General features: G+C 38.0%; 1 non-coding gene across 1 annotated transcript; it reads left to right on the top strand.

Moving 5' to 3' along the window:
* Positions 1-23,274: 23,274 nt before the first annotated feature.
* On the top strand, positions 23,275-23,382 carry LOC148580158 (small nucleolar RNA R71). The gene has a single exon (XR_015895135.1). It is a non-coding gene; the product is annotated as a small nucleolar RNA R71 (small nucleolar RNA).
* The last annotated feature ends 48,707 nt before the right edge of the window (positions 23,383-72,089 follow it).

Below are 72,089 nucleotides of genomic sequence, written 5' to 3'. Positions count from 1 at the left end.
CATGGGTTGCCTCCCATGAAGCGCTTCTTTAGCGTCAATAGCTTGACGTTCTGCCCTTTGTCAGGGTGGTTGGTAATGCTTCAGATCTTCCCCTCTTGCAGTAAACTTATATCCATTGGCTTCATCAAGGATCTCTACATGTTCTAGGGAGAGAACTTTGTTGATGGTGAAAACCTTAGGTAGCTGAGATGGGATGGTGGGGAGATGAGGTGGGATATCTAGGAAGTAAGCTGAGATCACTTTATCCCCTGGAGAGAAATTCTCTGTAGGGATCTTCTTGTTTCTCCACCTCCTTGGTGCCTTCTTCTTTGTTCCTTTTGATGTTGCCCTGCTCTTTGTGACTTCTTCTTTCAAGAAAATTTTGTTGCTGGTCTCATATGACTCTGGTGGTTTAGGTTCCTCCTGATCTTCCTTGGGCTGTGACAACCAAAGGGGTTCCCAGGTGTACAACTTGTGCTTCAATGCTTGTTTCTTCCACCAGTGCTTTGTCGTGCTCTCCCCTTGGTTCCTTGCTTTTCTGATCTGTTTCTTGTGAGGGTTTGAAGACATTGAATGCGAGTTGTTCGTCATGTATCCTCAATATTAGCTCTCCTCACTCCACATCTATGAGCGCTCTGGCTATAGCTAGGAATGGTCTTTCCAATATGATTGGGTGAAGGTGACTCTCTTCCATTTCTACTATGACAAAGTCTGTGGGAAGGAAATAGTTCGCAACCTTCACTAACACGTTTTCCACCACTCCTACTGCTTGTTTTTGAGTTTTGCCAGCCAGCCTGATGACTACATCTGTGGGCATTAGCTCATTGATCTGCAGCTTCTTCATAAGGGATAAAGACATTAAGTTAATGCTTGCTCCCAGATCACAGAATCCCTTATCAAACATTGTTTCTCCTATGGCACAGGGGATGTGAAAACTCCCTGGGTCCTTCCTTTTTGTAGGCATCTCTGGTTGAATGAGGGCACTGCACTCCTTATTCATCACTATTGTTTGCCCTCCTTTGAGTGAGCTTTTCCTGGTCAGCAGCTCCTTTATATACTTAATGTATGAGGGCATTTGTTGGAGGGCCTTGATGAATGGTATGTTTACATGGAGAGATGCAAACATGTCAAGAAACCTTGAGTATATTCTCTTTTCTACACCACCCTTGAGTCTTTGGGGAAAAGGTGCATAGAGTCTCAGCAGCTCCTTCTGCGAAATTTTGGTTTCTTGGTGATCCTCTTCCTGTTTCTCTGCTGATGTATCTCCAGGTTGTTCTAATGATTTGTTCGGCTCTTCCTCAGTCCCCTTATCACTTATAGTGACCATCTTGCAATCTTCCCATCTGACCTTCTTTGCTTCACATATCAGTAGGTTTGGGAATCTTCTCAGAGAGGTATCCCACTTGAAATTCCAGCCTCTTGATGGTGTCTCCCTGGTTTTTGATATTGGCTCGCACCTCCTCCTTGAACACTTTGTTATCTTGGATTTTCTTACATATGCCTTCAAGTAGAGTCTCAATCCTTGATAGTCTTTCTTCCGATGATGGTGAGTTGAGATTGGAGGGATGAGAAGGGCCATTTTGGCTTTGGTATGGATGTTGAGGTGTGTTGTTAGGTGGGTGCTGATATGATCTCTGTGTGAAATGTTGGTGAGCTGCATTGTTGTTGGGGTTGTGGCGTCTCTGATCTTGGCCTTGGTCTTGTTGATTTCCCCACCCAAAGTTTGGGTGGTTCCTCCAACCAGGATTATAGGTTTTGGAATATGGGTCATGGTTCTGCCTAGGTGGATTTCCAATGTAGTTGGCTTGTTCCTGATCACCCTCTGCTTCTTCATTCACTCCTTCTTGAGCTGCTGTTGAGGTGGTGATTACTGCTACTTGATTCCTCTCCATCTTCTTGGTAAGGTCAGCCAGTTGCTTGGTGATCATCTTGTTTTGAGCTAGCAGTGCATCCACGTTGTTCAGCTCTATCACTCCTCTAGTGTTGCCTCTTTCAGAAGCATAGAAGTAGTCATTCTCAGCTACAGTCTCAATGACATCTATGGCTTCTTCAATGGTCTTCTTCTTGTTCAGAGATCCCCCGGATGAGTGGTCTACTGCCTTCTTTGATTCATAAGAAAGACCTTCATAGAAAATGTGTAACTGCACCCATTCATTGAACATATCTGGCGGGCACCTTCTTGTCAAGTCTTTAAATCTCTCCCATGCTTCGTAGAGAGTCTCACCATCCTGTTGCCTGAAAGTTTGAACTTCAGCTCTCAACCTGTTAATTCTTTGAGGAGGATAGAATCTCGCCAAGAACTTGTTCACCACATCTTCCCAGGTTGTTAAGCTCTCTTTCGGGAAGGATTCCAGCCATTTAGATGCCTTGTCCTTGAGTGAGAAGAGGAATAGAAGTAGTTTGTAGGTGTCAGGATGAACACCATTAGACTTCACAGTATCATATATCCTCAGGAAGGTGGTTAGATGTTGATTGGGATCTTCTTGAACACTTCCTCCGAATGAACAGTTGTTCTGAACAAGGGTGATGAGCTGTGGCTTTAGTTCAAAGTTGTTGGCATGTATGGTTGGCTTTTGGATGCTACTTCCACAGTTTCCTGGGTTTGGATTGATGTAAGATCCCAGAACTCTTCTCTCTTGCCCAGCATGATGCACTGGGCCTTTTCTGCCATGGTTGTGAGCCTCTTCTTCATGATAGTTTTCCATATTCTCATCCATGTCTGGTTCAAAATACTCCTCCTCTTCCTTAGCACTAATGACTCTCTTTCCTCTTGCTTCCCTCCTCAATCTAAGAAAGGTCCTCTCAGGTTCAGAATCAAAGGAAGTTGAAGCCCTGCTTCTTCTACCTGTCATACAACCCACAAGTCACAAGCAAGAAAGATAGATGCAGACAGTATTCTCTGCAGAAATGCTGTTAGTGTGAGTGATGCAATATATCAAATAGTTAGTGGGTCAGTAAACTAAATAGTAAAAAAAAAATGCAGATAACACCACAAACGGGTAAGGGGTAAAGGGAAGGAAATAACTAAGACTGAAAGTAAATTACTCAAATGAAATTAAATCAAACAAAAGAAAAAAAATGCTCAATCTAGTTATCCACCAATTTAATCATTGTTGATGCAAAATCAATACCCGGCAACGGCACCATAAACTTGATACACGGAAACTTGTCTCTCAACAGATTTTCCTCCGCAAGTATACCGAATTGTCGTCAAGTAAAAACTCACAATAGAGTGAGGTTGAATCCCACAGGGATTGATTGGTCAAGCAACTTTAATTGGAGGAATGTTCTAGTTGAGCTAAGCAGAGTTTGATTTGAGAATTGCAGGAAATTAAATGGCGGGAAAGTAAATGGCAGAAAATGTAAATGCTGGAAATAAAGAGCTGAATATAAACGACGGAAAGTAAATTGCAGAATCTTAAATGGGGAATGGGGAATTTAGCATGAAAGTAAATGGCAGAAAGTAAAGAGAATGGGTAAGATCAGAAATGGGGGATTCATTGGGCTTAGGAGATGTTGCATTCTCCGGATCAAGTTCATTTTCATCTCTTCCTCAATCAATGCATTCATTGATCTCCTTGGCAATGTTAAGTGATTGAATTCCAATTCCTTGGTAATTCAATCTCTTAAATCTTGATCAATAGCCAATTCCTTGGTCTAATTGCTCATGAGAAGAGATGAAGTATGGTCACTGATTGTACCACATGTATTTCCAAATTAAAGTATTGGGAGAATTATATGTCACCATATCCGCCCAACCCCCAATTTGGTCCAACATGAGAGCATTTCTAGCATGATCCCTTCATTCCTCTTCTAAGGTTCCAAAGAGATCCAAGTATGAATAGCTTCTTTTCCAAGACAACTACCCAATTGGATGAAGATTGAAAGCTTTCTAGTAAAATTAAGAGAAAAGAAAGAAGAAGAATAATGAAAACTATTATTGATCCATCAAATTACAACAGAGCTCCCTAACCCAATGAAAGGGGTTTAGTTGTTCATGGCTCTGGGAATGGAAAATAAAGATGGAGAATGCATTCTGAAAGTAAAACTAGAAGTTGCAGAGAAAGTAAAATTATACAGAGAGTAGTCCTCTCAATCCAAAAGGCTTTCTCTCTAGTTCAAAACTACTCCTATTTATCTACTCTTCTGATCTTCTAGTTGGCTCTTCAAGTCTTGGATATGGGCCTTTGGATCTTGAGTTGAAGCAGTTATCATCTTTAGTGGGCTCAGCTTCACTTGCAGAGAAAGTGTGCAGTAGACATGGACTTTAGCTTAGGGCGTTAGTGGTGTTAACGTTAAGTGAAAATGTGGGGTCGAGAACGTTAGTGACAATCACCTTTTTCACTAACGTTCCTAACCCAAAATGGTCCACGTTAACTTCAACATTAGTGGCACTAATGTGATCACTAACATTGCCTCTTGGCCTTTCGCAAACGTTACTGGGGTTTACCTTTCCCAATAATGTTGAGAGTACCCCTTTCTCCTTACGCTAGAGTTCACGTTAGTATAATTAACGTGACCTTTAACGTAGGCTTGCCAAACCTTCGAGAGCGTTAGTGACACCTACCTTTTTAACTAACGCTCCAAAATGCCCCTTTCCCACGTTAGTGCCTCACGTTAATTACATTAACGTGACCACTAACGTGGTGTTAATTGCCATCTCCAACGTTAGTGACAAAGGTGAGTGTCACTAACGTTGGCTCATCATCCCTTTCCTCCACGTTAGCTTCCACGTTAATCTAATTAACGTGGTAACTAACGTAGCTCATAGTGGCTTAGTCCAACGTTAGTGACAAAGGTGAGTGTCACTAACGTTGGCGATTCGTCGCTCCTTCCACGTTAGAGTTCACGTTAACTAAGTTAACGTGGCTCTTAACGTAGCCAATATGGGCTTAGTCCAACGTTAGTGACAAAGGTGAGTGTCACTAACGTTGGCATTATCTTCCTCTTCCACGTTAGAGTTCACGTTAACTGAGTTAACGTGACTATTAATGTGGCCAATTGCCCTTTTGGAGCGTTAGTGGCACTCACTTTTACCACTAATGCTTGGAGCTTCCTTTTCCTCCACGTTAACTACCACGTTAATATAGTTAACGTGGTAATTAATGTGGGCTATGATGGCTTCGAAGATGTTATTGGCGATCACTTTTCTCATTAACGTTGCAAGCTAGCTCCCATTCCACGTTAGTGGTCACGTTAGTTAGACTAACGTGGCTACTAACGTGGCTTTTCCTTGCTTCCTTTGTCCTAAAATCAAGCAAATAAAGTGCATCAAAGCTCTGATCCAAGTTATGAGTCATGCATCATCCAATTTGTCATTAAATTCATGCATAATTCTCATGAAATCATATAAAATTCACAATGTTTGCTTGAATCAAGATGTAAGTGAAATTCTACCCAAAACTTGCTTATTTCCTAAGATAATGGATGAAACTACCCTAAAACAGTAAAGAAAAGGTCAGTGAAACTGGCCAAAATGCCCTGGCATCAACCAGTAAGTGCACTGGGTTGTCTAAGTAATACCTGAGCGAGTCAAGGTCGATCCCACGAGGATTGTGGTTTCAAGCAATCTATGATTATCTTGCAGATCTTAGTCAGGTGAATAGAAGAGTTGTTGGTTTTGGTTAAAAGCATATAACAGTGATATAAACATAACATTACTTAGAAGTTGTGTAAATTATGATAAGAATGTGGTTAAGGCTTGGAGATGCTTTGTCTTTCTGGATTAACTCTGGTATTACTGTCTTCTTCAATTGTGAATGATTTCTTCTATGGCAGGCTATATGTGATTGACACTGGTTTGAGTAGCCGCCAATACTCCTCCAAATCTGAACCTCAGGATTTGTGCAGATCCATTCTGATTGAGGGTGAAGCTCCTGCAGTTCATTCTCTTTGGTGATCCTACTCAAAACGCCACAGACAAGGTCGAATCTTCCGGATCAGAGGATGCTGGACCTTGGTTCTAACCTCTACCACAGAGACCCTAATCTCCGTATACTTCGACTAAACTGGTGTCTCGAGAAGTCCCCAACGAAGTCGTGGATTAGCTGTCTAAGAGATGTATAATCAAGATGGCGGTTCGATGCTTTCCACGTAAGTATTCACACGAACCCAAGAAGAACACAAGTGGTTGTCAGGCACGCGGTCTTATTATGAAGAACGAAGATGATTGTCACGGGTCATCCCATTCATCAAGTTGAAGAACGAAGATACATCTTAGAATTAAATCAAACACAGATTGAAGAGAAACAGTAATACTTTTATTAATCCATAAAACTCAGCAAGGCTCCTCCCCTCAACCTAGGAGGTTAAGAAACTCATACTGATAGAAAATACAAAGTGTAAAACGAAATATGACAGATCCCCCTTTATGAGAGGTGTAAAAGTTCTTTAAATACTAAGCTAATGACTAAGGATTACATAAGAAAGGGTAAAACAGTCTTTTAGTGCTAAAATCCACTTTTGGGGCCCACTTGGTGAGTGTTTGGGCTAAGCTTTGATGAGATCCACGTGCTAGGAGGCCTCTAGGGTGTTGAAAGTTGGCTAGGGGATCTTCTTTGGGCGTTTGGACGCTGGTCTCCCCCTTTGGGCGCTGGACGCCTGGAATAAGGCAGGAGGCTGGCGTTGGACGCCAGTTTTGGGCCTTCAAGTCTGAAGTAAAGTATAGACTATTATACATTGCTGGAAATCTCTGGAAGTTGGATTTCCAAATCCATTGAGAATGCTCCATTTGGACTTCTGTAGCTCCAGAAAAGCTCTTTTGAGTGCAAGGAGGTCAGATCTGGACAGCATCTGCAGTGCTTTCTTTGTCTCTGAATCAAACTTTTGCTCCAGCTCCTCAATTTCAGCTAGATAATACCTGAAATTGTACAAAAACACACAAAGTCATAGTAGAATCCAAAAATTTGAATTTAACACTAAAACCCCTGAAAACTTAATAAAACTTAAAGAAAACATGCTAAAACTATATGAAAATGATGCCAAAAAGCGTATAAAATATCCGCTCATCACAACACCAAACTTAAACTGTTGCCTGTCCCCAAGCAACTAAAAATACTATAGGATAAAAAGAAGAGTAAGATACAATAAATCTCAGACTTTCCAACGAAGCTCAGTTTCAATTAAATGAGCGAGACTTAGTAGCTTTTTGCTTCTGAATATTTTTGGCATCTCACTATCCATTAAAACTCAGAAATGTTGGTCTCTTTAGGAACTTAGAATCCAGATGATATTATTGACTCTCCTAATTCAGTTCTTTTTTATTCTTGAACACAGCTTTCAGAGTCTTGGTCGTGACCCTAAGCACTTTGTTTTCCAGTATTACCACCAGATACATAAATGCCACAGACACTTTAGCTGGGTGAATCCTTTCGGATTGTGATTCAGCTTTGCTAGAATCCCTAGATAGAGGTGTCCAGAGTTCTTAAGAACACTCTTTTTGCTTTGGATCACGACTTTAACAACTCATTCTCAAGCTTTTCACTTGACACCTTCACACCACAAGCATATGGTTAGGGACAGCTTGGTTGAGCTGCTTAGGCTAGGATTTTATTTTCCTTGTAGGTCCTCCTAACCATTGATGCTCAAAGTCTTGGATCCTTTTACCCTTACCTTTTGGTTTAAAGGGTTATTGGCTTTTTGCTCTTGCCTTTTGGTTTAAAGATTACTTTTCCTTTTTTCATCATTCTTTCAAGAACCAACATTCTTAATTTCCAACTTCAAATATGCACTGTTCAAAAGAAAACAAAAGCAATGCCACCACATCAAAATAATTGAACTATTCTTATTATATAACTCAAAATTCATGTATCTCTCAATTCTTTTAAAATAAAATTTTCTTTCAAGTAAGGTGAGAGATATATGGAACATTTTATAACTTTAAGACATCGATGATCATGCAACAAGAACAAGAGAACAGACAATAAAACATGACAGAAAGTAGAAAAATAACATAAGAAAAGGGGATTAAGAGAACGAATCCTCCTTAGTGAAGGCGGCTACTACTCCTCCTTGTCTTCAATGTAATGCTTGATATCTTCAATGTCACTACCTTGTCTCTGTTGTTCTTCCCTCATGGCTCTTTGTAGGAGTGGTAGAAGTAAAAAAGCAAAGCTTTTGCAACACCAAACTTAAGAGTTTTGATCGTCCTTGAGCAAATATGATAGGTGGGGTAGTGGAGAGTTTGTGGGACCCACTGGTCCTGAAAGGCTAGGAAATTCGAATTCCCAGCCCCTTGTGGGCGTTGAACACCTGCTGGGGTGTTCCTGCCCGGCGTTTAGCGCCAGGTCTCTACCCCATCACTGGCGTTTAATGCCAGCAATGTGCTTCCTGGTTGGGATTCAACGCCAGCAAGGTCTTTGCTACAAGGTATTCTATTTTCAGCTCTGACTATTTCTGTTTTTGTTCTAACTACTGCACATGATCACAAACATTAAAAAGCAAGGGAAATCTCTAAAAATTAACTAAAATAAACTCAAATGAAAAATAAACAAACAAAAAAAGAATAGAAATATTCTACTTATAGTTGGGTTGCCTCCCAACAAGCGCTTCTTTAATGTCATTAGCTTGACGAACAACTCCTTTCAAGGAGGAAGATAGTTATAGAGGAATAAATTCTTACTCCTTATTGGGAGCTTTATTCATGTGCTCTTATGGATTAGCTTAACACGCTCAAGAGACAAGCTTTTGTTCACTGCATGAGGTAGGGTTGGGCTTGCAGCAATATGCTGGTGTCCCTTCTTGCCACTTCCCTCTTCCATGGTGAATACCATGATGAGATAAGTGAACATTACCATTTTCCATGGTGAAAAGCCTTCAGTATGGATATTTTTGTTTTTCCAGCCCCTAGGTATCTTCCTTTTGAGGCGTTCCTCCTTGGTGGATAGTGTACATCCAACACCAAACTTACGTTTGGTCTTAGGAGGGATTGAATTAGTTCTATCCAAGGGAGGAGGCTTGAATGCTGAATCCTTTATGCTTGTGCCTCCCTTGTCAGGGGGTAATGGAGGGTCAAGAACCTTGAACACCATCCAGTCCTCATGCAAGGTAATCCTTGTTTCTTGTGCCTCTTGGATTCTCAACTTCTTCATCACAGATGAAGGTATCAGATTTAAAATTAAGCCAAGATCATACAGGGCTTTGTTAAGAGTGATCTTTCCAGTAGTCCATAGGATTTGAAAGTTTCCTGGATCTAGCATCTTCCTTGGCAGCTTATTCTGAATTAAGATACTGTACTTCTCAGTAAGTACCTCAATTTCATCTCCCCTTAGGTTCTTCTTTTCAAATACCTTGGTAAAAGAGATGTTGACTTGCAGCTTCTTGAATGCTGCTTGGAAATGACCCAACTGCTCATCTACCGGTTCTTTCTACATGCCAAGGAAAGATGGCTCTTAAGACTCTTTTACCTCTGCAAGGGAGTGCTCTGTGGTAATCACAGGCTTCTCTTGCACATCCAGAGAAGATTCAACTCGAGGTTCCTTCTCCCTTGTAGGGCCGTGCTTAATGGAATTCTCAGGATCCTCCTGGATCTTGATTGCCTTCAGTCCCTCAGTAGCATGCTCCTGAGGTTCGGCCTCCTTGGCAAAGACTACTGTCTCACTTTCTTTTAAGGTCTCCTTCCCAGAGAGCATCAGGCTTTCTGTGAGGGCCCTCTAGGGATGCACTTCCTCAAATAACTCAGTATGAGGAATATTAACCTGCTCAGGCGTCCATTAGTCATGGGTGAGAGTGTCTCCTTGAGGGTAGTTACCACTTATATCACTAGGAGAATTATAAACCTCAGTAGGGGGTGTGACTACAGTCTTGATGAGTCCATGTTTTTCGATGTATTTTGTCTTGATTTGAATGGATTCTAGCACATGAACTCATACTTAATCACCAAAATATCATACTTTTGTGTTTGATCCCTAATTTGATTCTAAATGTGAAAACATACGTTTTAATGCTTAGATTAGTGATTTTTAATTCCACTTTTATGTCATTCGATGCCGTGATATGGTTTGTGAGTGATCTCAGACCTTAGAGACAAGAATGGATGGCCAAAAGTGGAAGAAAGCATGTAGAAAATAAGGGAAAAGCACACACAGCGAAGTGTGCGTGCGCACGAGAACCTATGCGTACGCACAGGCCGACATTCAGCAAAGTGTGCAGACGCACACGTCTGTGCGTCCGTACAGGTCCTTACACGTGATTGCATTAATGAAACACGTGCTGCACGAATTTGGAGGCCCTTGGCTCATTTTTTGAAGGCTGAAATGCTGAATGGGAGTGCTATATAAAGGGGAAATCAACACATTTGAAGCGGAGCTCACTTAGATAATTTTTAGAGAGTAATGAGGAGTAGGAGTAGGAGTAGTGTAGCTTTGCTCTCTTAGGGTTTCATTTTAATTTCCATTTTCTATTGTAGCATTTTATAGCAAGCTTTGATTTTGGATTTTGCTTCTTTAATTGTAACTACTCTCAATTTCATTTTTAATTATAACACTTTTACTTTCATTCTCTTTGGTTCAAGTTACTTGTTCATACTTGCAATTTTATGTTTCTTGAAATTTTGATCAATAAATTTTATGTTTCATGCTCCCCTTATGTTTGATTGCTTGTTTATATTTGGTTTTGTTGATAGTTGGTTATAGTTTTCCATTTTACTTTGCAATTTTCCATACTTTACTTTTATGCACACAAGGTGTTTGTGGAAATGCCAACTTTAAGTTTTGAGTAGATTTTCCCACCTTGGCTTGATGTTTGAGTTCCTAGGATACTAAAGTCATAATTTCTGACATTTAGTGGTAATTCTTGGGTAGTTAGTTGACTATTGTTTTCATTGACGCTAGCCTTTTATCAACTAGTTTGGTAAATTGGTTAGGACTTATGAATTAAGGTCAATTATGCTTGCTTGACTTATTCCTCGATGGTTGGGGTTAACTAGGTGAGATTGACTCATCATAATTATCATAGTTGTGGTTATGGCAATGATAGGATTCCTTAAATACTCTTATTCTCAAGTCAAGGCTCTTTATTGCATTTCTAGCATTTTTACTAGTTTTGATCTTACCTTCTCTTTACTTGCATTAATTACAATTTTGAGCATCTCTTAGTTCTTTTATTACTTAGTTTCTTTAATCCTTCGTTCTTTAATTCAAAACCCCTTTGTCCTCTTAACAACCGAAAGCGCATAACACTCCGATTGCATTCCTAGGGAGAACGACCCGAGGTTTAAATACTCTCGGTTTATATATGTTTTGAATTTATTATTTGATATTGAGAATTCATTGTTGGTTTAGACTATGCTACCAAAAAATTGATGCTTGTCTTTGATCGATTCCGAACCACACAATAAATTTTCTTGTATCAAATTTGGCACCGTTACCGGGGAATGCAAGCGGTGTTATATCTTTTGGTTGATGTAAATATGTTGATAGTGTAAATAACACTTTTTGGTTGTTTGTTTGCTTTTCCTAGTAGGTTTTTATTTATATTTTCTTGATGACTTTTTCACACCAGCACCACAATGCACCCCAATGGAACCCAAACACTTGCGTTCCTAGTCACCAATCTTTCACACCACCACCTCACTTCATGCAAAGTCAAAACCCTTACCCTCACGAGTTTGATTGTCAACCTTTATCACCTCAATCTTTGTCTTCATATATGAATCAAGCCACACAAGAAGTACTTTTCATGCTCATTCAAGAACAACAAGAGTTCCGGAAGAAGCAAGAGCAAGTTATGTCTACCTTAGCAAAAGCTTTGGATTATTTAGCTTCATTGCATTCATTCCACAAGCAAGAAGTTCTATGTGGATAAATGTGTGGGACCAAGTGAAAAGTGTGGAGTGAAAGAAGAATTGTGAAGCCAAGAAGACGACGTCAAGTCGCAACATGAAGTGCAAAAGGAGATAAATGAAGAGTTGGTAGGAATTGATCAAGAGGATTTCGTCATTCGAGATTTTTTGTCCAACTTGGATAATTCCTTCTATGACATTCATGAACCTCCATTATTAGATTTGGAAGGAGATGTTGATGTGAACTTCACACAACCTCCAATTCTTGACTTGAGTGATGATGAAGAAAATTCAAAAGAGGTTGAGGAATATTTTAGTTGCCAAGAGGTGAAAGCATTTGTGCAAGAGCGAATTGAGTGGGTGAAGAATTCTCCAACAAGCTTTCTAGCCCCACATCAATATGCCGTTTTAGAAACGGATGGTCAACTTCAAACCTTTCTTGGAGTAGTGGATGGTGAAGAGAAGAATGTTGATTGGCCAAGAGATGGAAAGTTCATCCAAGGAGCCAGTCTAACCTTTAGAGCTCAATTATGGTGCAAAAGTCAATGTAGTGGATTCCGGGAGGTACACAAGTGTTCTATAGTGATTCAAGACATTTTTCATCCAAGTGCAATAGTGAAGATCAAGAAGAGGATGAACAAAAGACTAGAGTATGGGATCCCGGCATAAATTTAAAGAGTCAACAAAGTTGGATCCTAATTGCTAGCTTGAAATCTCTCTTGAGTTTGATGCAATCTAATTGGGACCTCGAAGGTCGAATCAATAGCAAACTTGGTTGGAGATTCAAGGAGGAGTAGAACCATAAGCTACCCTAACTAGGATCTCCTCACTAAGTCCAACTTAGGACTATAAACCAAAGTGCTAGGTGGGAGGCACCCCACCATGGTAATATCCTTCTAACTTTCTCTCTTTTACCTTTTGTTTCATGAATAATTGGTTATATTGCTTGGTTGATTAGATTTATTTTGATGTCTGTTAAGTAATTTTAGGGAAATAATGTGTTTTTGGGAGTTTTGTGATGTTTTGTGACTTGAAAACCTATTTTGGGTATCAAGTTTGGTGCCTTAGAGCCAAAATTTTCGTTGCAAGAACAGAGACCTGTGCGTTCGCACAGCCTTTTGCGCATGCATAGTTCCCCTATTTTCCAGCACCTGTGCGTCCGCAGAGCAATGTGCGCCTGCACACCCCTAAACACTCCCCTGCTCGCGGCGGATGCACCCTATGTCTGTCTGAACGCAACCCTTCCTTTCCCTCTGTGCGGCTGCACACCATGCATGCATCCGCACACTTCACCCTGATCATCATTTCAAAAAAAAAAAAAACCACTTGTGCGAGCGCATAGCTCTGTGCACCCGCATAGCCTGTAGCGACCCCTCTGGTCGCGGCGACCGCACCTCTTGTGCGAGGGAACTGATGAGCGGATAATTTATACGCTTTTTGGCATTATTTTTAGTATGTTTTCAGTTGATTTTAGTTAGTTTTTATTATATTTTTATTAGTTTTTATTTAAAATTCACTTTTTTGGACTTTACTATGAGTTTGTGTATTTTTCTGTGATTTCAGGTATTTTCTGGCTGAAATTGAGGGACCTGAGCAAAAATCTGATTCAGAGGCTGAAAAAGGACTGCAGATGCTGTTGGATTCTGACCTCCCTGCACTCGAAGTGGATTTTCTGGAGCTACAAAAGCATAATTGGCGCGCTCTCAATTACGTTAGAAAGTAGACATCCTGGGCTTTCCAGAAATATATAATAGTCTATACTTTACGCAAGATTTGATGGCCCAAACCGGCGTTCCAAGTTAGCTTAAGAATTCTGGCGTTTAACACCAGAACTGGCATAAAAGCTGGAGTTAAACGCCCCAACTGGCACAAAAACTGGTGTTTAACTCCAAGAAAAGTCTCTACACATGAAAGCTTCAATGCTCAGCCCAATCACACACCAAGTGGGTCCCGAAAGTGGATTTTTACACTAAACACTCTAGCTTACTCATTTTCTGTAACCCTAGGTCACTAGTTTACTATAAAAACTACTTTTAGTAATTCATCTTGTACCTCATGACATTCTACACATTTCATATTGTATCTTCTACGGCATGAGTCTCTAAACCCCATTGTTGGGGGTGAGAAGCTCTACTGTGTTTCGATGAATTAATGCAATTACTACTGTTTTCCATTCTATCACGCTTGCTTCTATTCTAAGATATTCATTTGCACTTCAACCTGATGAATGTGATGATCCGTGACAATCATCATCATTCTCACCTATGAATGCGTGCCTGACAACCACTTCCGTTCTACATGCAATCAAGCTTGAATGTGTATCTCTTGGGTTTCTAATCTAAGATTAGAACCTTCGTGGTATAGGCTAGAATTATTGGCAGCCATTCCTGAGGTCCGGAAAGTCTAAACCTTGTCTGTGGTATTCTGAGTAGGATCTGGGAAGGGATGATTGTGATGAGCTTCAAACTCGCGAGTGTTGGGCGTGTGACAGGCGCAAAAGGATCAATAGATCCTATTCCAGCATGATCGAGAACCGATAGATGATTAGCCGTGCGGTGACAACGCATTTGGAATATTTTCACAGAGAGGACGGGAAGTAGCCATTGACAACGGTGATGCCCAACATAAAGCTTGCCATGGAAGGAGCCTTGCGTGTGTGAAGAAGAAGATAGTAGGAAAGCAGAGATTCAGGGGACAGAGCATCTCCAAAACTTCAACATGTTCTTCATTACTGCATAACAAGTATTTATTCATGTTCTTTTACTTTTTACAATTAAATATGAGAATTATTGATATCCTGACAATCTCCGTGCGATTGACCCTTACTCACGTAAGGTATTACTTGGACGACCCAGTGCACTTGCTGGTTAGTTGTGCGGAGTTGCAAAAGTGTGATTGTAATTTCGTGCACCAAGTTTTTGGCGCCGTTGCCGGGGAATATTCGAGTTTGGACAACTGACGGTTTATCTTGTTGCTTAGATTATGAATATTTTATTTTTATTGGTTTAGAGTCTTTTATTTGAGTTTAGTTTCATATTTTAAGTTTGGTGTCAATTGCATGCTTTTACATTCTTTTAATTTTTCGAATTTGCATACTCTTAGTTGTTTCTTGATCTTTAAAAATTCTAAGTTTGGTATCTTCTTTGTGTTTTCTTTTAATTTTTCGAAAATTTATGTTTAATTTTCTCAAAATTTTAAGTTTGGTGTGTTTTTGTGCTTTTATTTACTTAAACATTTTTTCAAAAATTTGTTCTTGATGTTCATCTTGACATTCAAAGTGTTCTTGGTGTTCATCTTGACATTCAAAGTTTTCTTGTTTGTTCTCCTTGTTTTGATCTAAAATTTCTAAGCTTAGTGTCGTTTTGTTGTTTTTCTCTTTCCTCATTAAAATTTAAAAATAAAAAAATATCTTTTCCTTATTTTACTCATAATTTTCGAAATTTAGCATTAAAGTAGTCAAAGATTTTCAAAATCATATCTTTTCTTTTTAATCAAGTCAAAATTCTAATTTCAAAAATTGACTTTTTCAAATCTTTTTCAAAAAAAAAAAAATCAAATCTTTTTAATTTCTTCAATCATATCTTCTCAATCGTATCTTTTCCAAAATAATCCTCAATCATATCTTTTTGATTGCTAATCTCAAAATCTTTTTAATTAATTAATTAATTTAGTCTTCAATTTGCTTTTATTTCAATTTCTTCTAATTTTCGAATTTATATTCAATTTCTCAATTATTTTATTTTGTTTTATTTTATCTTATTTTAATTTTGGTTACCTTAAAAAAATATAATCTATTTACAATTCATATCAATTCCCTTTTCTCTATCGTGGACATAAGTGGAAATGAACAGTCCAGAAGGACTCTGGGGTCATATGCCAACCCCATTACAGCTGCATATGGGAGTAGCATCTGTATACCTCCCATCAAAGAAAGCCGTTTTGAGCTAAATCCTCAGCTCATTATCATGGTGCAGCAAAATTGCCAGTATTCCGGTCTTCCACAGGAAGAACCTACTGAGTTTCTGACACAGTTTTTACAAATTGCTGACACAGTACGTGATAAAGAAGTGGATCAGGATGTCTACAGATTATTACTGTTTCCATTTGCTGTAAAAGATCAAGCTAAGAGGTGGTTAAATAACCAACCCACAGCAAGCATAAAAACATGGAGACAGTTATCAGACAAATTTCTGAATCAATTTTACCCTCCAAAAAGGATGACACAGCTAAGGCTGGACATCCAAGGCTTTAAACAAGAGGATCATGAATCCCTTTATAATGCCTGGGAGAGGTATAGAGGGATGCTAAGGAAATGCCCCTCTGAAATGTTTTCAGAGTGGGTACAGTTAGAAATCTTCTACTATGGACTTACAGAAAGAGCTCAAATGTCTCTAGACCACTCAACTGGTGGATCTATACACATGAGAAATACAATTGAAGAGGCTCAAGAACTCATAGATACAGTTGCTAGAAATCAACATCTGTACTCAAGCAATGAGCCCTCCAAAGAAAAAGAAGCTATGGTAGCAACTATTGATCATAATCCTCAAGAACAGATTGTTGAACTAAATCAGCAATTACTTCTAATGACAAAACAATTAGCAGAATTCAAGGAGATACTCCAAGACACTAAAAATGCTAACAAGAATATAGAAGCACAATTAAATCAGACAAGACAGTAGCTATCTAAACAGATAACAGAAGAATGCTAAGCTGTTCAACTAAGGAGCGGGAAGACATTGAATAATTCAGTTCAAAGTAGCAAAAAGTCAAGAAAGGAACAAATGACAGAGGATTATCAAACCAATGCCCAAAATCCCTCTGAGGACAGTGGTGCACGAAATTGTGATCTCAGGCAACGGCGCCAAAAACTCTGTACGCACGTCTTAATAAATTGTTTTTCATTCACAACTTCGATACAACTAACCAGCAAGTGCACTGGGTCGTCCAAGTAATAAAACCTTACGTGAGTAAGGGTCGATCCCACGGAGATTGTTGGTTTGAAGCAAGCTATGGTCACCTTGTAAATCTCAGTCAGGTGGATATAAAATAGTTGATTATGGAGTTTTCGAAAATAAATGATAAATAAACAGAAAATAAAGATAGAAATACTTATGTATATTATTGGTGAGAATTTCAGATAAGTGTATGGAGATGCGTTCGTTCCTCTGAACTTCTGCTTTCCTGCTATCTTCATCCAATCAATCTCACTCCTTTCCATGGCTGGCTTTATGTAAGGACATCACCATTGTCAATGGCTACTTTTAATCCTCTCTGTGAAAATGGTCCGATGCGCTGTCACTGCATGGCTAATCATCTGAAGGCATCACCGTGGTCAATGGCTGCATCCTATCCTCTTGTGAAAATGGTCCAAATGCTCTGTCACAGCACGACTAATCATCTGAGGTTCTCGATCATAATGGAATAGGATTCACCCTCCTTTTACGTCTGTCACTACGCCCAGCACTCGCGAGTTTGAAGTTCGTCACAGTCATTCAATCCCAGAATCCTACTCGGAATACCACAGACAAGGTTTAGACTTTTCAAATTCTCATGAATGCTGCCATCAATCTAGCTTATACCACGAAGATTCTGATTAAGAGATCCAAGAGATAATCATCCAATCTAAGGTGGAACGGAAGTGCTTGTCAGGCAGGCGTTCGTGGGGGAATGATGATGATTGTCACGTTCATCACATTCATGTTGAAGTGTGAATGAATATCTTAGAAGCGGAATAAGTTGAGTTGAATAGAAAAATAGTAGTACTTTGCATGAATTCATGAGGAACAGCAGAGCTCCACACCTTAATCTATGGAGTGTAGAAACTCTACCGTTGAAAATACATAAGTGAAAGGTCCAGGCATGGCCGAATGGCCAACCCCCAAAACGAGATCATAGGATCAAAAATACAATCCAGGATCTTCCAAAGAACCCAAATACAATAGTAAAAAGTCCTATTTATACTAAACTAGTTACTAGGGTTTACAGAAGTAAGTAATTGATGCATAAATCCACTTCCGGGGCCCGCTTGGTGTGTGCTTGGGCTGAGCTTGAATGTTACACGTGCAGAGGCTCTTTCTGGAGTTGAACACCAGGTTGTAACGTGTTTCTGACATTCAACTCTGGTTTGTGACGTGTTTCTGGCGTTTAACTCCAGACAGCAGCGTAGAACTGGCGTTCAACGCCCTTTTACGTCGTCTAAACTCGGCCAAAGTATGGACTATTATATATTTCTGGAAAGCCCTGGATGTCTAATTTCCAAAGCAATTGAAAGCGTGCCATTTTAAGTTCTGTAGCTCCAGAAAATCCATTTTGAGTGCAGGGAGGTCAGAATCCAACAGCATCAGCAGTCCTTCTTCAACCTCTGAATCTGATTTTTGCTCAAGTCCCTCAATTTCAGCCAGAAAATACCTGAAATCACAGAAAAACACACAAACTCATAGTAAAGTCTAGAAATGTGAATTTAACATAAAAACTAATAAAAACATCCCTAAAAGTAACTAGATTCTACTAAAAACATACTGAAAACAATGCCAAAAAGCGTATAAATTATCCGCTTCATCACAACACCAAACTTAAATTGTTGCTTGTCCCCAAGCAACTAAAAATCAAATAGGATAAAAAGAAGAGAATATACTATAAATTCCAAAATATCAATGAAACATAGCTCCAATCAGATGAGCGGGACTTGTAGCTTTTTGCCTCTTGAATAGTTTTGGCATCTCACTTTATCCATTGAGGTTTAGAATGATTGGCATCTATACGAACTCAGAGTTCAGATAGTGTTATTGATTCTCCTAGTTCAGTATGTTGATTCTTGAACACAGCTAATTTATGAGTCTTGGCCATGGCCCTAAGCACTTTGTTTTCCAGTATTACCACCGGATACATAAATGCCACAGACACATAATTGGGTGAACCTTTTCAGATTGTGACTCAGCTTTGCTAAAGTCCCCAATTAGAGGTGTCCAGGGTTCTTAAGCACACTTTTTTTTTTGCTTTGGACCTTGACTTTAACCGCTCAGTCTCAAGTTTTCACTTGACACCTTCACGCCACAAGCACATGGTTAGGGACAGCTTGGTTTAGCCGCTTAGGCCAGGATTTTATTCCTGTAGGCCCTCCTATCCACTGATGCTCAAAGCCTTGGGATCCTTTTTATTACCCTTGCCTTTTGGTTTTAAGGGTTACTGGCTTTTTGCTCTTGCCTTTTGGTTTTAAGAGCTTTTGGCTTTTTCTGCTTGCTTTTTCTTTCTATTTTTTTTTTCTTTTTTCACCTTTTTTTTAATTTTTTTTTTCTGCAAGCTTTGTTCTTTGCTGCTTTTTCTTGCTTCAAGAATCATTTTTATGATTTTTTAGATTATCAAATAACATGTCTCCTTGTCATCATTCTTTCAAGAGCCAACATATTTAACATTCTTAAACAACAACTTCAAAAGACATATGCACTGTTCAAGCATTCATTCAGAAAACAAAAAGTATTGTCACCACATCAATATAATTAAACTAAGTTCAAGGATAAATTCAAAACTCATGTACTTCTTGTTCTTTTGAATTAAAACATTTTTCATTTAAGAGAGGTGATGGATTCATAGGACATTCATAACTTTAAGACAAAGTTACTAAATACTAATGATCATGTAATAAGACACAAACATGGATAATCACTTAACATAAAGAAAACAAAAAACAAAGAATGTAAGAACAAGGAATGAGTCCACCTTAGTGATGGTGGCGTTTCCTTCTTGAGGAACCAATGATGTCCTTGAGCTCTTCTATGTCTCTTCCTTGTCTTTGTTGCTCCTCCCTCATTGCTTTTTGATCTTCTCTGATTTCATGAAGGATGATGGAGTGCTCTTGATGTTCCACCCTTAGTTGTCCCATGTTGGAACTTAATTCTCCTAGGGAGGTGTTGATTTGCTCCCAATAGTTTTGTGGAGGAAGATGCATTTGAGGCATCTCCGGGATCTCATGGTGATGAGCTTCATGCATCTCTTGAGCTCCATGAATGGGCTCTCTTGTTTGCTCCATCCTTTTCTTAGTGATGGGCTTCTCTTCCTCAATGGGAATGTCTCCTTCTATGTCAATCCCAGCCGAATTGCATAGATGGCAAATGAAGTGAGGAAAAGCTAACCTTGCCATAGTGGAGGACTTGTCAGCCACCTTGTAGAGTTCTTGAGGTATAATCTCATGAACCTCCAGCTCTTCTCTAATCATGATGCTATGGATCATGATGGCCCGGTCTATAGTAACTTCAGACCGGTTGCTAGTGGGAATGATTGAGCGTTGAATGAACTCCAACCATCCTCTAGCTACAGGCTTAAGGTCCAGTCTTCTCAATTGAACCGGTTTGCCTTTTGAGTCAATCTTCCATTGAGCTCCTTCCACACATATGTCCATGAGAACTTGGTCTAACCTTTGATCAAAGTTGACTCTCCTTGTGCAGGGGCGTGCGTTCTCTTCCATCAGTGGCAAGTTGAATGCCAACCTTACATTTTCCGGACTAAAATCTAAGTAATTCCCCCGAACCATGGTGAGATAATTCTTTGGGTTCGGGTTCTTACTTTGATCATGGTTCCTTGTGATCCATGCATTAGCATAGAACTCTTAAACCATTAGAGTTCCGACTTATTGGATGGGGTTTGTTAGAACTTCCCAACCTCTTTTATGGATCTCATGTCGGATCTCCGGATACTCATTTCTCTTGAGTTTGAAAGGGACCTCGGAGATCACCTTCTTCTTGGCCACAACATCATAGAAGTGGTCTTGATGAGCTTTGGAGATGAATCTTTCCATCTCCCATGACTCGGAGGTGGAAGCTTTTGTCTTTCCTTTCCCTTTTCTAGAGGATTCTCCGATCTTGGGTGCCATCAATGGTAATGGAAAAACAAAAAGCTTATGCTTTTACCACACCAAACTTAGAATATTGCTCGCCCTCGAGCAAGAGAAGAAAGAATAGATGAAGAAGAAGAAGAAAATATAGAGGAGAGGAGGGAGAGGTGTATTCGGCCAAGAAGGGGAAGAGAGGGTTGTGTTGTGTGAAAATGAGGAAGAATGGAGGGCTTTATATAGGGAAGGGAGGGGGGTTAATTTCGGCCATATAGGGTGGGTTTCGGTGGGAAATTGATTTTGAATTTTGAAGGTAGGTGGAGTTTATGAGGTAGGTTTATGGGGAAGAGTGGATAATGTGAGTGGTGAAGTGGTGATAGGGAAGAGAGATTGAGGTGATTGGTGAAGAGTTTTGGGAAAGAGTGTTTATTGGAAAGAGAGGATGAACATTGAAAAGAGGGAAGAGAGTGAGTGGTGGTAGGTGGGGATCCTGTGAGATTCACAGATCCTGAGGTGTCAAGGATTTGCATCCCTGCACCAATTAGGCATGTAAAATGCCTCTGCATGCAATTCTGGTGTTTAAACGCCGAATTGATGCTTGTTCTGGGCGTTCAGCGCCCAGATGCAGCATATTTCTGACGTTGAACGCCAGCCAGATGCTTGTTTCTGGCGTTCAGCGCCAGCTCTTCTTCACTGTACATTTCTGGCGTCTGAACGCTAGGATGCTGCTTGTTTCTGGCGTTCAACGCCAGAAACATGCTCTGTTCTGGCGTTGAACGCCAGACAGATGCTCCTTACTGGCGTTTAAACGCCAGTGAGATCCTCCTCCAGGGTGTGATTTTTCTTCTGCTGTTTTTGATTCCGTTTTCAATTTTTCAGTTGTTTTTGTGACTCCACATGATCATGAACCTATAAAGACATATAACTAATAAAAATATAATTAAATAAAAATTGGGTTGCCTCCCAACAAGCGCTTCTTTAATGTCAATAGCTTGACAGTGGGCTCTCATGGAGCCTCACAGATGTTTAGAGCATTGTTGAGACTCCCCAACACCAAACTTAGAGTTTGGATATGGGAGTTCAACACCAAACTTAGAGTTTGGTTGTGGCCTCCCAACACCAAATTTAGAGTTTGACTCTGCAGTGGGAGAAGCTTACTGTGCCTCTTTTCCATGTTTATAGAAGGATGTCCTTGAGTTTTAAATTCAAGGGAGTCCTTATTCAATTGAAGGACTAGTTCACCTCTGTTAACGTCAATCACAGCCCTTGCTGTGGCTAGGAAGGGTCTTCCAAGGATGATGGATTCATCCTCATCCTTCCCAGTATCTAGGCTTATGAAATCAGCAGGGATGTAAAAGCCTTCAACCTTTACCAATATGTCCTCTACTTGTCCATAAGCCTGTTTTCTGGAATTGTCTGCCATCTCTAATGATATTTTAGCAGCTTGCACCTCAAAAATTCCCAGCTTCTCCATTATAGAGAGTGGCATGAGGTTTATTCCTGACCCCAGGTCAGATAGAGCCTTCTCAAAGGTCATGGTGCCTATGGTACAAGGTATTAGGAACTTTCCAGGATCCTGTTTCTTCTGAGGCAATCTCAGTTGATCCAATGCATTTAGTTCATTGGTGAACAGGGGAGGTTCATCTCCCCAAGTTTCATTACCAAATAATTTGGCATTCAGCTTCATGATTGCACCAAGGTACTTGGTAACTTACTCCTTAGTAACATCCTCATTCTCTTTAGAAGAGGAATACTCATCAGAGCTCATGAATGGCATAAGGAGGTTCAATGGAATCTCTATGGTCTCTAGATGAGTCTCAGATTCCTTTGGTTCCTCAGAGGGAAGCTCCTTATTGATCACTAGACGTCCCAGGAGGTCTTCCTCCTTGGGATTCACGTCCTCCCCTTCCTCTCTAGGTTTGGCCGTGTTGACTATGTCAATGGCCTTGCACTCTCCTTTTGGATTTTCTTCTGTATTGCTTGGGAGAGTACTAGGAGGGATTTCAGTAACTCTTTTACTCAGCTGGCCCACTTGTGCTTCCAAATTTCTAATGGAGGACCTTGTTTCATTCATGAAACTCACAGTGGCCTTAGATAGATCAGAGACTAAGTTTGCTAAATTAGAAGTATTTTGTTCAGAGTTCTCTGTCTGTTGCTAAGTGGATGATGGAAAAGACTTGCTATTGCTAAAACTGTTTCTTCCACCATTATTAAAGTCTTGTTGAGGCTTTTGTTGATCCTTCCATGAGAGATTTGGGTGATTTCTCCATGAGGGGTTATAGGTGTTTCCATATGGTTCACCCATGTAATTCACCTCTGCTATTGCAGGGTTTTCAGGATCATAGGCCTCTTCTTCAGAAGATGCCTCTTGAGTACTGTTGGATGCAGCTTGCATTCCATTCAGACTCTGAGAAATCATATTGACTTGCTGAGTCAATATTTTATTCTGGGCCAATATGGCATTCAGAGTATCAATTTCAAGAACTCCCTTCTTCATAGGCGTCCCATTATTCACAGGATTCCTTTCAGAAGTGTACATGAACTGGTTATTAGCAACCATGTCAATGAGTTCTTGAGCTTCTGCAGGCATTTTCTTTAGGTGAATGGATCCACCTGCAGAAGTATCCAATGACATTTTAGCTAATTCAGATAGACCATCATAGAATATATCCAGGATGGTCTATTCTGAAAGCATGTCAGAAGGACACTTTTTGGTCAGTTGCTTGTATCTCTCCCAAGCTTCATAGAGGGATTCACCTTCTTTCTGTTTGAAGGTTTGAACATCCACTCTAAGCTTACTAAGCTTTTGAGGAGGAAAGAACTTGGCTAAGAAAGCCATGACCAGCTTATCCCAAGAGTTCAGGCTATCTTTGGGTTGAGAGTCCAACCACACTCTAGCTCTGTCTCTTACAGCAAAAGGGAAAAGCATGAGCCTGTAGACTTCAGGATCTACTCCATTAGTCTTAACAGTATCACAGATCTGCAAGAATTCAGTTAAGAACTGAAAAGGATCTTCAGATAGAAGTCCATGAAACTTGCAGTTTTGTTGCATTAGAGAAACTAATTGAGGTTTAAACTCAAAATTGTTTGCTTCAATGGTAGGGATGGAGATGCTTCTTCCATGTAAATTGGAATTAGGTGCAGTAAAGTCACCAAGCATCCTCCTTGCATTATTATTATTTTCGGCTGCCATCTCCTCTTCCTGTTCAAAAATCTGAAAGGTGCTTGCTGGATTGTTGTAATTTAGCTTCTCTTATTTTCCTCTTCAGAGTCCTTTCAGGTTCTGGATCTGCTTCAACAAGAATATTCTTGTCCTTGCTCCTGCTCATATGAAAAAGAGGGAACAGAAAAATAATAATAATAGGGATCCTTTTTACCACAGTATAGAGGTCCCTGTGTGAGTAGAAGAAAAGAAGAAGAAAAGAATGTAATGTAAGGAAAGAAACACAAGGGTGAGGAGAGCAGAGATGTGAGATGAAGAGAAGTGTTAGTAGATGAATAAATAAATAGAAGGAGATGAGAGAGGAAGAGGATTTTTGAAAATAAAATTTTGAAAAGGGGTTAGTGATTTTCGAAAATAGTTTTTGAAAAAGGTTAGTAATTTTCGAAAATTAGGAATAAAATTAAAATAAAAAATTAGAATAATTAGTTAATTAAAAAGAAATTTTGAAAAAGAGGGAATAAGAAAAATTTCTTTTTAATTATTCAAGGTTAGTAATCTTCTTATTATCACAATTAATGACTTGATTCACAAGAAATCACAAGACATGATTCTAGAACTTAAAGTTTGAATCTTTCTTAACAAGTAAGTAACAAACTTGAAATTTTTGAATCAAAACATTAATTGATGATGTTATTTTCGAAAATTATGAATTAAAATTAAGAAAAAGATTTTTGAAAAATATTTTAAAAATTTTCGAAAATAAATAAGAAAAATGAAAAAGATTTGATTTTTGAAAAAGATTTTGAAAAAGATGAGATTTTTAAATTGAAAATTTGATTTGACTCATAAGAAACAACTAAATTTTAAAAAGTTTTGAAAAAGTCAATCCAAATTTTCGAAATTTTAAGAGAGAAAAAGGGAAAGATATTTATTTTTTTTTGAATTTTTATGATGAGAGAGAAAAACACTAAAAATGCTCAATGCATGGAAATTATGGATCAAAACAATGAATGCATGCAAGAATGCTATGAATGTCAAGATGAACACCAAGAACACTTTGAAGATCAAGATGAACACCAAGAACTTATTTTTGAAAAATTTTTTTATGCAAAGAAAACATGCAAGACACCAAACTTAGAAATCTTTAATGCTTAGACACTAAGAATTCAAGAATGCATATGAAAAACACCATACAACACAAAACAATAAAATATGAAGATCAATCAAGAAGGTTTATCAAGAACAACTTGAAGATCATGATGAATGCAATGCATGAATGAAATTTTCAAAAAATAAAAATGCAAGATGAGTATGCAATTGACACCAAACTTAAAAATTGACTCAAGACTCAAACAAGAAACATGAAATATTTTTTTGATTTTTATGATTTTCTAATTTTTTTGGATTTTTTGAAAATTATTTGTGAAAAAGAAAAATAAGGATTCCAAAATTTTTAATATGAATTCCAGGAAGATACAAATAAGGAAAAATAAGGATTCCAAAATTTTTAGTCTAAAGCTCCAATCTGAGGGTTAGATATGGCTTAATAGCCAGCCAAGCTTTAGAAGATACAAATCAGTCATACAACAGCAGGTGGATTAGGAACAACTAGCTTGCTCTTGTAATGATGACTTGGGAGCCTCAGTCCAAATGAATTTAGACGTGGCTTCTACATGCTTTATGAAACACTAGAATTCATTCTTAAAAATTCTGAAGAAAAATATATTTTTGAAAAGATTTATAATTTTTTTTTCGAAAATAAAGGAAAAATTTTTTGAAAGATTTTTGAAAACTTTTTAAAAACAAAATAAGAAGAAAATTACCTAATCTGAGCAACAGGATGAACCGTCAGTTGTCCAAACTCGAACAATCCCCGGCAATGGCGCCAAAAACTTGGTGCACGAAATTGTGATCTCAGGCAACGGCGCCAAAAACTCTGTACGCACGTCTTAATAAATTGTTTTTCATTCACAACTTCGATACAACTAACCAGCAAGTACACTGGGTCGTCCAAGTAATAAAACCTTACGTGAGTAAGGGTCGATCCCACGGAGATTGTTGGTATGAAGCAAGCTATGGTCACCTTGTAAATCTCAGTCAGGCGGATATAAAATAGTTGATTATGGAGTTTTCGAAAATAAATGATAAATAAACAGAAAATAAAGATAGAAATACTTATGTATATTATTGGTGAGAATTTCAGATAAGTGTATGGAGATGCGTTCGTTCCTCTAAACTTCTGCTTTCCTGCTGTCTTCATCCAATCAATCTCACTCCTTTCCATGGCTCGCTTTATGTAAGGACATCACCATTGTCAATGGCTACTTTTCATCCTCTCTGTGAAAATGGTCCGATGCGCTGTCACTGCATGGCTAATCATCTGGAGGCATCACCGTGGTCAATGGCTGCATCCTATCCTCTTGTGAAAATGGTCCAAATGCTCTGTCACAGCACGGCTAATCATCTGAGGTTCTCGATCATACTGGAATAGGATTCACCCTCCTTTTGCGTCTGTCACTACGCCCAGCACTCGCGAGTTTGAAGTTCGTCACAGTCATTCAATCCCAGAATCCTACTCGGAATACCACAGACAAGGTTTAGACTTTTCGAATTCTCATGAATGCTGCCATCAATCTAGCTTATACCACGAAGATTCTGATTAAGAGATCCAAGAGATAATCATCCAATCTAAGGTGGATCAGAAGTGCTTGTCAGGCAGGCATTTGTGGGGGAATGATGATGATTGTCACGTTCATCACATTCATGTTGAAGTGCGAATGAATATCTTAGAAGCGGAATAAGTTGAGTTGAATAGAAAAACAGTAGTACTTTGCATTAATTCATGAGGAACAGCAGAGCTCCACACCTTAATCTATGGAGCGTAGAAACTCTACCGTTGAAAATACATAAGTGAAAGGTCCAGGCATGGTCAAATGGCCAGCCCCCAAAACGAGATCACAGGATCAAAAATATAATCCAGGATCTTCCAAAGAACCCAAATACAATAGTAAAAAGTCCTATTTATACTAAACTAGTTACTAGGGTTTATAGAAGTAAGTAATTGATGCATAAATCCACTTCTGGGGCCTGCTTGGTGTGTGCTTGGGCTGAGCTTGAATGTTACACGTGCAGAGGCTCTTTCTGGAGTTGAACGCCAGGTTGTAACGTGTTTCTGGCGTTTAACTCCAGACAGCAGCGTAGAACTGGCATTCAACGCCCTTTTACGTCGTCTAAACTCGGCCAAAGTATAAACTATTATATATTTCTGCAAAGCCCTGGATGTCTACTTTCCAACGCAATTGGAAGCGCACCATGTTGAGTTCTGTAGCTCCAGAAAATTCACTTTGAGTAAAGGGAGGTCAGAATCCAACAGCATTAGCAATCCTTCTTCAACCTCTGAATCTAATTTTTGCTCAAGTCCCTCAATTTCAGCCAGAAAATACCTGAAATCACAGAAAAACATACAAACTCATAGTAAAGTCCAGAAATGTGAATTTAACATAAAAACTAATAAATACATCCCTAAAAGTAACTAGATTCTACTAAAAATATACTGAAAACAATGCCAAAAAGCGTATAAATTATCCACTTCATCAGACAGCAAGAGCCTAGAGAGGAATAATTCTGGCGTTCAAACGCCAGAAAAGGGAGAAAAGTTGGCGTTAAACGCCCATCCTGCACCCAATCCTGGCGTTCAAACGCCAATGAGGGATCAGACACCTGCAAGTGCTAATAGTAACCCCTCTAAGAAGGCTTCTCCAACCACTTCTGTAGGGAATAAACCTGCAGCAACTAAGGTTGAAGAGTATAAGGCCAAGATGCCTTATCCTCAGAAACTTCGCCAAGCGGAACAGGATAAACAATTTGTCCGCTTTGCAGACTATCTCAGGACTCTTGAGATAAAGATCCCGTTTGCAGAGGTACTTGAGCAAATACCCTCTTATGCTAAGTTCATGAAAGAGATCTTAAGTCATAAGAAGGATTGGAGAGAAACTAAAAAGGTGTTTCTCACTGAAGAATGCAGTGCAGTCATTCTGAAAAGCTTACCAGAGAAGCTTCAAGATCCAGGAAGCTTTATGATACCATGCACATTAGAGGGTGCTTGCACCAAGACAGCTCTATGTGACCTTGGAGCAAGTATCAACCTACTACCTGCATCCACTATCAGAAAGCTTGGCTTGACTGAAGAAGTCAAACCAACCCGGATATGTCTTCAACTTGCTGATGGCTCCATTAAATATCCATCAGGCATAATTGAGGACATGATTGTCAAGGTTGGGCCATTTGCCTTTCCCACTGACTTTGTAGTGCTGGAAATAGAGGAGCACAAGAGTGCAACTCTCATTTTAGGAAGACCTTTCCTAGCAACTGGACGAACTCTTATTGATGTACAAAAGGAGGAAGTGACCCTGAGAGTCAATGAGGATGAGTTCAAGTTGAATGCTGTCAAAGCTATGCAGCATCTAGACACATAAGATAACTGCATAAGCACTGATATTATTGACTTTTTGGTGGAAGAGATCAATATGGCTGAAAGTCTTGAATCAGAGCTAGAGGACATCTTTAAAGATGTTCAGCCTGGTCTGGAGGAGTCAGAAGAAATAAAAGAACCTCTGAAAATTACACAAGAAGAGGATAAGCCTCCTAAACCCGAGCTTAAACCACTACCACCATCCCTGAAATATGCATTTCTGGGAGAAGGTGACACTTTTCTAGTGATCATAAGCTCTGCTTTAAATCCACTGGAAGAGAAAGCACTAATTCAAGCGCTAAGGACACACAAGACAGCTCTTGGGTGGTCCATAAGTGATCTTAAGGGCATTAGCCCAGCAAGATGCATGCACAAGATCCTATTGGAGGATGATGCTAAGCCAGTGGTTCAACCACAGCGGCGGCTAAATCCAGCCATGAAGGAGGTGGTGCAGAAAGAGGTCACTAAGTTACTAGAGGCTGGGATTATTTATCCTATTTCTGATAGCCCCTGGGTGAGCCCTGTCCAAGTTGTCCCCAAAAAAGGAGGCATGACAGTGGTTCATAATGAAAAAAATGAACTGGTTCCCACAAGAATAGTTACAGGGTGGCGTATGTGTATTGACTACAGAAGGCTCAATACAGCCACCAGAAAGGATCATTTTCCTTTACCATTCATAGACCAGATGCTAGAAAGACTAGCAGGTCATGACTACTACTGCTTTTTGGATGGCTATTTAGGCTACAACCAAATTGCAGTAGATCCTCAGGATCAAGAGAAAACAGCATTCACATGTCCTTCTGGAGTATTTGCCTACAGAAGGATGCCTTTTGGTCTGTGCAATGCACCTGCAACCTTTCAGAGGTGCATGCTTTCTATTAACTCTGATATTGTGGAAACATTTCTGGAAGTCTTCATGGATGACTTCTCAGTATTTGGAGACTCATTCAGCTCCTGTCTTGACCACTTAGCACTTGTTCTGAAAAGGTGCCAAGAGACCAACCTAGTTTTAAACTGGGAAAAAATGTCACTTTATGGTGACTGAAGGAATTGTCCTTGGGCATAAAATTTTAAACAAGGGAATAGAGGTGGATCAAGCTAAGGTGGAGGTAATTGAAAAATTACCACTACTTGCGAATGTTAAGGCAATCAGAAGCTTTCTGAGGCATGCAGGATTCTATAGGAGGTTTATAAAAGATTTTTCGAAAATTACAAAACCTCTGAGTAATCTGCTAGCTATTGACACGCTATTCATGTTTGACACAGAGTGTCTGCAAGCGTTTGAGACCCTGAAAGCTAAGCTGGTCACAGCACCAGTCATCTCTGCACCAAACTGGACATTGCCATTTGAACTAATGTGTGATGCCAGTGACCATGCCATTGGTGCAGTGTTGGGACAGAGGCATAACAAGCTTCTGCACGTCATTTACTATGCTAGCCGTGTTTTAAATGATGCACAGAAGAATTACACAACCACAGAAAAAGAGTTACTTGCAATGGTTTATGCCATTGACAAGTTTAGATCCTATTTAGTAGGTTCAAAAGTGATTGTGTATACTGACCATGCTGCTCTTAAATACCTACTCACAAAGCAGGATTCAAAATCCAGGCTCATAAGATGGGTGTTGCTTCTGCAAGAGTTTGATATAGAAATAAGAGACAGAAAAAGGACAGAGAACCAGGTAGCTGATCACCTGTCCCGAATAGAACCAGTAGTAGGGGCGTCCCTCCCTCCTACTGAGATCTCTGAAACTTTTCCGGATGAGCAACTCTTTGCCATTCAGGAGGCACCATGGTTTGTAGACATTGCAAATTATAAATCTGTGAGGTTCATTCCCAATGAGTACAGCAGAGTACAAAGGAAAAAACTAATTTCTGATGCAAAGTACTACCTATGGGATGAGCCATACCTCTTTAAGAGATGTGCAGACGGAATGATCCGCAGATGTATACCTAGAGAGGAGGCACAGAAGATCCTGTGGCATATCTATGGATCACAGTATGGAGGACATTTCGGAGGTGAGCGAACAGCCACTAAGGTCCTCCAATGTGGCTTCTACTGGCCTACTATCTATAAAGATGTCCGAGAGTTTGTGCGTAACTGTGACAGTTGCCAAAGAGCTGGTAACTTGCCTCATGGTTACGCCATGCCTCAACAAGGGATCTTAGAGATTGAGTTGTTTGATGTATGGGGTATTGACTTCATGGGTCCTTTCCCACCATCATACTCAAACACTTACATTCTGGTGGCAGTAGACTACGTATTTAAATGGGTAGAAGCAATTTCCACACCCACTAATGATACTAAGACTGTGCTGAAGTTCCTCCAGAAATATATTTTCAGCAGATTTGGTGTTCCCAGAGTACTAATCAGTGATGGGGGCACTCATTTTTGCAATAAACAGCTTTACTCTGCTATGGTCAGATATGGAATTAGCCACAAAGTGGCAACTCCGTATCATTCACAGACAAATGGGCAGGCTGAAGTCTCTAACAGAGAACTAAAGAGAATCCTGGAACGGACTGTAATTGCCCATAGAAAGGATTGGGCAAAGAGCTTGGATGATGCTTTGTGGGCATACAAAATAGCATTCAAGACTCCTATAGGAACCTCTCCATACCAGCTGGTATATGGCAAGGCCTGTCATCTGCCCGTGGAACTGGAACATAAAGCCTACTGGGCAACCAGATTCCTAAACCTGGATGCTAAGTTAGCTGGAGAGAAAAGACTGCTCTAGCTGAATGAGCTAGAGGATTTCAGACTCAATGCTTTTGAAAATGCAAAAAATTATAAGGAGAAAGCAAAAAGGTGGCATGACAAGAAACTGTCATCTAGAGTCTTTGAACCAGGACAGAAGGTTCTGTTGTTTAACTCTAGGCTCAGACTATTTCCCGGGAAATTAAAATCCCGGTGGAGGGGACCATATGTGATTACAAGTGTGTCACCATATGGATATGTTGAGCTTTAGGATTTTGACTCTGATAAAAAGTTCATTGTTAATGGACAGAGAATCAAAAATTATCTTGAAAGCAATTTTGAGCATGAATGCTCAAAACTGAGGCTTGAATAAAGCTCGGTCAAGGTCCAGCTAAAGACAATAAAGAAGCGCTTGCTGGGAGGCAACCCAGCCATTAGCAGGTTATTTATTTTACTTAATGCTTAGAGAAGTATAATATAAATTCTCTTCAAGATTAACCATCAAAATTGAAGGAATTCACAGAGTTACAGAAAGATTCAGCGCGAAAAGCAGAGAAAAGGAGCTCACTGGCAAGAAAACGCCAGTAAGGAGCATTTTGGGCGTTAAACGCCAGAATGGGTACCATTCTGGGCGTTTAGCGCCAGAATTGTAGCATCCTGGGCGTTCAGAAAAATGCCCAGTAACAAAGGGTTTCTGGCGTTTAACGCCAGCCAGGGTACCTGGCTGGGCGTTAAATGCCCATAATGGCCAACAATTGGGCGTTAAACGCCAGAATGGATACCATTTTGGGCGTTTAACGCCAGAAAGGCAGGTGGAGGAGATTTTGTCTCCAAATTCAATTTTTTTTTCAAATTTTCATGTTTTAACTCATAATTTTCTGCATAAACATGTTTCAAACTTTCATTATTCACCCTCAATTTTCAAAAATTCAACAATTCTCTAAATCTCTTTTTTAATTTTCTTTCAAATCCTTCCCAAATCTTCTTCAAAAACTCAAGTATCTTTTCAATTTCTTTTCACATCTTTTCAAACCCATCATATCATCTCTTATTTCTTAGATGCATAACCAACTTATCAGATTTAACCTCTTTATATCTTTTTGAAAATCTCATCTTTTTCATATCATGATTTTATTTTCTTCCATCAATCATATCTCTATGGCATATCTCTTTCAAAATTTTCGAAATCCCTCCCCTCCTCTTATAAATACACATTCGGCCATCCCCTCCTCTCCACCATTTGAATTTGCCTCTTCTCCTCTCTATCCCTTTTCCTTTCTTTTGCTTGAGGGCAAGCAAACCTCTAAGTTTGGTGTGTTTTTCCGTGATCACTGAGCTAAGACTCATCAAGATCATGGCACCTAAGGGAAAGCAAACCAAATCAAGAGGCAAGAAAGAGAATACTCCAAAGAGTCTTTGGAATCAAGAGAGGTTCCTAACCAAAGAACATGCAGACCATTACCACAAAATAATGGGTCTGAGGTCAGTGATCCCGGAAGTTAAATTCAATCTAAAAGAAGATGAATATCCGGAGATCCAAGAGCAAATTCAAAACAGAGGATGGGAAATTCTAGCTAATCCTGAAACAAAGGTTGGAAGAAACATGGTTCAGGAATTCTACTCAAATCTGTGGCTAACAGATAAGCAGAGAATAACTGGAACCGCCTGTCATACCTACCGAACCATGGTCAGAGAGAGGCTTATTAACTTCCATCTGGACAAAATAAGAGAGGTCTTCAAATTGCCTCAACTACAAGATGATCCAAAATCCTTTAATAGGAGAATGGTGAGAGTAGATAAGGGGTTGGATCAAGTTCTAGAGGACATATGCCTCCTTGGAACTAAGTGGATAACCAATTCAAAAGGTGTCCCAAACCAACTCAAGAGGAAAGATCTCAAACCAGTTTCAAGAGGCTAGTTGGACTTCATTGGGCGTTCTATATTGCCCACTAGCAACCGCTCTGAGGTCACTGTCAAAAGAGCAGTGATGATTTATTGTATTATGCTTGGAAAATAAGTGGAGATTCATCATCTAATTTCTTGTGAGATTTACACAATTGCAAACAAGAACTCTACTGAAGCCAAACTGGCCTACCCAAGCTTAATTTCTCTGCTATGTAAAGATGCTGGGGTAAGGATGGGAGTAGATGAATTCATCCCAATCGAACACCCAATCACCAAGAAGTCAATGGAAGGACAAGTGCAAGACAACTCCATAAAAAGGAGGGTGCAGGAGTTCTTCCCAGAAATTCCTGAAATTGACTACTGGACCCGCCTAGAAATATCTGTTACCAAGCTGCAAGAAGCTATGGAACAACTTAAGGAAGAACAGCAGAATCAAAATTGCATGCTCTGCAAACTACTGAAGGAACAGGAGAAGCAGGGGCGTGAGCTACAGGAGCTGAAGCGCCAGAAGCTCTCCCTTGAAGGACCAAGCACCCCACAGATTGAGGGAGCATCCACTTCTCAAAATCAAGGTTGTTGAGTCCTAACTATGTGATAACCTTTATTATTAAGAGTCTATTTTAAGAGTCATTCATTTTTTTGTTTTTTCTTTACTTTTCTGTCTCCTATTATTATTAGTTTGCTCTTATATTTATTTTTGAGTCTTATTGTCATTCCATGATTAATAAAATTTAAAGTTTATTTCTTAAAGCTATGAATGTCCTATGAATCCATCACCTTTCTTAAATAAAAAGTGTTTTTAATTGAAAAAGAAAAAGAAGTACATGAATTTCAAATTTTAAAACAGTTTAATTATTTTGATGTGGTGGCAATACTCTTGTTTTCTGAATGAATGCTTGAACAGTGCATATGTTTGAATTTGTTGTTTATGAATGTTAAAATTGTTGGCTCTTGAAAGAATGATGGAAAAGGAGAAGTGTTATTGATAATCTGAAAAATCAAAAAATTGATTCTTAAACCAAGAAAAAGCAGTGAATAGAAAGAAAAAAAGAGAGAGAGAGAGGATGATATGCGAAAAAAAAAGAGAAGAAAAAGAAAGAAAAAGCAAGCAGAAGAAGCCAATAGCCCTTTAAACCAAAAGGTAAGGGTAATCCAAGGCTTTGAGCATCAGTGGATAGGAGGGCCCTCAGGAATAAAATCCTGGCCTAAGCGGCTAAACCAAGCTGTCCCTAACCATGTGCTTGTGGTGTGAAGGTGTCAAGTGAAAACTTGAGATTGAGCGGTTAAAGTCGTGGTCCAAAGCAAAAAAGAGTGTGCTTAAGAGCTTTGGACACCTCTAATTGGGGACTCTAGCAAAGCTGAGTCACAATCTGAAAAGGTTCACCCAGTTATGTGTCTGTGGCATTTATGTATCCGGTGGTAATACTGGAAAACAAAATGCTTTGGGTCATGGCCAAGACTCATAAAGAAGCTGTGTTCAAGAATCAACACACTTAACTAGGAGAATCAATAACACTATCTGAATTCTGAGTTCCTATAGATGCCAATCATTCTGAACTTCAAAGGAAAAAGTGAGATGCCAAAACTGTTCAGAAGCAAAAGGCTAATAACCCCGCTCATCTAATTAAGACTGATCTTCATAGATGTTTTTGGAATTCATTGTATATTCTCTTCTTTTTATCCTATTTGATTTTCAATTGCTTGGGGACAAGCAACAATTTAAGTTTGGTGTTGTGATGAGCGGATAATTTATACGCTTTTTGGCATTATTTTTAGTATGTTTTCAGTAGATTTTAGTTAGTTTTTATTATATTTTTATTAGTTTTATTTAAAATTCACTTTTCTAGACTTTACTATGAGTTTGTGTATTTTTCTGTGATTTCAGGTATTTTCTGGCTAAAGTTGAGGGACCTGAGCAAAAATCTGATTCAGAGGTTGAAACAGTACTGCAGATGCTGTTGGATTTTGACCTCCCTGCACTCGAAGTGGATTTTCTGGATCTATAGAAGCCCAATTGGCGTGCTCTAAATTGCGTTAGAAATTAGACATCCTGGGCTTTCCAGCAATATATAATAGTCCATACTTTGCCCAAGATTTGATGGCCCAAACCGGCGTTCTAAATCAGCTTAAGAATTTTGGCGTTTAACGCCAGAACTGGCATAAAAGCTGGAGTTAAACGCCCAAACTGGTACAAAAACTGGTGTTTAACTCCAAGAAAAGTCTCTACATATGAAAGCTTCAATGCTCAGCCCAATCACACACCAAGTGGGCCCCGAAACTAGATTTTTACACTAAACACTCTAGCTTACTTATTTTTTGTAACCCTAGGTCACTAGTTTACTATAAAAACTACTTTTAGTAATTCATCTTGTACCTCATGACATTCTACACATTTCATATTGTATCTTCTACGGCATGAGTCTCTAAACCCCATTGTTGGGGGTGAGGAGCTCTGCTGTGTTTCGATGAATTAATGCAATTACTACTGTTTTCCATTCTATCACGCTTGCTTCTATTCTAAGATATTCATTCATACTTCAACCTGATGAATGTGATGATCCGTGAAAATCATCATCATTCTCACCTATGAACGCGTGCCTGACAACCACTTCTGTTCTACATGCAATCAAGCTTGAATATGTATCTCTTGGGTTTCTAATCTAAGATTAGAACCTTCGTGGTATAGGCTAGAATTATTGGCAGCCATTCCTGAGGTCCGAAAAGTCTAAACCTTGTCTGTGGTATTCTGAGTAGGATCTGGGAAGGGATGACTGTGACGAGCTTCAAACTCGCGAGTGTTTGGCGTGTGACAGACGCAAAAGGATCAATGGATCCTATTCCAGCATGATTGAGAACCGACAGATGATTAGCCGTGCGGTGACAGCGCATTTGGAATATTTTCACAGAGAGGACGGGAAGTTGCCATTGACAACGGTGATGCCCAACATAAAGCTTGCCATGGAAGGAGCCTTGCATGTGTGAAGAAGAAGATAGTAGGAAAGCAGAGATTCAGGGGACAGAGCATCTCCAAAACCTCAACCTGTTCTTCATTACTGCATAACAAGTATTTATTCATGTTCTTTTACTTTTTACAATTAAATCTGAGAATTATTGATATCCTGACGAAGAGTTACAAGATAACCATAGCTTGCTTCAAGCCGACAATCTCCGTGGGATCGACCCTTACTCACGTAAGGTATTACTTGGACGACCCAGTGCACTTGCTGGTTAGTTGTGCGGAGTTGCAAAAGTGTGATTGTAATTTCGTGCACCAGGAACCCAACCCCTTTTCTTCTTCTGTGCGAACGCACACATTCTTGTGCGGCCGCACAGGACCCGTTACATCTTCTGCTCGCAGCATCTGCAGGACCTTGTGCGCACGTATACCCTCCTTTCTTTTTCCCTGTGTTCGTCCGCACACGACCTTGTGCGTCCACACAGGTCCCTTTTCGAACGTTAATTCGAAAAGGGGGGGGCATGTAGAACCTATGCACAATTACTCAAGAGGGGGGGTGAATTGAGTATTGCAACAACAATGAATCTTTTTGCGAAAGTTAAAGACAATATACAAAAGTGTTATTGTACTAGTATTTTTCCAAGAGCTTAACTCAATTGCTAAGCATTTATAAGGAGCTTTTACTTTCCAATAGACACCAACTCAAATAAATTGATCAAGCTTTTCACCAATCGGACTTAAGCTATTCCTTAAGTACTTACGAAGCTACTTTTCGATCACAATTTATTTGCTCAAAGGTAAAAGACAATAATATTGAAGAGATGAGTTTGGAGAGATGCAAACGCTATTTAGAGTGGTTCGGCACAATCCTTGTCCTACATCCACTTTCTTTCTCAATCGCTATTGAGAAGTTCCACTATTGCCAAGCTTCAAGGTGCTCGCGCAAAACCTTTTACAATCCGAGTCCTTAGTTTCTAACACCTCACGGTATATGATCACCACTCGTATACTAACCCACTCCACTTAGAGATACCTTCTCCAAGATTTGCCTTGAGTACTTAGTATACTTCTTTGGTATCCTCACCGACTATAGTGTTTATAACTCTTGACTCAACCTTGGAGATCACACTCCAATTTACAAAGTGTACAAGAAAACAATTCTCAAAGAATTGTTGAGACGAAATGAGTACTCTCTAGAAGAGTGTATGATTACAAGTTTAGCACTATTGAACCAATTAATATTGCTCTCTCAAATTGTGTATTATAACACCTTAAAAAAATGTGTAGAATGAAAGAATATGAACAAGATAGTTTGCAAATACTCAAGTATTTGAAATAAGGCTTCAATCCATCTATTTATAGACTCCCCAAACCTTAGAAACGTTGGGGAGTTAATGGGATGGAGCCTTTTTGTCAAAACTAGCCGTTTTTTATGTTTTTGAATCATTTGCATCGATGCATAACACTTTGCATCGATGCAAATGTGTCTTTGAAGCTGAAATTTGAATTTTCAGCTAGGTTGCATCGATGCAAACATCTTTGCATCGATGCAACAAGTCGTCGCATGCTTTGCATCGATGCAAGATGAGTGTGCATCGATGCAAACCTTAAAGAATGGCTTAAAATCACTTCAAAATACTTAGGATTGATCTCAAACTTGTTGGAGTCAATTCCTATGCTTTTGTACCTTTGAAAACAAGTTTTTAAACCATTTGGCTATCATCGAAATGCAAGATGTGCATCAAAATATTTTGTGAGTGTGTGTTGAGAGATTTAGCAATTGGTTCTTAACAAGAAGTTACCTAAGTCCTAAGACACTATACTTGTCTTCAAATGTTGTGGACTTGAGTTTCTTGTTGTTGTTGTGTTGCTTTCAACTCTTCATTCCTCAACGTTGAATGTTGGTTGATCTTTCAACATGCTTGTTCATTCAAGTTGTTTGTTGGTTTGTCTTTCATGTCGTTTGTTGGTTTGTCATTCATCAAAACCTACGAATACAAACTTCGCATACAAGCAACATGATTTACAGGGCACTCGCGCTTCAGTTTCCAAAACCCTCCTTCCATGTCTTCTTCTTCTTTTCTTTGAACCCTCTAACCCCAACCTCCAGCCCCTTTACACCGCCACCTCCGTCCACCTCACTGAACCCCCGGCGACCATACCCTCCGTCACGACCTCTCTCTCTCTCTCTCTCTCTCTCTCTCTCTCTCTCTCTCTCTCTTTTCGCTCTTCTCTCTCTTTCACACCCCTTTCCCTGTCTCTGTACCGCGCCTACTAGGAGCCCTAGCTGCGCCCACCACCTCCGACCGTACCACCAGCGGCGGCGAGCTTCGGTGCCGCTGTGACCGCGCACCTCCCTCCTTCTCTGATCATCCCTTTCCCCTTCCTTCCTTCTGCATTACAGGTTTTCCCCCTGTTCCCTACTCCTGTTCCATTTCCACTACCTTATTTTACATGCTTTTCATTCTGTCTTTAATTTTGCTTTAGTTATTAGGTGGTTATAGGTTAGTTGATTTCTATTTTAGATTGAAAGTTATTGATTGGTTGGCTGATAACGTGAATTTTACTGAGACTGGAAGGTGTTCTTGACTGAACTGTGAATGCTACCATGAATGATGAACTATCTTCTGCATGTAACCTGCACATTTTATCCATGTTAAAATGCTTGAATGGAATTTTTAATTCAATTCCTTTGCCTGATCAACATCATTTTGAAATTTCTTCCATCCTGCATTGCTTATTTCGTACTTGTGCAATCCTCTATTGAATGTGAATGCTGCCTGAGATTGATGGGTTTATGCACTTTGAGTTTAAGCTCGCACACCAATTTGAAATTGAAAATTTCAACTATGTTTCTTCTGTTTGGTGTTCATTGTCTCTGTGCATATCATACTTTACTTGATGAATTGCTGGCTGAGCACTTAGTTGTTAACTTTTGCTGAGACATCAAACTGAACCTGAATTTTGTAGCTGGGTACATTACCAACCTGAAATTCATTCTGTTTGATGCATTTGCAAGTGCATAGCATGCTGATTTACTGTATTTTGTACTGACTGCCATGCCTTTTTGTTTTAACACCAAACTAGCTTGCAATTCATACATCTTGAAATCTGTTTGGTGCCTTTTGCAGCAGTACATACAATGTTTGGTGAATTGACTAACTGCTTACTCATGTGTTCTTGAACATAAATGATCATGTACAATTACTTGTCCCTTGTAAATCTTTTTGAGCAATGAAACCTGATTTCAATTGACATTACTTTTGGGAACAAGGATTGGCTATGTGACCATTTTACTACTTTATTCCGTGAATAAGCAGGTGCCTTAAATTGCCAAGTTGATTATTGTCTTTTGTGCATAAGTTTTGATAACACACTAGATTTAACTGCAACAGGGCAATAATCAATTTCTTCCAATTCAATTCACTTACATAATGCACCTAAGACATATATATGCTTTCATTGTTTGTTTACTCATTCATTTGCTACTTAGGTTGCTTGATCTTGGGGAAACACATTTCTTTTGAATATTTCATTGCTTTATACGTCTTTTCTCCTAAGTTGAGCGTTTGTTTACTTTATTGGCTCTTACTTGAATTGTTGGATTATTCCCTCTGGATTTCTGTGAATTTTATCTGCTTCTCCTGAGTTGTATTCTATTTTTGTCTTTTTCAGGATGACTCGCAAGGGAAAAGAGAAAGCCAACCCTTTGGCTCGCTCTCTTCCCGCACCTCCAAGTACCTTACTAGATACATTTATCAATTCAGAAGCCCAAGAACAATACAAAAAAAAAAAATAGAAAACAAAGCCTTTCACTATGAGCGAAAGCTAAACTTGCCTGAGAAATATGCAGACCAAGTTTTGAAGAGATTAAATTTTTACCATTGGGAGTTCGTAAAATTCGATCCGGTGGAAGTTAATGAACACCAGGTCAAGAAATTTTACGCGAATCTCCTAAAGAGGGATGCCCTAACTGTTTTTCTCAGAGGTGTCACTCTGGACACCTCTGATACTGCTTTAGAGGCCCTCTTAGACATTTTGCATATTCCTCCGGCCCGTGATGCTCACCCTCAGATAGTAAAGGATTTGTTATCGAGCAAGCTGTCATTGGATGTCGTTCTGAGAAAGATTGGCACACCGGAGGCTAGATAGGAGTACAGCAGGGGAGAAAATGCGACCCTGCAGAGTATTGTGTGCATTGACCTTAATCCGGAGGCATGGATCTGGCAGTAGATCATTGCCGACTACATTCTCCCGAGCACGCATGCCACGCATATCAGAGTTCGTGTGGTAGTCTTGCTATGGGCTATTCTGGAGGGGAAGTGGACCTCTGTTCTTTCCCTTATCAGAGAGTCGATGTGGAAGGTGAACCAACAGCAGAAATACAACATTTTCTTCCCATTGTTGATCACCAGATTAGCAGCTCTGTCTAGAGTGGAGAGACGCCTAACAAACCGGCGTCTATTTACATCAGCAAACAGCCATTTCTGCCATACGGTGACAATGATGGACCGCTACAGGAGAAAGGGAAGACCACTGAGCCACCATCATCCTCAGCAGAACCCTCAGCACCTCCAGCACCTCCTGTGCCCACACCCCGACTCCAGACACCCTATGAGCTGGGTCGAGAGATCTTGGAGACTCTCCACCACTTTGAGCGCCGCAACGCCCGCCGCTTCCAGTGGATAGTGGCGAAAATTGAGGGTAGAGACCTTGGGCCACCCCCTCCAGATACACTAAAGCTTGAGCTCGAGACTGAGGAGCCAGCACCGGAGGAGCCAGCAGCTGAAGCTGGCCAGGAAGACGAGCCCCAGGAGCAGACCGCAGCAGAGACTATAGTTGATGAGCCTACAGATCAGATGGTTGAGGATCCTGCAGATCAGATAGTCGCAGAGCTGGCAGCTGTAGCCGAGTCGAGAGCTGAGACAGCATCAGAGCCAGCTAGGCACACACTCAAGGAGCATCGAGCTGAGACCACCACATGACCGTTCAGCACCATCATTTTCTACCACCGTCATCACCACCCACTACCGCCAGGCGGTGGAGGTCCATAGAGTTGCTCACCCCAGTCCGTTTTTGGCACGGAGGACCGTGTATCATCTAAGTGTGGGCGAGGATCTACTATTTTTAGGTGTAAATATTTCATCCCGAATACTTGTCATTTAGTTATTTTCAGTCTTTATTATGCTTTTTGTGGATGGATACCTTTAATACTTTGACTTATGCACGTTTCACTTTGGTATATATATTAGTTGCTTCTAGTTACATCTAGTATTGCACTTTCATTTTGGTATATACATACATATTGCATTTTATATTGCATGATATATAGTATAGATATAGATTATGATTGGATGATGTGAATAGCTTATGCCTAGCTTATATGGATCCTAGTTGTGCATGTTAATTTTTGCTGTTGAAAATTAGGAAAAGAACTAGAAAATTTTGAAAAATTTTGCATCCATCACAACATACTACATACATATATAGGAAATAATTTTGGTGGAAAACAACAAGAACTTTTCAAGAATTTTGGGCTTTCTATTGAATTGAATGGAAAAATTATTTTCCAAGCTTATTTGAATAGATTTCTTATGGAACATAGAAGAGTAAAGAATAATTGCCTTGTGAGCTTTTGGGCTATATTGAGTGGTTATACATTTTAACCACTAATTTTGTTCATTGTGTGCCATATCTCTTCTATGATTGTAATCTTGGTTTTGCTTGATTCTTTATTTTCAATGATTGATGTTTTGAATTGCATTGAGCATGATTGAGGCCATCTTTGTTTAAAAGTTTACTTTTCCCATATAGCTTACCATTGTTAAACCCCTTGAGCTTTATTTACCTCATTGTTCTTGATATAAGCAAATCACAACCCTAAGCGAAAAACCATGAATTACCTTAGATTGTATCCTTGATTAGCTTAGGTTAAAGAAGTGTGTTTCATTTAAGTGTGGGAGAATCTTTTGGGAAACTTTGGTAGTAAATGAAAATATTCAATTCGGGTATTCATTGAAAATTCTGGGAAATGAGAACATTCATCTATGAATTACTTAACCATATGCAATTCTAAATTCAAAAAAAAAAAAACCTTCTTCATTATAAAATGGGCGCAAGGGCACCCTAAAGAGTAAACAAATGAATAATGGAATTGCATATGTGATGTTTTTGTGAGAAAATCATACATGAGTACTAGTAAATAAAAAATGGTGGAAGGTTAGGATTGCATTTTGTTTTGGGTTGGTTGATACGGGTTGATGTGGAGAATTAAACTAATCAAGGATTCAATTGTATTTAGTCCACTTGGCCATATCTATCCCACCTTACCCTAACCCCATTACAACCATATGAAGTTCTCATGATAATTGCATTCATGCATCACTTGTTTGTTGATTGTTAGTTGAAAAGCAAATCCTTGAAGGCATGATTGGTGTAACAACCCTAATTTTTGAGTACGCGAGATCATTTCTGAATACACGGATTTCTCCGAAAGATCAGTAAAGGGAATACCTCTTCTGTATCATCAAGCATCTTAATCCTCATTGTCATTATATTATCTTTAACTCAGGACCTTAGTTGAGACAAGCTCGATAACGCGGTCACAAAGAACCTAGTTTTTGAACCGTATCGGTTAGGGGTTTTGATTCGGTTTTTTGTAAATAGTCTCAGTTTGATAAACCGGACTCGATTTATGAGAGGAGAGAGATAATAGTATAATATTATCATTATATTAGTATTATAAAATTCTTGAATGATATTATAAGGTTACCTGGTCTGTTTTAGTTAAAAATAGAAAATCGGTTTAACCGGGTTTACGGTTTACTGGTGCAGCTTAGCACCAGCACTCTCTGATGACATTAGCAATGCTAAGGCCTCATTATACATGTTTTATTCTCACAATAAATATGTTACTAGTGTCATTTATGCTAGTAGCTCAGAAAATAATTTTTAGAGATGTTTTTACAAGTGTTCCGATACACCTAGTTTTAGTAGTTATACACCTGAGATATTTTAATATTATTTTAATCCACCTCCAAGCCAACCAATCACAACTCACCTTACACCCCAAGACCTCCAAGGCTGTCTCATTTCATCATTTTGGCCGAAAATAACAAGAGAGAAAAGAGAGAAACTTTCATGAACACTTAATCTTCAAAGCTTGATTTCTTCTGAACCAAAACTCAAATCAAAACTCCGATTTCACCAAAATGATCCTCTCTTCTTCCTCTACATAACCATGTAACTTATCAAGGATGGAAATAAGGTGACATGGCTGTCTCCCTCCCATGTTCTTCCTTAGGAATCATGTTTAACTTGACTTGAGGGCCAAGAAACGTGACTTTCCAGAAAGTATAAGGTTAGAAATCATCTCCTAACATGCTGAGGGAGATTTGGTTAGTTGAGGGTTTTTGGATTTAAAGTTGTTCTTGATGTAATTTAGGAGGAAAAAGTGCTAAAGGACCACTTGAATGTCTAACTGAATTAGGAGCAGAAAAACCAGGTAGGGATTGACGAATTTAATCTTGATTGATTGTGTTTGAGTTGTGTGATTATGATATGGTTTGGCTGTGCTTGAAATTGATGATTTATATGAGTGGTTCTTGTTGAAATTTTGGTGAAATTTTGATGAAATTTGATGAAATTCAAGCTTTAAAGTTCATGTTCTTGGGCAGCTGGAAAAACAAAACCCTAAGCTTAAATTGAGGTTCAATTTGTGTTAAAATCATGTAGAAAAGATGGGGTTTTAGTGGCTGCTAATTTATTATGAATTATAGTAAAAATCGGTTGCTGAAAAGACTGAAAAACGGGTAAAAACAGAGAAAGAATCTGAAGAATTTGTGAAGAACATGAAGAACACTTTGAGTGTGGTGAAGAACAATGAAGAACACCTTTTTGATTCATAAAAGGGCAAGGAAGTAATTAATTTGTGTTTGGGGGGTTATTTTGTAATTTCTGAAAGTTAGGGTGGTTAAAGTAGAAATATTAAAAGTTACGGGTGGTAAAAAGTTAATTTTAAAGGTTAAAAGGTAAAGTTAAGGTAATTTTCAAAAATTTAATGATAAAATAATAAAAAATAATAAAATATTAAATAATAATATTTAATTAAAAATAATATTTTAATAAAAATAATAAAATAATACGAAAAAGGCAGTTTTCTGTAAAAACTTTAGAAAGACAACTTTAAGCGCAGAATCTCATAATTACCTTCATAAAACACTTAGGGAGTGGTAAGAACATATTAGTGAGGCAAAGATAAAGAAAAGATAAAAAGTTAAAGAAAAGATAAAAACTAAAGAAAAGTCTGTAAAGTTTTAATAACAGAAAAACAGACAGAAATTAGTGAACGAACTAGGGCAACATAGTTAGTCCTTGAGTTGCGACTAGGGTTAGGTATTATATGAAAAGTTAAACTGTTTCAGTATAGACTTAGTGAACCTATACTTGGGACAGGCTAACTATTCATATCGAAATTTACATAAGCTTTAAATACATACGTTAAGCAGAGAAAAGAGTAATCAGAGCAGAGTAAAGAAACACAGAGAACAGAGTAACCAGAGTAAAGTAAAGAGATAAAGAGAAAAAGAGTAATATAGATACAGATGAAAAGAGTAATCAGAGAAGAGAAAAGAGATGCAAAGAGCAGAGTAATTAAAACAGAGTAAAGAGATATAGAGATATAGAGAAAGAAAGAGGTACTGCATAAGAATGTGAAAGTGATGATGAATAATGAGAATGATAATGAATGATGTTAATGAGAATGATTATGTGATGATCTGCTGCGTGAAGGCAGTCAGATAAGATGGTGGTACGACCACTGAGAGTGCTTTCCTGGGATACTTAGCTATAATGCTATTCTGTAAGTCAGAGGACTCTTACAGAGGTATCGAGAACACACGACTAGCATATACTCCTGTAAGTCAAAGGACTCTTACAGTGAGAGTGTGTGTGTATGCTCCTGTAAGTCAAAGGACTCTTACAGTGAGAGTGTGTATGCTCTTGTAAGTCAAAGGACTCTTACAGAGAGTGTGTTGGGCAGATATAAGTTAATTAGCTCCGCCATGCAAGTCAAAGGACTCTTGCAGTGGGTTGCTAGTGCCGCCCTGCAAGTCAAAGGGCTCTTGCAGTGGTTTGCCTCACAAGTCAAAGGACTCTTGCGAGGGACATTGCCGACAGGAAAGCCTTACCTGGTCAAAGGACTCCGGGTAACGTCGGGAGCGGGTATGTAACCGACAAATGAGCTCATTACCTGCGCTAGGGCTAGACATGCATCATATTTGGTTGCGCATTTCCTCTGTTATGATTGTTGTTTGAATGTATGCCTTCTTTGTTTTCATTCTATTCTCTGTGTCTTTTTGTTTTCTTGTATTCTTTTGTTTGTGTTTTGCTTTCTGTTTTCTTTATTTTCTCTATTTATCTGTTTCTTCTGTCTACTGCTTCTCGGTATTCTGCTATTTATCTGCTAAACATCACGGAATTAATGAACGTAACTAATAACCCCGGCCCTAATAAGAACTCCCCAGTTCTTACCCCTTCTCTCTCCCTTCCCCCTTCAGATGGAAGTATGAGTACCCTTCCGTAGTTCGCTGACGATCGTTTCTAAAAAGGATTATGCTCCACGTAGTCTTCTGAGTCTAGGGTGAATCTCGTTCTCTGTTTACATGTATATACTGTGAGACCAGCCAATGTCTGCACCCCGTTTGTACGTGAACTTTAACCTAAATCCTGTGTGCGAGACTCCTATTGTGTTGCTACTTGATGAGGTACCAGAGAGACGCCGTACGGTAATGTCTGATCGTGCAGAGTTGTAACAGATGAAGTTCTACCTTCTGATGACGTTCCACCTGACTTGAGTTTTGAAGACCTAGAGCGTACTTTCCCTCGCTTTCGTAGTTTAGAGGGACTAGGCGAGTATAGAGTCTAGGCTAGCCTAGGTGCCAGCTTAGGGACCTCTTGAACAGGTCAGGACCTGGGATGTTGTATGTATATATATGTACATAGATATTATTTAGCTATATCTAGGGGTGTTCTAACTAAAAGTCTATACTCTAATAAAGGCTGGATCACTAAATGTTGTTAGTTGCTTGAGATGTATTTATGTGTGGTTGCTTATAACTGTTTTATCTGTTATTATTTGTGAATTGATTATAAATGATTCTGTTTATTAATTTAAACGTATTCAAAAAAAAAGTACCTCGCTAACTAACTACGCTTTTAACAACGAATCAGGCTCATATAATAAATAATAGATAATAATTAGGATGACAAATTGGTAGCACTCAGTTTCTGGTATGTCCTAGGCGTACTGAAAATTAGGTCGTTATAATTTGGTATCAGAGCAGTTCGTTCCCAATAGAGCCTGGGGAGTGGACTGACTATGCTTTGCTGCATACTCTGCTTGTGTGTCTCATGCTGTTAGGGTATCTTTAAGATACATTGGGCATTAATGTCTATGAGTGCTCATTTTGGAAATGTTCGTGCCTTACTTGAAATATTAAGACTGATCACCTTAATGTGATTGTTTGGTGCGGATAGGACCATAATGACTGGGAATAGGCAAAGTTTAATCGAACTCCGAACGATGAATCGATGTGAGCCACAGCTATCTTCATAGCTGTTATGATCTTCATGGCTATGGCTGTGTGAGATTTGGATGCTGTAAGGAACGAACCGAGCTCTTCGTTAGGATGGGTTGAAGTAAATAGACCGCTTGAAGATGGATTCTTGCATTCGGCTGAAATTTTGAGGGCAAAATTTTCTTTTAGGAGGGTAGAATGTAACAACCCTAATTTTCGAGTACGCGAGATCATTTCTGAATACACGGATTTCTCCGAAAGATCAGAAAAGGAATACCACTTCTGTATCATCAAGCATCTCAATCCTCATTGTCATTATTTTATCTTTAACTCAGGACCTTAGTTGAGACAAGCTCGATAATGCGGTCACGAAGAACCTAGTTTTTGAACCGTATCGGTTAGGGGTTTTGATTCGGTTTTTCGTAAATAGTCTCAGTTTGACAAACCGGACTCGATTTATGAGAGGAGAGAGATAATAGTATAATATTATCATTATATTAGTATTAGAAAATGCTTGAATGATATTATAAGGTTACCTGGTCTGTTTTAGTTAAAAATAGAAAATCGGTTTAACTGGGTTTACGGTTTACTGGTGCAGCTTAGCACCAGCACTCTCTGATGACTTTAGCAATGCTAAGGCTTCATTATACATGTTTTATTCTCATAATAAATATGTTACTAGTGTCATTTACGCTAGTTGCTCAGAAAATAATTTTTAGCGATGTTTTTACAAGTGTTCCGATACACCTAGTTTTAGTAGTTATACACCTGAGATATTTTAATATTATTTTAATCCACCTCCAAGCCAACCAATCACAACTCAACTTACACCCCCAAGACCTCCAAGGCTGTCTCATTTCATCATTTTGGCCGAAAATAACAAGAGAGAAAAGAGAGAAACTTTCATGAACACTTAATCTTCAAAGCTTGATTTCTTCTGAACCAAAACTCAAATCAAAACTCCGATTTCACCAAAATGATCCTCTCTTCTTCCTCTAGATAACCATGTAACTTATCAAGGATGGAAATAAGGTGAGATGGCTGTCTCTTTCCCATTTCAATTCGGTTTTCAAGGAAACATGCTTAAACATGTGTTTTCTTGATGTTCTTCCTTAGGAATCATGCTTAACTTGACTTGAGGGCCAAGAAACGTGACTTTCCAGCAAGTATAAGGTTATAAATCATCTCCTAACAGGCTGAGGGAGATTTGGTTAGTTGAGGGTTTTTGGATTTAAAGTTGTTCTTGATGTGATTTAGGAGGAAAAAGTGCTAAAGGACCACCTGAATGTCTAACTGAATTAGGAGCAGCAAAACCAGGTAGGGATTGACGAATTTAATCTTGATTGATTGTGTTTGAGTTGTGTGATTATGATATGGTTTGGCTGTGCTTGAAATTGATGATTTATATGAGTGGTTCTTGTTGAAATTTTGGTGAAATTTTGATGAAATTTGATGAAATTCAAGCTTTAAAGTTCATGTTCTTGGGCAGCTGGAAAAACAAAACCCTAAGCTTAAATTGAGGTTCAATTTGTGTTAAAATCATGTAGAAAAGATGGGGTTTTAGTGGCTGCTAATTTATTATGAATTATAGTAAAAATCGGTTGCTGAAAACACTGAAAAACGGGTAAAAACAGAGAAAGAATCTGAAGAATTTGTGAAGAACATGAATAACACTTTGAGTGTGGTGAAGAACAATGAAGGAAACCTTTTTTATTCATAAAAGGGCAAGGAAGTAATTAATTTGGTGTTTGGGGGGTTATTTTGTAATTTCTGAAAGTTAGGGTGGTTAAAGTAGAAATATTAAAAGTTTCGGGTGGTAAAAAGTTAATTTTAAAGATTAAAAGGTAAAGTTAAGGTAATTTTCGAAAATTTAATGATAAAATAATAAAAAATAATAAAATATTAAATAATAATATTTAATTAAAAATAATATTTTAATAAAAATAATAAAATAATGCGAAAAAGGCAGTTTTCTGTAAAAACTTTAGAAAGACAACTTTAAGCGCAGAATCTCATAATTACCTTCATAAAACACTTAGGGAGTGGTAAGAACATATTAGTGAGGCAAAGATAAAGAAAAGATAAAAAGTTAAAGAAAAGATAAAAACTAAAGAAAAGTCTGTAAAGTTTTAATAACAGGAAAGCAGACAGAAATTAGTGAACGAACTAGGGCAACATAGTTAGTCCTTGAGTTGCGACTAGGGTTAGGTATTATATGAAAAGTTAAACTGTTTCAGTATAGACTTAGTGAACCTATACTTGGGACAGGCTAACTATTCATATCGAAATTTACATAAGCTTTAAACACATACGTTAAGCAGAGAAAAGAGTAATCAGAGCAGAGTAAAGAAACACAGAGAACAGAGTAACCAGAGTAAAGTAAAGAGATAAAGAGAAAAAGAGTAATATAGATACAGATGAAAAGAGTAATCAGAGAAGAGAAAAGAGATGCAAAGAGCAGAGTAATTAAAACAGAGTAAAGAGATATAGAGAAAGAAAGAGGTACTGCATAAGAATGTGAAAGTGATGATGAATAATGAGAATGATAATGAATGATGATAATGAGAATGATTATGTGATGATCTGCTGCGTGAAGGCAGTCAGATAAGATGGTGGTACGACCACTGAGAGTGCTTTCCTGGGATACTTAGCTATAATGCTATTCTGTAAGTCAGAGGACTCTTACAGAGGTATCGAGAACACACGACTAGCATATACTCCTGTAAGTCAAAGGACTCTTACAGTGAGAGTGTGTGTATGCTCTTGTAAGTCAAAGGACTCTTACAGAGAGTGTGTTGGGCAGATATAAGTTAACTAGCTCCGCCATGCAAGTCAAAGGACTCTTGCGAGGGACATTGCCAACAGGAAAGCCTTACTTGGTCAAAGGACTCCGGGTAACGTCGGGAGCGGGTATGTAACCGACAAATGAGCTCATTACCTGCGCTAGGGCTAGACATGCATCATATTTGGTTGCGCATTTCCTCTGTTATGATTGTTGTTTGAATGTATGCCTTCTTTGTTTTCATTCTATTCTCTGTGTCTTTTTGTTTTCTTGTATTCTTTTGTTTGTGTTTTGCTTTCTGTTTTCTTTATTTTCTCTATTTATCTGTTTCTTCTGTCTACTGCTTCTCGGTATTCTGCTATTTATCTGCTAAACAACACGGAATTAATGAACGTAACTAATAACCCCGGCCCTACTAAGAACTCCCCAGTTCTTACCCCTTCTCTCTCCCTTCCCCCTTCAGATGGAAGTATGAGTACCCTTCCGTAGTTCGCTTACGATTGTTCCTAAAAAGGATTATGCTCCACATAGACTTCTGAGTCTAGGGTGAATCTCGTTCTCCGTTTACATGTATATACTGTGAGACCAGCCAATGTCTGCACCCCGTTTGTACGTGAACTTTAACCTAAATCCTGTGTACGAGACTCCTATTGTGTGGCTACTTGATGAGGTACCAGAGAGACGCCGTACGGTAATGTCTGATCGTGCAGAGGAGTAACAGATGAAGTTCTACCTTTTGATGACGTTCCACCTGACTTGAGTTTTGAAGACCTAGAACGTACTTTCCCTCGCTTTAGTAGTTTAGAGGGACTAGGCGAGTATAGAGTCTAGGCTAGCCTAGGTGCCAGCTTAGGGACCTCTTGAACAGGTCAGGACCTGGGATGTTGTATGTATATATATGTACGTAGATATTATTTAGCTATATCTAGGGGTGTTCTAACTAAAACTCTATACTCTAATAAAGGCTGGATCACTAAATGTTGTTAGCTGCTTGTGATGTATTTATGTGTGGTTGCTTATAACTGTTTTATCTGTTATTATTTGTGAATTGATTATAAATGATTCTGTTTATTAATTTAAACGTATTCAAAAAAAAAAGTACCTCGCTAACTAACTACGCTTTTAACAACGAATCAGGCTCATATAATAAATAATAGATAATAATTAGGATGACAAATTGGTAGCACTCAGTTTCTGGTATGTCCTAGGCGTACTGAAAATTAGGTCGTTATAATTTGGTATCAGAGCAGTTCGTTCCTAATAGAGCCTGTGGAGTAGACTGACTATGCTTTGCTGCATACTCTGCTTGTGTGTCTCATGCTGTTAGGGTATCTTTAAGATACATTGGGCATGAATGACTATGAGTGCTCATTTTGGAAATGTTCGTGCCTTACTTGAAATATTAAGACTGATCACCTTAATGTTGATTGTTTGGTGCGGATAGGACCATAATGACTGCGTATAGGCAAAGTTTAATCGAGCTCCGAACGATGAATCGATGTGAGCCACAGCTATCTTCAAAGCTGTTATGATCTTCATGGCTATGGCTGTATGAGATTTGGATGCTGTAAGGAACAAACCGATCTCTTCGTTAGGATGGGTTGAAGTAAATAGACCGCTTGAAGATGGATTCTTGCATTCGGCTGAAATTTTGAGGGCAAAATTTTCTTTTAGGAGGGTAGAATGTAACAACCCTAATTTTCGAGTACGCGAGATCATTTCTGAATACACGGATTTCTCCGAAAGATCAGAAAAGGAATACCTCTTCTGTATCATCAAGCATCTCAATCCTCATTGTCATTATATTATCTTTAACTCAGGACCTTAGTTGAGACAACCTCGATAACGCGGTCACGAAGAACCTAGTTTTTGAACCGTATCGGTTAGAGGTTTTGATTCGGTTTTTCGTAAATAGTCTCAGTTTGACAAACCGGACTCGATTTATGAGAGGAGAGAGATAATAGTATAATATTATCATTATATTAGTATTAGAAAATGCTTGAATGATATTATAAGGTTACCTGGTCTGTTTTAGTTAAAAATAGAAAATCGGTTTAACTGGGTTTACGGTTTACTGGTGCAGCTTAGCACCAGCACTCTCTGATGACTTTAGCAATGCTAAGGCCTCATTATACATATTTTATTCTCATAATAAATATGTTACTAGTGTCATTTACGCTAGTAGCTCAGAAAATAATTTTTAGAGATGTTTTTACAAGTGTTCCGATACACCTAGTTTTAGTAGTTATACACCTGAGATATTTTAATATTATTTTAATCCACCTCCAAGCCAACCAATCACAACTCAACTTACACCCCCAAGACCTCCAAGGCTGTCTCATTTCATCATTTTGGCCGAAAATAACAAGAGAGAAAAGAGAGAAACTTTCATGAACACTTAATCTTCAAAGCTTGATTTCTTCTGAACCAAAACTCAAATCAAAACTCCGATTTCACCAAAATGATCCTCTCTTCTTCCTCTAGATAACCATGTAACTTATCAAGGATGGAAATAAGGTGAGATGGCTGTCTTCTTCCCATTTCAATTCGGTTTTCAAGGAAACATGCTTAAACATGTGTTTTCTTGATGTTCTTCCTTAGGAATCATGATTAACTTGACTTGAGGGCCAAGAAACGTGACTTTCCAGAAAGTATATGGTTAGAAATCATCTCCTAACATGCTGAGGGAGATTTGGTTAGTTGAGGGTTTTTGGATTTAAAGTTGTTCTTGATGTGATTTAGGAGGAAAAAAGTGCTAAAGGACCACCTGAATGTCTAACTGAATTAGGAGCAGCAAAACCAGGTAGGGATTGACGAATTTAATCTTGATTGATTGTGTTTGAGTTTTGTGATTATGATATGGTTTGGCTGTGCTTGAAATTGATGATTTATATGAGTGGTTCTTGTTGAAATTTTAGTGAAATTTTGATGAAATTTGATGAAATTCAAGCTTTAAAGTTCATGTTCTTGGGCAGCTGGAAAAACAAAAACCTAAGCTTAAATTGAGGTTCAATTTGTGTTAAAATCATGCAGAAAAGATGGGGTTTTAGTGGCTGCTAATTTATTATGAATTATAGTAAAAATCGGTTGCTGAAAAGACTGAAAAACGGGTAAAAACAGAGAAAGAATCTGAAGAATTTGTGAAGAACATGAAGAACACTTTGAGTGTGGTGAAGAACAATGAAGAAAACCTTTTTGATTCATAAAAGGGCAAGGAAGTAATTAATTTGGTGTTTGGGGGGTTATTTTGTAATTTCTGAAAGTTAGGGTGGTTATAGTAGAAATATTAAAAGTTACGGGTGGTAAAAAGTTAATTTTAAAAGTTAAAAGGTAAAGTTAAGGTAATTTTCGAAAATTTAATGATAAAATAATAAAAAATAATAAAATATTAAATAATAATATTTAATTAAAAATAATATTTTAATAAAAATAATAAAATAATGCGAAAAAGGCAGTTTTCTGTAAAAATTTTAGAAAGACAACTTTAAGCGCAGAATCTCATAATTACCTTCATAAAACACTTAGGGAGTGGTAAGAACATATTAGTGAGGCAAAGATAAAGAAAAGATAAAAAGTTAAAGAAAAGATAAAAACTAAAGAAAAGTCTGTAAAGTTTTAATAATAGAAAAACAGACAGAAATTAGTGAACGAACTAGGGCAACATAGTTAGTCCTTGAGTTGCGACTAGGGTTAGGTATTATATGAAAAGTTAAACTGTTTCAGTATAGACTTAATGAACCTATACTTGGGACAGGCTAACTATTCATATCGAATACATAAGCTTTAAATACATACGTTAAGCAGAGAAAAGAGTAATCAGAGCAGAGTAAAGAAACACAGAGAACAGAGTAACCAGAGTAAAGTAAAGAGATAAAGAGAAAAAGAGTAATATAGATATAGATGAAAAGAGTAATCAGAGAAGAGAAAAGAGATGCAAAGAGCAGAGTAATTAAAACAGAGTAAAGAGATACACAGAAAGAAAGAGGTACTGCATAAGAATGTGAAAGTGATGATGAATAATGAGAATGATAATGAATGATGATAATGAGAATGATTATGTGATGATCTGCTACGCGAAAGCAGTCAGATAAGATGGTGGTACGACCACTGAGAGTGCTTTCCTGGGATACTTAGCTATAATGCTATTCTGTAAGTCAGAGGACTCTTACAGAGGTATCGAGAACACACGACTAGCATATACTCCTGTAAGTCAAAGGACTCTTACAGTGAGAGTGTGTGTAAGCTCTTGTAAGTCAAAGGACTCTTACAGAGAGTGTGTTGGGCAGATATAAGTTAACTAGCTCCGCCATGCAAGTCAAAGGACTCTTGCGAGGGACATTGCCAACAGGAAAGCCTTACCTGGTGAAAGGACTCCGGGTAACGTCAAGAGCGGGTATGTACCCGACAAATGAGCTCATTACCTGCGCTAGGGCTAGACATGCATCATATTTGGTTGCGCATTTCCTCTGTTATGATTGTTGTTTGAATGTATGCCTTCTTTGTTTTCATTCTATTCTCTGTGTCTTTTTGTCTTCTTGTATTCTTTTGTTTGTGTTTTGCTTTCTGTTTTCTTTATTTTCTCTATTTATCTGTTTCTTCTGTCTACTGCTTCTCGGTATTCTGCTATTTATCTGCTAAACAACACGGAATTAATGAACGTAACTAATAACCCCGGCCCTACTAAGAACTCCCCAGTTCTTACCCATTCTCTCTCCCTTCCCCCTTCAGATGGAAGTATGAGTACCCTTCCGTAGTTCGCTGACGATCGTTCCTAAAAAGGATTATGCTCTACGTAGTCTTCTGAGTCTAGGGTGAATCTCGTTCTCCGTTTACATGTATATACTGTGAGACCAGCCAATGTCTGCACCCCGTTTGTACGTGAACTTTAACCTAAATCCTGTGTACGAGACTCCTATTGTGTGGCTACTTGATGAGGTACCAGAGAGACGCCGTACGGTAATGTCTGATCGTGCAGAGGAGTAACAGATGAAGTTCTACCTTTTGATAACGTTCCACCTGACTTGAGTTTTGAAGACCTAGAACGTACTTTCCCTCGCTTTAGTAGTTTTGAGGGACTAGGCGAGTATAGAGTCTAGGCTAGCCTAGGTGCCAGCTTAGGGACCTCTTGAACAGGTCAGGACCTGGGATGTTGTATGTATATATATGTACATAGATATTATTTAGCTATATCTAGGGGTGTTCTAACTAAAAGTCTATACTCTAATAAAGGCTGGATCACTAAATGTTGTTAGCTGCTTGTGATGTATTTATGTGTGGTTGCTTATTACTATTTTATCTGTTATTATTTGTGAATTGATTATAAATGATTCTGTTTATTAATTCAAACATTTTCAAAAAAAAAAAAGTACCTCGCTAACTAACTACGCTTTTAACAACGAATCAGGCTCATATAATAAATAATAGATAATAATTAGGATGACAAATTGGTAGCACTCAGTTTCTGGTATGTCCTAGGCGTACTGAAAATTGGGTCGTTACAATTGGAAGGAGATTTGAGTGAATTGACCCTAAACACCGAGTGCTTAGAGTGTATACACACCCAGTGAGGGTTCAATTACTCAATTCAATGTTTCCACTTCTCCTATCATGCATTCTTGCAAGTGACTAGTTTTGACGAGTTGAATCAATTCTTTAGATTTTGTTGCATTGAACTAACTCTTTGCTTATCCCTATACATATATACTTGCTTGGAATTTGATTGTTTGTTTTCACCAAATCAATAGGACATTATAGATAGATAGATATATATAGTATATACATACTTGCATGCATATAGATAGTAGCATTTAATAAGTTGATTACCCCTTTGATAATTCTCCTTGTTAGTTTAGCATGAGGACATGCTATTGTTTAAGTGTGGGGGAATTGATGAGTCCATGTTTTCCGATGTATTTTGGCTTGATTTGAATGGATTCTAGCACATGAACTCACACTTAATTAGCAAAATAGCATACTTTTGTGTTTGATCCCTAATTTAATTCTAAATGTGAAAACATGCATTTTAATGCTTAGATTAGTGATTTTTAATTCCACTTTTATGTCATTCAATGCCGTGATATGATTTGTGAGTGATTTCAGACCTTAGAGGCAAGAGTGGATGGCCAAAAGTGGAAGAAAGCATGTACAAGGGAGAAAACATGAAGAAAACAAGGAAAAGCACACACAGCAAAGTGTGCGTGCGCATGAGCACCTGTGCGTACGCACTGGCCGACATTTAGCAAAGTGTGCGGACGCACACGTCTGTGCGTCCGCACAGGTCCCTGCACGTGATTGCATTAATGAAACACATGCTGCGCGAATTTGAAGGCCCTTGGCTCATTTTTGGAAGGCTGAAATGCTGAATGGGAGTGCTATATAAAGGGGAAATCAACACATTTGAAGGGGAACTCACTTAGATAATTTTTAGAGAGTAATTTGGAGTAGGAGTAGGAGTATTTTAGCTTTGCTCTCTTAGGGTTTGATTTTTATTTCCATTTTCTATTGTAGCATTTTATAGCAAGCTTTGATTTTGGATTTTGCTTCTTTAATTGTAAGTGCTCTCAATTTCATCTTTAATTATAGCGCTTTTACTTTCATTCTCTTTGGTTCAAGTTACTTGTTCATACTTGCAATTTTGTATTTCTTGAAGTTTTGATCAATGAATTTTATGTTTCATGCTTCCCTTATGTTTGATTGCTTGTTTATATTTGGTTTTGTTGATAGTTGGTTAAAGTTTTCCATTTTACTTTGCAATTTTCCATACTTTACTTTTATGCACACAAAGTGTTTGTGGAAATGCCAACTTTAAGTTTTGAGTAGATTTTCCCACCTTCACTTGAAGTTTGAGTTCCTAGGATACTAGAGTCATAATGTCTGACATTTAGCGGTAATTCTTGGGTAGTTAGTTGACTCTTGTTTCCATTGACGCTAGCCTTTTATCAACTAGTTTGGTAAGTTGGTTAGGACTTATGGATTAAGGTCAATTATGCTTGCTTGACTTACTCCTCGATGGTTGGGGTTAACTAGGTGAGATTGACTCATCATAATTATCATAGTTGTGGTTATGACAATGATAGGATTCCTTAGATACTCTTATTCTCAAGTCAAGGCTCTTTATTGCATTTTTAGCATTTTCACTAGTTTTGATCTTACCTTCTCTTTACTTGCATTAATTACAATTTTGAGCATCTCTTAGTTCTTTTATTACTTAGTTTCTTTAATCCTTCGTTCTTTAATTCAAAACCCCTTTGTCCTCTTAACAACCGAAAGCGCATAACACTCCGATTGCATTCCTAGGGAGAACGACCCGAGGTTTAAATACTCTCGATTTATATATGTTTTAAATTTATTATTTGATCTTGAGAATTCATTATTGGTTTGGACTATGCTTCCAACGAATTGATACTTGTCTTTGATCGATTTCGAACCACACAATAAATTTTCTTGTATCAAGTCTCCATGTCTAGAACTTCTGTCCTAACTGGAGTCTCCTCACAGGAGTATAACTGCTGGTTATTGGCAGCATTCTCAATGAGCTCATCTGCCTCTTCATGTGTCTCTATAAAGAACAGAAGACCGTTTGCAAAGTGTTCTACTATCTTCCTGGCTATCTTAGAGATTGCTTCATAGAAGATCATTGTCTTGCCCCATCCTAAGAACATATAGGAAGGACAATTCCTGAACATCAGTTTGTACCACACCCAAGCATGATGGAGAGACTCACTCTCCTTCTGCCTGAAGGTCTGAGCATCGGTCACTAGCTTAGTTAATCTCTGTGAGGGAGAGAACCTGTTCAGGAAATTGTTAACAACCTTATTCCAGGTGTTCACAATTTCTCTAAGTTCTATATGCCACCATTTATTTGCTTGATCACTCAGAGAAAATTGGAAGAGTTTTAGCCTCGGGACTTCAGGGTTCACTCCATTGGCCTCTACAATGTCATAGAATTGTAGAAAGTCGAAGATGAACTTACTGGGGTCTTCCTGTGGGTGTCCATGAAACTGGCACTTTTGCCGTAATAGCAGGACCTTGTCTAGGTTGACCTTAAAGTTATATGAGTCAATAGGAGTGTCAAATGTATAAGAACCAAAAGGTCTCCCAATTCGTGCATTCTCCTTTGGATCCATAGTGACTCCGGTGTCTCTGCATACATAAATAAGAGACAAAGAAAAATGAGAGTCTCTATGTCACAGTATAGAGAACTTCCTGTGAGATGTGAAGAAGAAAAGAAAAGAATAATGAAGATAGAAGAAGAGAGAAGAAGAATTCGAAAAGAGAGGGATAGAGAATTCAAAAATTAAGAAGCAAGAAGAGAAACAAGAATTAAAATATTTTTGATTTTATTTTATTTATTTATGTAATTTGAAAATAAAAGCTTAATTAATTAAAAAGATTTGAAAGTTAATTGATGAATTTTTGAAAATAGGAGAAAGAAGAATTCGTTAGGAATTTTTGAAAAAGAAGAAAGAGAAAACAACTAACTAATTAAGAAAGATTTGAAAACAAGATAAGATAGAAGAATAGAAAAAATTTGAATTTAAAAATATTTGAAAAAGTCAACAAGATAAGATAAGAATTAAAAATATTTGAAAAATATTTAATTTTAAAATTTAAAAGAAGTTAAGATAGAAAATATAAGATAAGTTAGGTAAGAAAGATAACATAAGGAAGTTAAGAGAAGATAAGTTTTAAATTAAAAAGATTTGAAATTTAAGATTTGAAATTTAAAAATTAAATTTTGAGTTTTAAATTTTGAAATTTGAATTTTGAAATTTGAATTTTTAAATTTAAATTTTTAAATTTTTAATTTTTTAATTTGAAACAAGATAAGATAAAGATTTGAAAAAGATTTGTTTTTTGAAAAGTTTTGATTTTGAAATTTGAAATTTAAATTTTTACTTTGGAAATTTGATTTTAAATTTTGAATTTGAAATAAGATAAGATAAGATTTTTGAATTTTAAAGAAAGATAGAAAGATAAGATAGCAATTTGAAAAAGATATGTTTTTTGAAAAGATTTGAATTTTTAAATTTAAAACTAAAATAAGATAAGATAATGATTTTGAAATTAATTTTGAAAGGTATAACAAAAGATAAGATAAAGATTTGAATTTTAAAAATTAAAAGAAAGATAAGTTAAGAAAGAATCAAATTAAAAGAAAGATATGAAAAGATAAGATTTGAAATTTGATTTTTAAAATTAAGATAAGATAAGATAATAATTTTAAAATGAAAATCTGAATTTTTATTGTAATTTTTGAAATTTTAATTAAAATAAAGATAGAAAAGATATTTTTTTATTTTTGAATTTAATGAAGAAAGAGAAAAACAATAAAAAGACACCAAACTTAAAAATTTTAAGATCAAAACAAGAAGAAAAACAAGAATACTTTGAAGATCTAGAAGAACACCAAGAACTAAACTCAAAGAATTCAAAGAAAACAAGATCATGGAAAATTTGAAAGAAAAACACCAAAAGATATCAAACTTAAAGATTTTAAGATCAAAACAAAAGGAAAACACAAGAACAACTTGAAGGTCAAGATGAAAACCAAGAACACTATTCAAAAAATTCAAGTCAATTAAAGCCAAACAATGGATACCAAACTTTAAATTTTTTTGAAAACCGAGAACAAAATTTTTGAAAATTATAAAAGAAAAACATAAGAAAATACCAAACTTAAAGATTGACACAAGACTTAAACAAAAGAAACTATTTTTGAAAATTTTTAGAAAGAAAGACTCAGAGAAATTGAAAATTTTCAACCAAGAACACAAACAAAAGACTCAAACTAAAAAACAAAGAAAAGAAATTTTTTTTTTCAGAAAAATATTTTGATTTGTTCGAAAAAAAGAAAAATAAAATAAAAGACTCTAACAAAATTAAAGACAATACCTGATCTAAGGAACAAGATAATCCGTCAGTTGTCCAAACTCGAACAATCCCTGGCAACGGCACTAAAAACTTGGTGCATAAATTTGCACACTTCGTACAATTGAACCAGCAAGTGCACTGGTCGTCCAAGTAATACCTGAGCGAGTCATGGTCGATCCCACGAGGATTGTGGTTTGAAGCAAGTTATGGTTATCTTGCAGATCTTAGTCAGGCGAATAGAAGAGTTGTTGGATTTGGTTAAAATCATATTGATAAACCACTATTTCATGGTTTATCTTATGCTCAATTGAGTGGTTTTTATCAGCTTTTCACCCACTTATTCATATGATTTGCATGTTTTATATTTTCCTTCCTGATTTTGTACTATGATTGAAAACATGCTTCTTTGGCTTTAAATTACCAAATATTAATCCTCTCTTATTACCATTAGATGCCTTGATATGTGTGTTAAGTGATTTCAGAGATTACAGGGCAGGAATGGCTTGGAGGATGGAAAGGAAGCATGCAAAAGTGGAAGGAATACAAGAAGTTGAAGGAACTGCAAAGCTGTCAGCCTGACCCTCTCGCACTAAAACGGTCATAACTTGAGCTACAGAGATCCAAACGACGCAGTTCCAGTTGCGTTTGAAAGCTAACGTCCGAGGCTTTGATTTGATATATAATATGTCATAGTTTCTCTGACGCTAAGCGACGTGAACTCGTGCTCCACGCGGACGCATCATAGTGACAAAAAAATCAGCGTGACAGATTTCTTCTCCAGCGATTTCTGGGCTGTTTCTGACCCAGTTTTTGGCCCAGAAAGCAGAGATTAGAGGCTATAAAGTGGAGAAATCCATTCATTCATGAACATGCCTTCGATTATCTACTTTTAATAATTTAGATGTAGTTTTTAGAGAGAGAGGTTCTTTCCTCTCTCTTAGGATTTAGGATTAGGATTCCTCTTAAAGGAATGAGGATTTCTTATTATTTCAACTTACAATTTCTTCCGAGTTTCAGGTTCAATGTCCTTTTTATTTATTTTATAAATTTAGCTTATGAACTCTTTATGTTTGGATTAATTTCCTTTTATTAATGCAATTGAGGTATTTCAGATTTATGATTCTTATTTAGTTTTTTTATGTTCTTGGCTTTAATTGATTAACTGGAGGCTCTTGAGTTATCAACCTTATCGTGATTGATTGTTATGTCTGCTAATTTACTGGAATCCCACTAACTCTAGTCTTTCCTTAGGAGTTGGCTAGGACTTGGGGATCTAACTAATTAGTTCACTTGACTTTCCCTTGCTTTCGTAAAGGTTAACTAAGTAGGATTAACTTCAATTTTCATAAGAATAACTAGGATAGGACTTTCGACTTTTCATACCTTGCCAAGAGTTTATTTTATAGTTATTTATTTATTTTACTTGTCATTTAAATTACTTGTTCCTTACTTTCAAAACCCCCAATTTACAAAACTCATAACCAATAGTAAGAATATACCTCCCTGCAGTTCCTTGAGAAGACGACCCGAGGTTTGAATACTTCGGTTATCAATTTTTAAGGGGTTTGTTATTTGTGACAACCAAAACGTTTGTAAGAAAGGATGATTGCTTGGTTTAAAAACTATACTTGCAACGGGAATTTATTTTGAATTCTAAACCAACAATCTTCCGTTCTTCAAAATGGCGCCGTTGCCGGGGAATTGCAAACTTGTGCCTTATTTTTGGTTATTGTAAATATTTACTTTTTTCTTGTTTATTTGTTTTTATTTTTGCTTTTTCGTAGATTAAGAGGTTATTGCTCTTTGTTTTAATTGATTTTTTTCGAAACTCACAAAAAAAATTATATCTTTTTCAAAATCTTATCTTATCTTATTTCAAAAATCAAATTTCAAATTTCAATATTTAAATTCCAAAATTCAAAATCCAAATTTAAAATTTTAAATTTAAAACTTTAAAAATCAAATCTTTTCAAAATTTAAATCTTTTTCAAATCTTTATCTTATATTGTTGACTTTTTCAAAAATTCAAATTTCAAAATTTAAAATTCAAAATTTAATTTTCAAATTCAAAATTTAAATTTCAATAACCTTTTAATTTAAATTTGTTTTTATTTTCGTTTTCAATTTTTATTTGCTATTATGAGTTCTCACCCCCATCGCTATGAGTCTGGTTACAATTATGTTGCAGGAAGAAGAAATTACAATGAGAACAGGCATTAAGGTTGGAACAATCAAAGATGGGAGGAGCCACAAGGATTTGATCAACCCTCATGGCAACAACCACTTCCAGTGGACTATCAACAACCACCACCATATGCCTATGAATCCTTTCCTCAACATGACTTTGGACCGCCATACTCACAAGCCCCTTTCCACCATTCACCTCCATATGACCCTCACCCGCATCCACTATACCAACCACCTTATGAGCCAAATGAACAATACACAGAACCACCCTCATTCCAACACAACTACTCTCATGAACCACCATCTGAATATACACCATCTCCTTATCATTATCAAGATGAACCACCTTTCTATTATGAACCCTCTCTCCCAAACAATGAACCTTCATATCCACCCCAACCTCCAATGGATGACAGACTTCGTGTTCTTCTTCAAGGGCAAGCGAGGATGCAAAGGAATGTATTGGAACTCGCGACTGCCTTAACCGAGTTAGTAAATAAATTAGCTTCCAAACATCTGAGCACTCAAGGTACTCCCATGGCTACATGTGGAGAATCAAAAGAAGAGCGTAGCATGAAGGAGACACTAGAAACTTCGGTGGACAATGAAGAACATGACTTTGTATTGGAACAAGTGGAGGAAGCCATAATAGTTGCAGAGGAAGAAGTGGTTGCAGACTTAGGAGATACTGAACCTCCATGGTAAAGTCAGGGTATAGAACCTCCTTCCAAGGCGATTGAAATTGATGCAGAGGAGGGTGTACAACCTCCAAGGCATATCATAGTTGAAGACTTGGAAGAGGTTGGTCAAGAGATGGAGATTCAAGAAGAAGAAGCACAGCCTCCCATGCCCTTGGTGAGCAATGAAGAAGAGATTGAATTAGAAGAAAGCTACCAAGAGGAAGAGGTTGATATTGAAGAAACTTGTAAAGAGGTGGAAGTTGTCAGAGAAGAGCGCAAGGGAGTGGAGCTTGCAAATTTGTTAGAAATACCTCCCCCTAAGTTGCCATCATCCTTCATAACATTCAAGTGGGTAAAATTCATATCCCTTAGCTTTCTAATTCCACTTGAATATGGGCTACTGGAGACGGATGGTCAACTTAGAGCTCTTTGTGGCACTAAACGTAAGAGGAAGATGGTTAGTGGTAGGAGTCGTCATGCAAGATTCAATATGGTGGAAAACTTAAAGTTTAAATACAAAGGTTGGTGTAAAGCTCAACTGAATGGGTCTAGGAAGTTGTTTGGCCGCTTTAGTGAGAATTCAGATTGCTTGCTACCCGGATGGAATCATAATGATCAACAAGAAGACGGGTGCAAAAGCAAGATTTGGGACCCCGGAATTCATTTTGGCAATCAACACTCTTGGGACCTTGTCACTTGCTTTAACTTACTTGAAGGCTTTCTGCGCCTAGTTTGGGATCCCGGAGGCCATTGGAATTACAAACATTGGTGGGGATTCAAGGATCAGTACAAGCACAAGCCACCATAACAAAGGACTCCCCAAATGTCCAACTTAAGGACTTTAACTAAATGTGCTAGGTGGGAGACAACCCACCATGCTATGATCGTTCCTTTTTCAATTTTAATTTTATTTCGTTTTGTTTGTTTTTAAAGTTTTATTCTATTTTATTGAACCTGGAATTATTCATAACATCCATATCAGCATTGCATTTTGCATTCTACATTTTTCATGCATAAGAAAAAAAAAATCGCACACGACGCGCAAGCGTCGCTGACGCGTATGCGTCACCTGTGCATGCGACAAAATAAGGGATTGAACAGAGAGTCACGCGAGAGCGTGGCTGGAGGCGTGCCTTTGGCACAAATTGATCCACGCGACTGCGTCACTAACGCGTCCGCGTCATATGGGAAAAATGCCTCCCATGCGTCCGGGTCACCCACGCGAACGCGTGGCCCTGTAAAATCGACGTAAACGGGTGTTTGGCAGCAAGTTAGGCTGGAATGGGGCTGGAACGGTGCTAGAAGCACAAGCCTTACCACGCGAACGCGTGCCCTACGCGTCCGCGTCGTTTTGCAAATATGGCCATCCACGCGATCGCGTCAACCACGCTACCGCGTCACCCAGATTTTTGGCAAAATGCATTTAAAACAGAGAGTTGCGCGACCGCGAGGCTACCATCGCGCTAATGGCACAAATCACTCCACGCGAACGCGTGACCCACGCGTCTGCGTCACTTCATGGAAGAGCTATCCGCGCGAACGCGTAACCCACGCGCTCGCGTCGCCTGCGCCTCACAACTTATCCAGATCAGCCCAATTATCTTATCTTTTCTTTTCTAATCCTAATTTCTTTTATCTTTTCTTCTTTCTTCTTCTTTTTCTTTCTTTCTTCTTCTTCATCTCTTTAACTTCTCATCCCTCTTCACTTCCATTCTATTTCATTTAATTTATTTGCATACTTTCATTCATTGCATTATTTTTATTGGTGTTAGAAATTTATTTGGGTCATTATTTTCTATATTTTTGTAGATTATTAAAATGGTTTGACACTTATATATTACTTTTTAAAGGGTTGCTTGCATGTTCAATTTAATACATTCAATAACTTATTTACCATGCATGCTATGAAAAAGCCTGTATGGCATTGTGTACTATTTTTAGATTTCTTTTATTCTACTACTCTAAATGCCTGCTTTTCACAAAACCCTTTTTATATTTTATTACTTAAATTTAATTGTTATTACAAACAGGTTATTAGTTTGAAAGGCTTGGTAATCTAACTTGGACATTGAATGCTTGATCTATGCTACTCATACCTTTGCCAGCATGACAATAAACATCTTGTATTTAATTATCATTACATGCACTTGCTATATTTCCATTGATGAACTTTTCACATGTAGTCATGACCATGTGTTAACGTCATTCTTCTTTATTGTGCATTGATTACCACCTTTTCCGCTCTCTTCCTTGCTCTAACCCTTAGCTTTAAAAGTTACTTTCTTTTTCCCTTTTTCGGATGGCCACCAAGAAGGGTAAAGAGAAAAGCTACTCCCAAACCACTGGCAAGGAAAGAAAAAAAAAGGAGCACCAGCTGAGGAACCACAACCCCCATCCACTTGCACATCTTAGCATGCACCGAGGACGGTGCAATCTTTAAGTATGGGGAGGTCGATACCGACTTCCAGGGGTTAGTTACCTTCTTTTCAACACAAATACTCTATTTTCTTTATTTGTTCATTGTTGCATTTGCATATTTGATTGCATGTTTGTTTGATTTTATGCATTTAGTCACTACTTGGTTGAAGTAATATTTTCTTTTTCAAGAATTTTTTTATAGTATTTCACTAATTTAAATCAAAACTTTTGTGTTAAACTTGTTTGGAAGTTGTATTTGGAACATAGTTAAAAGCTAAGAACACACAACCTGTGAGATTTTTAGCTTATTTATATGGTTACATTATTTAACCATAAATTTTTATTCTTGTGTGTTCTCTTCTCTATAATTGTAATCTTTTCTTTGTTCCATTCTATATGTCCATTATTTAGTGTATTTACATGCTTGCATATGATTGAGGTCATTACTTATTTTTGCTCACTTATCCCAAATAAGCCTACCCTTTTATGTCACCTTTGTTAGCCCCCTTGAGCCTTTTTACCCTTTCTTCTATTTTATAACCACATTACTAGCCTTAAGCAGAAAAAGCTCACTTAGCCTTATATATATATATATATCCTTACCTTTACCTCAGCCCCATTACAACCCGGAAAAGACCTCATGATGTTTGCATTGGTATGCTAAATATTTGTTGATTGGTTAGATGAAGAACAAGGTTTAGAAAGCATGACTAAGGAAGAGTAGAGTGAATTACCTTATACACTTGAGAGATTAGAGTGCATATACACTACCAGTAAGGGTTCAATGCTTGATTCTATATTCCCTGCTTTCGTGAGCTATCTTCTTACAACTTTACTTGTTTCTACTGTATGGTTTGAATTAGTGGAATTTGATTTATGTTTGTATTGAAGAGCTTATTTACTTTTAACCAAGTAGGTAGAAACATTTTGCATGTAGTTGCATTAACAGAGATAGGCTGCATTGCATACTCTCTATCATTCATCTTCACCCCTTTATAGCTTCTCTTGAGCTTAGCATGAGGACATGCTAATATTTAAGTGTGGGGAGGTTGATAAACCACTATTTCCTGGTTTATCTTATGCTCAATTGAGTGGTTTTTATCAGCTTTTCACCCACTTATACATATGATTTTCATGTTTTACATTTTTCTTCCTGATTTTGTGCTATGATTGAAAACATACTTCTTTGGCTTTAAATTACCAAATATTAATCCTCTCTTATTACCATTAGATGCCTTGATATGTGTGTTAAGTGATTTCAGAGATTACAGGGCAGAAATGGCTTGGAGGATGGAAAGGAAGCATGCAAAAGTGGAAGGAATACAAGAAGTTGAAGGAACTGCAAAGCTGTCAGCCTGACCCTATCGCACTAAAACGGTCATAACTTGAGCTACAGAGATCCAAATGACACGATTCTAGTTGCGTTGGAAAGCTAACGTCCGGGGATTCGATTTGATATATAATATGCCATAGTTGACCTGATGCTAGGCGATGTGAATGCGTGCTCCACGCGGACGCGTCGCAGTGACAAAAAAATCAGCGTGGCAGATTTCTTCTCCAGCGATTTCTGGGCTGTTTCTGACCCAGTTTTTGGCCCAGAAAGCACAAATTAGAGGCTATAAAGTGGGAGAATCCATTCATTCATGAACATGCCTTCGATTATTCACTTTTAATAATTTAGATATAATTTTTAGAGGGAGAGGTTCTCTCCTCTCTCTTAGGATTTAGGATTAGGATTCCTCTTAAAGGAATGAAGATTTCTTATTATTTCAACTTTATTATTTCAACTTACAATTTCTTCCGAGTTCCAGGTTCAAGGTCCTTTTTATTTATTTTATCAATTTAGCTTATGAACTCTTTATGTTTGGATTAATTTCCTTTTATTAATGCAATTGAGGTATTTCAGATTTATGGTTCTTATTTAGCTTTTTATATTCTTGGCTTTAATTGATTAACTGGAGGCTCTTGAGTTATCAAACTTATCGTGATTGATTGTTATGTCTGCTAATTGAATTGAATTCCACTAACTCTAGTCTTTCCTTAGGAGTTGGCTAGGACTTGGGAATCTAACTAATTAGTCCACTTGACTTTCCCTTGCTTTCGTAAAGGTTAACTAAGTGGGATTAACTTCAATTCTCATAAGAATAACTAGGATAGGACTTCCGAATTTTCATACCTTGCCAAGAATTTTATTAGACATTAATTTATTAATTCCTGCAATTTATTTTCCTTGTTCAAACCTTTCAAAACCCAAAACACTGTTTTCCATAACTAATAATAAGAACACCTCCCTGCGATTCCTTGAGAAGATGACCCGAGGTTTGAATACTTCGGTTTATAAATTTTATTGGGTTTGTTAATTGTGACAACCAAAATGTTTGTAAGAAAGGATGATTGCTTGGTTTAGAAACTATACTTGCAACGGGAATTTATTCTGAATTCTAAACCGTCAATCTTCCGTTCTTCACATATAACAGTGATATAAACATAATATTACTCAGAAGTTGTGTAAACTATGATAAGAAGGTGGTTAAGGCTTGGAGATTCTTTATCCTTCTAGATTAACTCTGGTATTACTGTCTTCTTCAATTGTGAATGATTTCTTCTATGGCAGGCTGTATGTAATTGACGCTGGTTTGCGCAGCCCCCAATACTCCTCCAGATCTGAACCCCAGCATTAGTGCGGGTCCATTCTGATTGAGGGTGAAGCTCCTGCAGTTTATTCTCTTTGGTGATCCTACTCAAAACACCACTGAAGAACTGAAGATTGATGGTTTAGAAGTTATAGTAAACTCTCGTTGCAAGTATAGTTACTAAACCAAGCAATCAACCTTTCTTACAAACGTTTTGGTTGTCACAAGTAACAAACCCCTAAATAAATTGATAACCGTAGTATTTAAACCTCGGGTCATCTTCTCAAGGAACTGCAGGGAAGTATGTTTTTATTATTGGTTATAAAGATTGTAAATTGGGGTTTTGAAAGTAAGGAGCACGTAATTTAAATTGCAATTAAAATAAGTAAATGACTGTAAAATAAACTTTTGGTAAGGTATGAGAAATTGGAAGTCCTATCCTAGTTATCCTTATCAATGGAGACAAGAATTGAATCTTAATCCCACTTAGTTAGCCTTTACTAAAGCAAAGGAAGATCAAGTGGATTAATTAGTCTGATCTTTAGGTTCTAGTCAATTCCTAAGAAAGGACTGGAATTATTGAAGTTCAATTCAATTAGCAAAGATAACAATTATCGATCACGTTGAGTTTGATAACTCCTGAGTTACTGATTTCTTAACCAAGACCAAAAGGGAAAAAGTAAATCTACTAGAATAAAAATGTCTTTAGATTGGAAGCAACAGCAACATAAATAAAAGAGAGCAATAATAAACTGAAATACCTCAATAACATTAATTAAAAGAATTATCTGTGACATAGAAAGGTTCATAAATTGAATTGAGAAGATAATTAATTAAAAGGAATGTTGAACCTGATAAAAAGGGGCAATCATGAAAGCAAAAAAAAATCCTAAATCCTAATCCTACGAGAGAGAGGAGAGAACCTCTCTCTAAAAACTACATCTAAATCATCAAAAGTGAATAATTGGAGACTCTCCTTTGAATGGATGCATTCTCCCACTTCATAACCTCTGATATGTGCCTTCTGTACTTGGATTTGGGCCAAAAAGGGCTTCAGAACTCGCTGGGAACATTTTCTGTAATTTCTGGTGCGTGGCCTCTGTCACGCATTCGCGTGGGTCACGCGGTCGCGTCATTTGGAGTTTTCCTTATCACGCGTCCGCTTCGGTCATGCGTCCGCGTCATTTGCGTTTTGCTCGTGGCACGCGATCGCGTTAGTCACGCATTCGCGTCGCTGTCTTTTTGCGCCAGGCATGTGGTCGCGTCGCCCACGCGTTCGCGTCGCTGCTATTTTCTTCAAAAACTCCATTTTATGCTTTCCTTCTATTTTTGTATGTTTCCTTTCCATCATTTAAGTCATTCCTGCCTTAGAAGATCTGAAACTACTCAACACACAAGTCACGGCATCGAATGGTAATTAAAATAATTATTCTTAAAGCATAGGAAACATGTTTTTCACATATCCCACATAATAAAGAAGGGAAAGTAAAACCATGAAATTAACATGAATAAGTGAGTGAAGGATTGAATAAATCACTTAAATTAGGCACAAAATATATCATAAAATATGGGTTTATCAACCTCCCCACACTTAAATAATAGCATGTCCTCATGCTAAATCCAGGATAAAGAGTAAGGTTAAAGTTAAAGTGGTGGAATCTCATGCAATGCAATCTATTCTAAATGCAACTACCTAAATGAATCATGCAATTCTAATTGTCATTCACTTGTATATAAAACTTACATGTAGTTGAGTTAATTCACATTCTCAAGGAATCATATATGCATAGCCAAGCCTTAGATAATGTTAAATCACTTTTACAATTGAGATGGGAAAGAAAAATATTGTACAAACTTGCAAGACAATTAACAATTTAAGCAGAGATATATATTGATGAGCTTTTGAACCCTCACTGGATTTTGTGTTTATTCTCTAGTCACTCAGTGTTTATTGGGTTAATCACTCTAATCTTCTTTTTATCCCTACTTTCTATAACTTTGTTCTTCATCTAACCAATCAACAATTACAGAATACAGACAGACAAAAATCATGAGGTCTTTATTTAAGGTTGTAATGGGGCCAAGGAAAAGGTAAGGGTATATGTATAAGGCTAAGTGAGCTAATAAGTGAATCTTTGATTAGTCTAAGATCTCACCTAACATACATATTTTGTAATTCAAAGGCTTCTTTACCTATTTACCCAAATTTTCTCACTTTGTGTTGCAAGCTCATATATTAACTTTAACTTTTGTCCCATGTGCATTGATTCCTTTTATTTTGCAATTGGGAAATTTTTGTATCCCCTTTATTTAAATAAATTATTTTTTTTGATGCACATGGTAATTTAATTATTTCAATTTCACATGAGCATGCTTCCCAAAACTTTTATTTTGAAATATCTTTATTCTCTTTAACTTTCTACCTTTGTTTCTATAATCCATGTTCCCATAAGGTTTCCCACACTTAAACAATACACAATTTCTATCTTAAGCTAACCAAGGATTCAACTTGGGATTTTTATTTTGTTTTTCTGCTTAAGGCTAGTATTGTGGTTTATAGAACAAGAGGGGATTAAAAGCTCAAGGGGGCTAACAAGGGTGATGTAAAAGGTAGGCTAATTTTAGGATAAGTGAGCTAGAATCAAACAATGGCCTCAATCACTTTCTTGGTATGTATCTATATTCTATAATTGGACATATAGATTAAAACAAAGTAAAGAACATCAGAATAAAAAACAAGGGCGAAACACACAGGAATAAAATATTATGGTTTGAATGTAACCATACAATTAAGCTCAAAACTCACAGGCTGTGTGTTCTCTAGCTCAAAAATCATATCTCGGTTATATATGTAATGCAAGTGAAAAATTAAGAGTTCCCATTATTCTCAATGTAAACCCTAGGGTGGCTTTAAAGTTTTAGTGTTTCTCCTTGATGAAATGTTGTTAACTAACTAACATGTAATGCTATATATACAAGGTGTGGATTGTTTTTATTATGTTAAAGTCTCTAGTTTACTTCCTTTTTATTTTCAATTTAGACCAAACTATCATATACTAAAAGGGTAAACTATACTAATTAATCCACTTATTCTATAGCTAATAAGTTAGAATTGCAACTAAACTAACTGGCTAAAATATGAACTAAAGTGCAAAATGCAGAAAATAGAGTAAAAATACATGAAAAGAGCAATGTATAAGTACCGAGGAATAAAAATAGAAATTAAAATACAGAAAAATAACAAAATAAAATAAAAAGAGTCTGTAGTGGTTCACCAAGAAAATACGCCAGAGATGGCGACCTCCCCATACTTAAAATTAAGCATCATCCTCAATGCTCACTCAAGCAGGATGTGAAGGAGTGTCATCACTGGATGGATGGGTGGCTAGTGTCTCTGTGGTGGTGGTCTAAGGATCTGTCTGCTGCAGAAGAGGTGCTGACTGAATAGGAACCTCTGGGTCTGCAGCCTGAATATGATGTGGGGCCTCCTGTTGTGGCGCAGCCTGCTCCGGACCTGCCTGCTCAGCCTCTCTCTGTGGATGGGTCTCCGCCTCATGATCATCCGCCTCCTCCTCAGATGGCTCTGATGGTGTGTCAGGCTCGGAGGGGATGTCGCCGCCAGATCGTATCATCAGCTTTAGGTGCTCATAGCGTCGCTTGTTGCGACGCTCAGATCTCTCACATTGGCGCCGGTTGCGGCGCTCCATCTGGTCTAGTTGCTGAAATAGGTAGTGCACGAGGTGATAAACTGGCTTTGAGGCAGGTGGAGGTGCAGTGGTGGTAGCTGGGGTAGCAGTAGATGAAGAGGAGCCAGCTGAAGGTGTGGCTGTCTCATCAGGGGCAGTGAGGAATTGAGGTCTGTAGCCCACAACCAGAAAGTTCTTACTGTGAGGGATAATCTTCTTGTATTCTGCAGCAGGTGGCTTCTCTTCAGCATCCTCCCAAGGCACGTCAGCTCGGCGGCTGAGCTGGGTAATCAGATATGGAAAGGGGAGAGTGCCTCTGACGTGGACCCTGGCCATGTAGTACCGGATGAAACGTGGCAGGTACAGGTTCTTACCTTCCATCACACACTAGAGGAGGGTGATCATAGCGGCAGGTAGCTCCGTCTCGTGAGTACTCGGCATAACAAAGTTGCTCAGGATCTGGTGCCAGAGCCGAGCCTCATCATTTAAGTATATCCGCTTGATTCCCTTAAGCATGGTGCTGTTCTGACCCATGACTCATGGGACAGTCGGGTCAAGGGCTATCCTTGCCTTGACCGCATCCCAGTCAAACTTCATAAAGCGCATGTCCTCCTCAGCCTTTTGGTAACCATCAAGCTGATCGGATTTAGGCTGAAGCTGCAGAATATCCTCAATGGCCTCTTCAGTGACCAATATCTGCTTCCCTCTTAGGTTCACTACATCTAGGGAAGTTTTGAAGTAATTACAGTAAAACTCTCTTACCCAAGAAGCATTGACCTCTGTCAGGTTTCTCTCCAGGAAGAACCAGCCTTTTTGTTTGATTTGATCGGAGGTGTGTTGCTGGAGTTCTTCCGGAATTTTCAGAGTCTGCTCCAGGTACAGGTTCCTGGAGGTTGCAAACACCGGATACTTCAACTCGCAGTATCTGTTTGCAAACTTAGTGGGATCAGTGTCAGGGAGTAGCTGGTCAGCCTTCTCCTGCGGGATAAAGTGTTTCTCCCGCCAGGAGTCATCATGCATGATGTCCAGGATGGACATAGAGGATTCTCCTCTTTTTCGTTTGCCAGTTGTTTCCTTTCCTTTTCCTTTTCTTTGAGTGTCAGACATCCTGAAAAATAGAAATCTATGAGATAATAAAAACAGGAAAACAAGTAGGCAAATAACAAAATAAGCACATAGTGGCAAAAGAGCAGTAGAATAATGAAATGAGTTGAGTAAATGTACATTATGGATTGTATAGGAGTTAGAAATCTGAGAAAAAATTCACAATCCAAAATGTGATATAAATAGAATTCATGTTAATTAGGAAAAATTATCATCATACCTTGGTTAGAAGGTTACAGAGAATAGTGAAAAACCAAGAAGAGATGTTGTGAAAGTTAGGTTGGTTAGGAATGAAAAAGAGGTTAGGGAGTTGAAATCAGTGGGTTAGTAAAAAAAAGGTTAGAGTAAGTGGCATGATGATCATTTTCTAA

This window comes from Arachis ipaensis, chromosome B10 (genome assembly GCF_059453495.1).
Source record: "Arachis ipaensis isolate K30076 ecotype BB chromosome B10, ASM5945349v1, whole genome shotgun sequence".
Classification (NCBI taxonomy): domain Eukaryota; kingdom Viridiplantae; phylum Streptophyta; class Magnoliopsida; order Fabales; family Fabaceae; genus Arachis; species Arachis ipaensis.
The sequence above is the reverse complement of the archived record's forward strand: the minus strand, read 5'-3'. Positions and strand labels throughout refer to the sequence as shown.